This window comes from Helianthus annuus, chromosome 6, assembly GCF_002127325.2.
Source record: "Helianthus annuus cultivar XRQ/B chromosome 6, HanXRQr2.0-SUNRISE, whole genome shotgun sequence".
Taxonomy (NCBI): domain Eukaryota; kingdom Viridiplantae; phylum Streptophyta; class Magnoliopsida; order Asterales; family Asteraceae; genus Helianthus; species Helianthus annuus.
The window spans coordinates 97,423,273-97,495,361 of record NC_035438.2 but is presented as its reverse complement, the minus strand read 5'-3'; the positions used below and the strand labels follow the sequence as shown (position 1 = coordinate 97,495,361).

The window sequence follows — 72,089 nt, the reverse complement described above, 5'->3', positions numbered from 1 at the left end:
TTTATTTGACCATTATCCAGATTCACATTGTTCGACCAAACATGGCCAACAATGACGCAAGTATCCAACATTGTTCACCCAACCGTGGCCAACAATGTCAAGCAACGAGGTAACCGCAAAGGACGTGCGGTTACTTGAGAGCTAATTGGAAGAACATTAACACCTCACAAAAGGGATCATCATTACATGTCTAATCACTACTGAAGACCACTTTCTTCTTCATTCACCACCTCAAAGGTTGGTTCGAAGTTTGTGCACATCTTCAACCACCATCTCAGAGGTTGGTTCGAAGTTTGTGCACACCCCTAGCAAGGTCTCAAGGTTGGTTCGACACACCAACAGGTGGCACCCAACCCGAGGCTGAGAATTTCGCATCAGACGACACATTCTCACCGGTACGGAAGAGGCATCACATGACCTTTCCAGATCTCCAGCTTGATTTACAAAGAGCAAAGACCATCTACATGGCCTAGGATCTTCTCCAGACTCCAAACTACCTTCTAGACACCATAGTCCAGTACTCCTCCCACATGCAACTTGCATATGGCAGCAACACTAGACTGGGAGGACTTGAAGGGGTATGGTCCCAGATCTCGCGTCAGCATCGACCGCGAGTGACCATTACCCTTATCAAAACCCCCACTAGCTAACAACCTACCTGTGTCCGTGTGGGAACGCGCCGACACAGTGGTTGAATCCAATCTGCCCAATGATGGAGGAGGACTTACCTGGAATATGAGAATGGTATAGTGATGCGGCATGGCACCGCATCTGGTGTATGAAAACGGAAGCGTCCACAGCGATGCGGCCTAGCACCGCATTCAGTGAACACTTCTATCAATACAAGGGAGCTGGATAACAGCAACAGTCACCACGGACGACGATGCGGCTTGGCACCACATCTCGCGTATTTCTTGATCAAAGAGTGAGAAGCCGGAACGTCTACAGTTACCGCAAACAGCGATGCGGCCCGCACCGCATCCTGTACACTCAGCAAGTGGGACTGACACCACAGAGCAAGTAGCACCAATGGCAGCCGCCTGTCAGGTCTACGTAAGCGACAGACTGACGTGGCGTCACCTCCACAGCCGACATGCCTGACACACCTGCAAAGGTGCAGCATGCCGTCAATCTATCCATCCACCTCCTCCTTCACTCCTCGGCTATAAATACAAACCCCAAACCAGGGAGTTGCCACGGATTGTGACTTGATCTTATGGCTAGGGAGTTGCCACGTGGAAAGTGATCTTAGTGGAGATCATTCTTCAATCACATGCTATCGTTGTGATTTCAGGAATGTTTGTGATGATGACACGTGTCCAGACGGTTATAACCGTCTGGGTGGTGCACGATCGTATTTCTTCTAGAAGATTACTGCTGTAATCTGGTGTGACACCTTACAGTGTGCACACAGCTGGACGGATCCCAGTCTGGGTAAAATAATATCCAAGTCTGGATATTTGGGTGGACATTTTGGTCTCAGGGTTTTTGACCCTTTGTTAAATGGAAGGCGGCGCAAGGGTTCAGTTTTCCCTTTGGGCGCGCGACTATCGCTTGTTAGTTTCTTTCTTCCTTCTGCAAGACCAATGCGCGGCCGCGCAAGGTTAGAAAGGTTGAAAGGTCGGTTTGGTGGTATGGTCCCATATCTTTGTGGGATTTTTGGGACCTTACCCCTTCAAGTCCCCCCAGTCTAGTGTTGTACTTATGCAAATAAGTGGAGCACTGGACTTAGGAGAGAGATGGTTTTTGAGCGCGAAAAAATGAGAAATCTTCTATGAGAAGACTCTATTTTATTTTGGGGATTTTGGAAATCTTTTGTCTTTATATGATGGTACAGCTAGGACTGTAAGTCAAGCTGACATTGTCAGGTATATGCTGCTATTCGTGCCTTTCACGCGCGTGTGCAAACGCGTGTGTACTTTTCCTGCTCTTTTGAAGGACTGTGATATCCGAGAAAATTGCTGTGACGGTTCCCGATGCTTATTTATATAACGTTTGGGTAACCTCCTAGTGCCATCATTGTTCTGTTGAAACTTTTTCCCCTACCTTTCTTTTCTTGAGAAATCCATCATTCCTCTTTTTATGTCGACCGGAGAAAATCAAGAAGGTCTTGCTAAAGAGATGTCTACTGAACTTCCACCATTGAAGTGGCCGAGGGGGTCTTTTGACGGTTTGATGCGAAATCTTAAGTTTCCGGAAAGTTGGGGTGCTCTGTACCCTGAAGAAGGGCAGACAGCGGCAGATGCTCTGTCTGGGTACATCACTCTTTTCTGGGATTTCTTCTGTGATGGCAACTTTCGTTTGCCTGCAACGACGTTTCTTCTTGACATCCTTACATTTTATAATATTCATCTTTCTCAACTGCATCCTATTGGTATGGTCAGGGTTCGACATTTTGAGTTCGTGTGTCGGACTATGAATATTGAGCCGACCGTTCCTCGATTTAGGGTTTTTCACCAAATGCACTGTACCCAGGGGTTTTACTCTTCTGTTCAGAGGGCTACTGCAAAGAAGATTTTGCTCAATCCTCCGAAATCCTTCCATGATTGGAAACAGAAATTTTTCTTTATTAAGGCCGGAGTGATTCCGGTGAGGATGGTGTTGAGGGGAAAAGAGGATGTTCCTATTGAAACACTCCGGACCCCTTCTGATGAAACTTGGTACCAGGATCTGAAGGAGGTACCTAATATTGCTTTACCAGAGAAAGCCTTATCGGAGCTGGGATGAGTTTAAACTGGAAGATGGATCGGGACGACAAGCCTGTATACACAGAGGGGGGCCATGGTACGGTTTAAGTTCTTTTTTTTTTTGAGCCTGTCTGTTTTTTCTTGCAGTTGTTTCACTGTATGTTGTTGCCTACAAAAGAGAAGGGGGAGAATGGGTACCATTAAGAAAAATCCTGATGAAGAATTTTGGTATGATCGTATTGCAAGGAATTTTTCTCTTCCGCGGGACGCGGATTTGTCTGATCCTCCTGCCGCTGGCGCAGGTAAGATTGTGTGTGTTGTCCGTCTAATCTTTTTACTCGTGCCTTAATTGTTCTTTGCGCTTTGTAGGTGAGTTGTCAAATTTGGGCGTAGGCCCTGAGAGGAAAAGGCGCGCTACGGCTAGTAATGTTGCGCCCAAGAAAGGTGATGCGGGAAAGACTCAATCTTTCAAAGTTAAAAATGTTGAGAAGAAAGGTATGCGCCATTCTTCTGACAAGTGTGATTATGTGATGGTTTCTGATACTTTGGAGGGTCTTACGCCTGCAATTACTATTCGGCGACCGAAACCAGAGCCGAAAGATTCCTCTGACATTCCTCCATCCAACCCAGATGATCCAATTGACTTGGAATCTAGTCCTGAGCATTTGGTGCAGAGAGGAGCAAGCAAGAGAAAACGAACTGATACGAACGCGGAGGATCAGCCTCCTAAGAAGATTCAAAGAAAGAAGATTACTCGAAGGGGGAATCTTGATGCTCTTGTTACGGAATCTGTTCCTGGTAAGCAGCATCTTCTCTTGTTTCCTTTTTATGGGTTAAATTTTTATGGATTTTTACTTTTACAGTAATTCCTGTTGCTCCAGCTCCCACCAATGTTCAAGCCGTGGTGCATGAAGAACTTCCTCCTACTCCTCCGCACGCTTCTGCAACTGTTCAATCGGACGCTGCAGAAGGCGCTGATGACGATGCGGAGAAGCCTGTTGAAATTTAGAGGTCTGCTGATGCGGGCCTAGGTAAGACGGATGATACGGATAATCCTTCGGCTCCTGAGGTAGTTACTCAAGATCAAGGGAGAGGGTCAACCGAAAAAATTCCTAGTCCTGCTCCTTCAGATACTACACCGGAGCATATTGAGAAGACAACAGTAGAACAAGACTCATCAGCCGATGTTAGTAAGCAATCTCCTATCCGTCCAGAGGAAACTTTGGGAGATTATTATTATCGGAGCTATTCGGAGAAGGATGCTGCTGACCCTCATGCTCCTGTCTGGAACTTGAAGAAAGGAGATAATCGAGCTCCTTCTCCGATGATTCTGCAAAACAAAGCACCGTTAGCCTCGTCAAGGGGAGAAGAGGGTTCTCTCCTTGACCCGACTCCGGTGTGAGAATAAGTATTTGAATGGAGAAGATAAAGGTATTTGAGTAGTGAAATTGGATCTGAATCTTTACCTGAAGAATTCTCCTATTTATAACCGATAGTTTGGGAGGGAAAATCTGTTATTGAAAAGATAACGGAAGATGCCAACGCCGTAGCGGTTAATTTTCCTCCCGTTAAGTCTCTTTAATCTTTGTTAAGTTACTTTGATCTGACATAGATGCACACAGATTGTGACTTGATCTTATGGCTAGGGAGTTGCCACGTGGAAAGTGATCTTAGTGGAGATCATTCTTCAATCACATGCTATCGTTGTGATTTCAGGAATGTTTGTGATGATGACACGTGTCCAGACGGTTATAACCGTCTGGGTGGTGCACGATCGTATTTCTTCTAGAAGATTACTGCTGTAATCTGGTGTGACACCTTACAGTGTGCACACAGCTGGACGGATCCCAGTCTGGGTAAAATAATATCCAAGTCTGGATATTTGGGTGGACATTTTGGTCTCAGGGTTTTTGACCCTTTGTTAAATGGAAGGCGGCGCAAGGGTTCAGTTTTCCCTTTGGGCTCGCGACTATCGCTTGTTAGTTTCTTTCTTCCTTCTGCAAGACCAACGCGCGGCCGCGCAAGGTTAGAAAGGTTGAAAGGTCGGTTTGGTGGTATGGTCCCATATCTTTGTGGGATTTTTGGGACCTTACCCCTTCAGTGTTACATACGTTACTTATCCAAATCACAATCGACACACAACGCAAACACTATTTATACGCTGACTGTTATTGCATGTTACGTGTTATTCGATGAATGCTTGTATGTTATGTTTACACATTGATTGTTGCCTGACACCTTAGCAACGATAGTACTATTGGACTCAGCACCTATCGTGGACAGGGGTTGTTAAGGGCTTTACTTCACGTGTCCCAGTGAGGATATGTGTTGCACATTCTACAACTCACAGTCACGTTTGTGCATATTTCATTGTCGATAACCTACTAGCCTTCACTTTGCTACATGTTACATGCTGGTTATGCGTAAACGATTTCGAATACTATTATCCTACTATATTTGTATGCTCACCTTTACACTATGTGTATTGACCTCTATTTTAACGTATGTGATAGGTGTTTAGGATGCTTATGTTTTGCCGCTATATGAGAATCAAGCTAGGATGGAGTCTTAGAAACAAACCTAAATAAAATCTGAGTTGTCGGAATGGATATTTGTCTATGAGAACCTCGTCTGTAATAACTGTTTTTATTTTATATGTTTGTGGTATGGGACATGAACCTTTAATATATTATGATTAATAGTTGTTATGGATTCTAGTGGACAATATGTTTCGCTCAGTGCCGCGCCCTGATGATTCCGCCATCAGTTGGGGTGTGACACTAAGAGTTTCCTTGAGTTTAGCAGCAAGTAAATCAGCAGCATGATCAGTTTGAAACTCAAGCTGACACCTTATTGCCTCTTTTCTGTATACTTCAAACCTCTGCTTATCTTCCTCATCAGTCTACATTTGCATTTTTAATTGTTTTAAGGCATTTGCGGATAAAGCAGATGTTGAGAGAAGCTTTTTGGAGGCTTAGGTCTGTTGAGGCATGCCAACAGTGGTTGTAGGATAGATTGCTTTTGAGGAACATTGGGATCTTTGGCTCTAAGCTCTTCCAGCTTTTTGTAGGTCTCCACTATATTGAGTTTTGACCATCTGGCAATTGATCTAGCTGAACCATAATCAGCAGCCACAAGCTTTGCTCTCATTCTCTTAAGTTTCAATGCCTCATCCGGATCCACTTGCTTGGCTTTCTTCCAATTGGGTGGAGTTGGCTTTATTGAGGGATCGTTGATCATTTTTGTAATTCTTTCAATTTCCTCCCTGAGAGCATCTGATGACCAGTCTTTAAATTGAGCCATGGTTGCTTTGTAAGGCTTGTGCTTCATTATGTAACCACATGTGGTGGTTGTATTTGTTTAGATAATAGAAGACTCCACATCAGAAACAAATGCCCTTTTTTCTTGGTTCTGGGGACTTCCCACTGGATCAGGGTTACAGTTGTAGCCTCAACAGTGGTTTCCTTCAATGAGGTCTTAATTATGTAACCACTGTCCAACTGATAACCAATGGGTTCAACAGTTGTAGTGGCTGCTCCACTTGAACTACCACCAAGAGTTTCGTAAAACTCAAGGGGTGTAACCTCCTCAACTGTTTGTGGAATAGCATATTAAATTGGTTCAGACACAGTCATTTGTTGGGTTATACTCTTAGTAATGTGTGGGTGAGAGGGATTGTTCTGAGTCTGAATTTCAATTGCTTCAAACAGAGGTAAGATTGTTGGTGGAATTTGGGGAGAGGGTTGTGGTGTAGAAAGCGACATTGCCCTGGGAGAGGGGCTTTTAAGAATATTTTCAAATGAAAGGTCTGCTTCATGATGTGGTGTCCCTGTGCTTACAACATGATCCTTTTGTGAGGATACATGAGGAGTTTGGATGGGTTGAGATCTTTCCAATAGCTGTGAGGAAGTAGCAGCAGTGGGTTCAAGTGACATTTGTGTTGTCACCGGGTTAACCTATGGGATCTCATCTTCTACAGGACCCTTTTTATTTTGTTTGGTTTTGGTGGGCCTTTTGGATTGGACAGGTTTCTTTTTGGTTTTGGCTGGTGTGGGTTTCACAACACCGGTTGTGGTGTCATGATCACCAGGAGCAGTGAGCTCAACAACAGAGGTTTGAGCAACAGATGTGGACTCATCTAAAATAGGCACGTCCCCATTTGCTTTTGTTTTGGAAACATTTGACTCTTTAGCCATAAGGCGAGTAAAGGTTTCAGAAGTAAGACTCTTTATTTGAAAAGCTACACCTTGTTGAAAATCTTTTTGTGAAACTTGCTTTGTAGGTAGTAGCTTAATAGTCTAGGGTACATCAAAAAATCATTATTCGCCCCCTTTTGAACATTCCTCACATTTGTGACCAGATCAGTAAACAGTGTTGGGAGTAATTAAAATCAGAGTTTGTTAAAATAGCATAACCCAAGTACTGAATATTATGTGGTACTTCATTGAAAGTAGTGGTCTTAGCAGAAAGACATGTCAAGAGAGTATGGAAAAAGAATTTCATTGGAGCAGGGAAGTTTGATTTATAAATAGTAACTCCCTTTAATTGACCTTCATACCCCCTTTCAATGTATTCTGTGTCAAGTTCTTGTTTTTCAAAAGAGGTCTTCCCTGTCAGGTTATTCAACCCAAATGTTGTTGATATAGTGTTCCTCTGACTTTGGAAGTTATAGCATAAGGGACTTTCTTTTGTGATTGAATTTCAGCATTTGCCCCAAAAATCGCGGAGTGTATCTAGATAGATTGGAGCATTGGCAGTAAGAATTGTTTTGTATTTTGTAAGAACATCAATTATTAAGTGATAGGTAGTATTTTTTGCTATTTTCTCAAAGATGGGAAGATAGTTGTGGGGATGTTTGATTGTCAAAGCCATGGTTGGAGAAGAAATTTGCGTATGGTTGAAGAAGAAGGTTTGGAGAAGAAGATGGAAACCGCTTTTGTGAATTTGAATTCGAGACGGCAGTAAAGCTTTGTTTGGGGATGAAACAGGGTTTTATAAAGTGAAAAGGTGAATGCTGACGTGTCAGCGGTTACAAAGATCTGACGGCTAACATCTATCCACGTGGCAACCTCTGTTGGAATAATGGAGGACATTTGTTTGGAAACTACTATTGGGTAACAACAGTGGTTGGGAACAGTGAAATGAACAGTGGCTAATTTTAGTTTATCAGTGGATAGACATCAGTGGTTGCGACCAACAGTTGTTTGATCAACAGTGGTCCAAGCAGTGGTAAATGAAAACAAAGGATACCTTTCAGCAGTGGATGAATTTTTAGCCAATCGGAGGTTTGAAAACAGTAGTTATGGACAAACTTTTAAGGATTTATGAAAAATTTTCACTTTAAGCTATTTTTAAGTATGTATTTTTGATTTTCTGAAAACATTTTAATGCTTTTTATTCATGGAAAACAAAGTTTTACCTTTTAATCCATGTTAAGCATGCCAATCCTAGAGATCAAGCTTTCAAAGGTAGATGTGTCTAAAGATTTTGTCAACACATCTGCCAGCTGATCCTTAGTGGGAACATGATGCAGAGAAATCAAACATTTTTCATCGCAATCCCTCACAAATTGATGTCTGATGTCAATATGTTTGGTGGTTGAATGGGATACTGGATTTTTAATGATGTTTTCAGCTGCTTGACTGTCTAACATGAGTGGAGTCTTTAAAGCAGTTACACCAAAATCCAGCAATTGATTTTGAAGCCACAACAGTTGGGTTGTACAGCTTGCAGTAGCAATGTATTCAACTTCAGCAGTGGATGCGGAAACAGCTGCTTGCTTTTTGCTTTGCCAAGATACTAAGCGATTGCCTAGAAATTGACACCCTTGTTGATGCACGGAATGTCTGTTGACTGCGTCTACAAAAAGTCTGAAGTCAAGATTGGTTTATAGGGGGTCAAAGTGTAAATATTAAGATAGATTGATGCAGGATCGTTTTTTTGTCATTGTCTTAGTCTTGGACCGCTTTTAGGGCATTATTATGGATCGCTTATAGGACAAGGGTTCTAGATCGCTCATATGGTCTGTCATATAAGCGACCCAAGATATCTATAAATAGGCAGGAGCGGTTCATTTGTTGTAACAGTGTATGTGTGTGCTACGGTGCTGAAACTCTGCCAAATTTTCATCAGAAAGCAATAGAAAGATAAGGAATTGAAAGGATAAGCTGTTGTAACTTCATTTACGTTAATTCCGCCTTCGTACATGAAGATGAACTACCTTGACTGACTTTTAGGGTCATAGAACGGTCCAACAAGTGGTATCAGAGCTCAGGACGAGGAGTTCATACTACGACAGCATAGATCTGCAGAAATCTCTCTTTTCTACTTACTTTCTCTCATACTTTTTCAGTTTCTAGTGGTTTCAACGGTCAAAATTGTCTGAAATTCGAGTATAACGTGTAAAACACACTATTAACAAACCCTGGAAAGAATCAGGTGAAAATACGGACTAAAATTGGTAAAAACAGGCTAAAAACAATGGATCGCCTTTTCGGACATTAGAACCGCTTATCCGGACATTTCTTGGATCGCTCGAAATTTATCCTTTGGATCGCTCATAGAAACCAATTTGGATCGCTTTTTCAGACAATATTCAGTTTGGATCGCTCGAACGGACGTTACTTAGACCGCTCGAACGATCATAGTCTGGACCGCTCGAACGATCTCGATCGTTCATTTGACATTGCTGAACCGCTCGAACGGGCACATTCTGGTCCGCTCGAACGAACATAGTAGGCTCGCTTTTCTGACATTTGTGAACCGCTCGAGAGGTTATAGTTGGGTTCGCTTATTTAAACCTAACCTGATTCGCTTTTCTGTCAGTTGCACAGATAGGCTCGCTTTTGTGGTTCTATTATTTTTCAAAATCAAAAATTTTTCTAAGTGTTGTCTGATTTTTCAGGTACGTTCACGATGGATGATATGTTCTTGAATCCATTTAGCGATATGTACGCATTCACGGGAAGTTCAGGAAACAACGATTCGACATCGAACAATACGAACGAGAATCAACCAAAAGAGAAAAAGAAAGAAGCTTGGGAGTCTGAAAGCGCATTTGGAACGTTTAACAAACCTCCTAAGTTGATGGCTATAGGAGACTACAGCAGGTGGGCAACAAAGTTCGAAGATTGGCTAATGGCATTCGCTTTCCCCAGTTGGAAGAGTATGAAAAACGGTTATGCTGATGGAAAGAAAAATGGTGAAGCTTTAAGAAATTCTGAAGAAATTGATCTTTTTGTAGCTGAACAAAAGTGTGTAGCTTTATTGTTTCAATCAGTTCGGGAGGATATCATTTCACTGATAGATTACACCAATGCTAAAGATTTGTTGAAAAAGCTCGAAACGAAGTGTATTGGAAGTAATGAGATTATAAAAAATAAGAAGAAACTGCTTAAAAAAGAGTTTGACATGTTTAGTTGTCTTAAGAATGAATCGGTGTGCAAAATGATTGAACGGTTCGGTCATCTAAAGCTGGAACTGGCACGACATGATATTAAGTATCCTCCGGAAGAACTTGTTGATAAACTGTTTGATTCATTACCTGATGATATGGATTGGAGGTATTATGCGTTGATGTTAAAAAACACTATTGCTCCAGCAAAATTGACTCCAGATGTGGTGATTGAAAGACTTGAAAGCCATGAGCTAGAGTTGAAGAAAACATACAAAGTTAATCACTCATCCTATCAGCAAAACTTGGATCTTTATTATCCAAAGAGTTTGATGCCGAAAGCTACTTCTCCGAAAACTGCATTTTCTGCTGAGAATGTTTCTTCAGCAAACACAGAAAGTCAAAGCAGTTCAAACAATGGAAGCCATAGTGGGTATCACAGTGGATCTACGTCTTATGACAAACGTGCTGATGCAAAGTTTTCGTGCAACATCGCGATAGATCTGAAGAACGCACAAAATTTTGATGAGGAGTCGGCCAAGCAACAAATGGTTTTTCTGGCGTCTGTGCTAGAATCTTATGAAGGGTTGGTAGCTGGTAAGATCGGGAATACAAATCTGACAAAGGAAGATTACGATCAGATAGACCCCGAAGAAATGGAACTGATCGATATTCGTTGGGCAATGGCAAGTGCAATTCGACGTGCACAACGCTTTATGGAGATTACTGGGAGGAAAACGATCGGTGGTCCATCTACAAAGTTAGGGTTCGATAAATCCAAAGTGACGTGTTTTAAATGTAAGCAGAAGGGTCACTTCAAGCGTGAATGTAGAAACGCATACGTTGATGAATCAGAGAATCCATTTCGTGACGATTATTACAAAAAGGCAATCTACTATCAAAATAAATCCGAGCCGCCCAGATTGAAGCAGCAGGAAGAGAATAGAGACAAATCGAGGGCATTAGCTGTGATTTATGACGATGAGGGGTACGATTGGAGTAAAGAAGTTCTACCAGAAGATGATGCGGTGGGTTACGCATTCATGGCAAGTCATGATGAACCCATTCCGTGGAAGGATGATCGTACGGAGGAACAGAAGTATAAATATCGGAAGATGGTTGCTGAAGCCAAAATCATCAGACTGTCTAGTGTCTATCTGGAAGCTAAAAGAGCAAACAGATGGGATCCAGACAGAGAATGTTATCTTGATAGATATGGCAACATCGCGGTTGATGACAGAAAGATAGATATTGAAGCCATCATTCAGGAGTACAAAGAAGATGATGAATATTGGCAGCACAAGTGGTGGGGAACACCAACATCAAAGATGATTGAAGAAGAGAAAGAGAGAAAGGAGAAAGAAGAGAAAGAGAGAAAAGAGAAAGAGATGAAAGAAAAAGAAGAACTTGAGAAAGTAAAGAAAGTTGATACCGGTCTGATCGATACTACACAGGAGTTGACAGCTGAGAACCTGGGAAATATGGCTGACAAAGTGCTAGCTGCAAAAGCACTTGAGGTAGATTTTGTTTCTGTTACTGAGTCAAAGAATCAGGTTAGTCAAAACAAGTCAACGAATGTGTCAGGTAACAAAGTTGGGGGTAATGCTGATTGCAAAAGTTGCACCAAACAATGCAATTTTTGTGGCACTGTCACGTACCTAAACGGTGAGAAAATCAAGAATCTAACAACTAAAGTTGGAAAGCTTGAGGATCAGATTCTTGAACGTGACACAAAATTAAAATCTTCAACTGAACAAGTAAATGAATTAACGACTGAATGTAAGAAAATTAAAGCTGAAAATGACAAAGTATTTCTTGAGCACCGACAAATTTCTGAAAAATTTGAAAAATTAAAAACCGTTGTCAAAGATAGTGATGATCGAAATGGAAAAACAACTAAAGAAAATGAACATCTAAGAGCTGTTTTGAGATTAAAAGAAGAATCAATTAACAAACAACTGGATGAAATTGCTAAACTAAAACTTAAAGTTCAAGAAATTGAAATTGAAAATGAAACAATTCAGTTGAAATTAAACAGCTATAGCTCAGCTAGCTTTGTTTTGCAGCATATTGTTCCCAAACCTATAGGGAAAAACAAAGCTGGTGAGGATGTGTTTTCTGATGGAACGGGTGTAGGGTTTCACAAAGTTCCACCGCCAATTTTAGACAACTACATGAAAAAGCAGTCTAGTTTGGTGGAAATTGAGGAAGAAAGTGATGTTACACTTCCTGAGAACATTGATGTCACGTTCACGTCTTCCAATGAAGAGGGTGTCCAAAATGATGTGGTAAAAAGTGTGGTAGACAAAGTGCTTAAACCGGATTGTGACACTTCTGAGGAGGATGGGTGTTTTCTAGATAAATACATTCCGAAGCAAAAGTCCAAAAACAACTTACATGATGAATCTGATCTTGTCATGTACAAGATGTCGGGATCGGATAAGTTGTTTTCGGATTCTGAGTTTCCATTAGAGAATGTTAATTTGAACAAATTGACAAATGTTTTCAAACTGGTCGAAGTCGAGTTGTCAGCAGTGAACGATCTGAGTCGAAAGAAAGAGAGGGTTTACAACAAGAAAACTGTTTATCCACCACGTTTTTACAATAACAACAGAAACAACTGGTCGGGTGGTTATCAGGGGGTAAACCATATCAGAAAAGAAATGTTTCAAACAAGAGGTTTGTCCAAAAGAAAAAGTTTGTGAACAGTTCGAGTTCACTTGTTGATGAAGAAAAAGAAATTTTTACAAAATCAAACAAAGAATTTTTTGAGAAGAGAGCTTCACAGGCTCAGTCTGAAGGCACAAGTCGGGTAGCTGATACTCGTACTTGTTTTAGATGTGAACAGGTTGGTCATATTGCACGAAAGTGTACATATGTGAAGCCTAAGACTGAAGCTGTGAAGGTTCAACAAAAGAAAGTTGATGTGAAGGGTAAAACACCGATGTATGTTGAGAAGAAAGTTGTTGAGAAGAAAAATGTTCAAATTGACAACTTGACAGTAAAAACTGAACCCGTAAAAAAGTTGGTAAATCAAAATGATAAATTTTATAAGAGGGTTGCAGTAGCTCAACAGGTGTGGAAACCTAAAATTGAACCTAAAGTTGAGAAGAAAGTTTTAACTTCTGAGGTGAAAAAGGCTGAAGAATTAATTACGGTTGATTATGATGCACAATTTCCACCTCTTAAGTCTAAGAACTTCAAAATTCAAATTGCTAAAGTCACGGTTACACCTAAGGCTGATGAGGCCTGGGTGGACACCATGTTTGACTAAATAGTTTGAATTGCCGGAGCTTCCTGGATCGCGAAGCATGAATCGGCATCTTTCTTAAAGTTGTTTTACATGATGATTTGTTATGTGCAGGATCTTCCAAAACTTGTATCCAGGTGGATAATGGATAGTGGAGCGTCAAGGCATATGACAGGGAAGACCGCATTGCTGTACGATGTGAATAACATTAATGGTGGTTATGTGGGTTTTGCGGGTAATCAAGGAGGCAGGATCATAGGTGAAGGAACATTATCAAATGGCATTATCACGTTTGAGAGAGTTAACTACATCGCTGAGCTGGAGAACAACCTACTGAGTATCTCCCAGATCTGTGACAGGATGTATACTACTCATTTCACCGACAAAGAATGTTTGATCTTGAAACCAGGATTTGTGATACCTGAAGAGTGGATCATCATGAGGGCACCAAGAGTCAACGATCTGTACGTGTTGGACATGAGCGTTGCTACTACAACCACGGGTCAGGCTCATTGTTTTGTGTCCAGAGCAACGGAGAAAGAGTCAAGGTTATGGCACCGAAAGATGGGGCATATTCACCTAAGGAAAATGAATCACTTAGTGCATAACGACTTGGTCACTGGAGTGAATATTAAAGGTTTTCATCTGGAAGGGGAGTGCATAAGTTGTGTCAGAGGCAAACAGAAGAAAAAGTCACACCCTACAAAGCAAGTTAATTCAGTTTCAAGACCTTTGGAAAGACTTCACATGGATTTGTTTGGTCATGTGAATGTCAAGAGTATAACAGGGGATTCCTACTGTTTGGTCGTGACTGATGACTACTCCAGATTTTCGTGGGTCATGTTTTTGAAAACAGTAGATGAAACCTTTGATAGTTTGATGGTATTGTTTAAGAAAATTGAGAATCTGTACCAGAGACCAATTTGTAGAATTCGGAGTGACAATGGTACTGAGTTCAAAAACAGTAAGATGGAGGAATACTGTGATGAAAGAGGTATACTGCATGAGTTTAGTGCTCCGTACACTCCTCAGCAAAATGGAGTTGCAGAACGCAAGAACCGGACGCTAATCGAGACAGCCAGAACGATGCTTGCAGATTCCAAGTTACCAATTAATTTCTGGGCTGAAGCTGTTTCTGCTGCATGCTATACTCTCAACAGAGTTCTTACTGTGAAGAAGTTCAACAAGACGTGTTTTGGCTAATCAATAAACGCAAGCCGAATTTGAAGTATCTAGAACCGTTTGGGTCACCTTGTACGGTAATAGAGCCGAATGGCAAGTTTGGTTCAAAGAACTTTGAAGGAATATTTGTTGGATATTTAGGTCCTACACGGCGTGTCTTTGTTCCAAGAGAAAAGTGTATTATTGAAGCAGCGAATGTTGAATGTCAGGGTTATACTATGCCGCCACAGAATCCTGGTGATTCATGGCGTTATCATTATGACAAACTTTGGGAATCGTTTGACATGAGAGAAGAATCAGAGGAAGAGGAAGATTTCTTTGATGAGCTGGATATTTTACGAGAGTATTAATCGTCGCTCAGGTTTCCAGCAGAGTATTCTAGAAGACCTCAGGAGACTTCAAATGATGATGAAGCAGGTCCTAGTAACGCTGGTGAACATGATGATGAAGTTGCTCCTGGTAATCAGTCGGAGGTGAATGATGATCAAGAAGCTGAAAACATGCCAGTTTTTTACCATGGTGATTCAGATCTTGAGGGGGAGCAGATCCAGTTGTCAAGTCAAACAAACCAAGTTGGTGAACAAGATGCAGAGCAGAATGTTACTAATCTGGAGGGAAATGTAGAAGTTCCAAGCGAAGTGATGCCGCGAACTCTTTCTTATCATCCAGAGGAGTTGATAATAGGAGAATTGCAATCGGGCGTTCGGACGAGACGTCAAATTGACCAGGGCTTAACATGTTTTTATACTACAGTAGCACCTTTACAAACTGAATTTTCATTAAGTTGTTTTATCTCGCAGGTCGAACCGAGGACTTACAAAGAGGCGCTTACTGAAGACTCTTGGGTCATAGCGATGCAAGAAGAGTTAGGTCAGTTTGAGAAGTTAGGTGTGTGGAAGTTAGTTGATTTGCCGGATGGTCAAAGAAAAATCAATACAAAATTGGGTTTTCAAATGTAAGAGGGACGATAGAGGAGTGGTTGTAAGAAACAAAGCTCGACTCGTTGTTCAGGGCTTTAGTCAACAGGAGGGGATTGATTTTACCGAAGTCTATGCTCCTGTCGCATGACTAGAGGCTATCAGAATTTTCCTAGCATTTGCGTCTTGGAAGAATTTCAAAGTATTTCAGTTAGATGTTAAATCAGCGTTTCTTTATGGGAAGGTCAAAGAGGAGGTTTATGTTGGTCAGCCGCCGGGCTTTACTGACCCGATCCACAAGAACAAAGTTTATTTGCTGGACAAAGCGTTGTATGGTCTACATCAGGCGCCGAGAGCCTGGTACGAGACTTTGTCTCAACACCTACTCGCTAACCAGTTCATACGTGGAAAAGTGGATGCCACTCTCTTCACTAAATTCGTTGATGGTCATCTTCTGATAGTACAGATTTATGTAGATGATATTATTTTTGGGTCGACAAATGAGAAATTATGCAAAGATTTCGAACAGGTGATGAAGCAGAAATTTGAAATGTCTTCAATGGGGGAGATGAAATTCTTTCTGGGATTACAAGTTGAACAACTTCCTGAGGGAATTTTCATTCATCAAACGAAGTACGTGCATGATATTCTAGAGAAATTTGGAATGTCAAGTTCTACTCCAGCTGCTACCCCACTTGCGACTAATCATGGGATTCACCCAGATCTCACTGGAGACAGGGTTGATGAGACACTTTATCGATCCATGATAGGTTCTTTGATGTACCTAACTGCTTCACGGCCTGACATCATGTACCCAACGTGCCTCGCAGCAAGATTTCAGTCTAACCCGAGAGAATCGCACATGATTATTGTGAAGAGAATTTTACGTTACTTGAAAGGCACACCCACATTGGGGTTGTGGTATCCTCGCAAAGGCGATTTTACGCTCGAAGGGTTTTCCGATTCGGATTTCGGATGCTGCAAAATCAACGCGAAATCAACAACTGCAGGATGCCAGTTCTTTGGTCCGAGATTGGTTACTTGGCAGTGTAAGAAACAAACATCTGTGGTGCTATCTACTTGTGAAGCGGAGTATGTTTCTGTTAGCAGTTGCTGCTCTCAGATCCTGTGGATACAGCAACAGATGCGCGACTATGGTTTGCAGTTTCTTAACACACCTCTGTTTGTTGATAATGAGGCCGCAATTAATATAACTAAAAATCCAGTACATCACGCTAAAACTAAACATATTGAGATTCGTCATCACTTTATTCGCGATTGCTTCGAGAAAAAGTTGATACGAATTGAGAAAATCCACACTGACGAACAAAAAGCTGATTTGCATACCAAAGCTTTTGATAAAAATCGGTTTCAATATTTGTTAAAACTTAATGGTATGAAATTGCTTTCGGTGTCGGATGGGGTTGTGAGCGTTGATGAGAGTACTGTTGTGGATGAAGATGAGAAACAATCTGCGATGGTTTGTCGATTTTTTACGTGTTTTGGTATTTAGGGGGAGATAGATAGTTGTACATAGTTTATTTTGAGAAAAATACAAAAACAGTAAAAAATGTAAAAATCCAAAAACATGATAAAATTGAAAAAGAGCTTGTGTATATAGGGAAAATGATAGTACATCAGCTAGACAATTACAGTATGCTAAAGATTTGGAAAGACAAAATGAGTTAAACAGTCTCACTAACGATGTGTCGATAGGTTTTCGTACATTTAGTAGATTTATTCGGGATATAAACCTAAAATTTCAAACTTGTGAAATTCGTGGGGAACATTACTTGGATATATAGGTAACCCCTGAAATCTCGTTTGAAAGGTCTCGTATTCTGATATACTAGGTGGTTATACTCTATGATGTCTGGGGTATTATTCCGGGACTTCTGCTGAACGGTGGTTCTGACCTAGTCCTTGGCTAATACTTTATCCAAAAATGCTTGAAATATAGCATAAAGCCCTCAGCTGATTAGACAATAAAATTGATAATCAGTTGTTGTAGCTGAAAAGATTCTCTAAAGGGAACACACTGCAAAGTCGAAGCTGATATCTCTCTGCTGAACGGAAGTTCTGACCTGAGATCCCTCAGTTCTCGCATATCCTAATTTATGTACAGACATCATTGTAGTATTTTTGCCTGTAAGACTGAATATTGGGATTCTGGATACGGGAGTATATTCAAGAGGTGGGACACATGAATTGATCTAAGTTTTTAAAACACTTAAATGGTATCCTGAATAGATTGAAGTTTGTATGAGAATTTAAGATGGATCAGTATATCGTCAATCGAGGTGAATTGTTTAAGTCTGAGTATGTAATGTAGCTTAACGGTACTTGTAATCTGTCTGTAAAAAGCTGATATGATTCCCTGACACGCTCGCCAAAAATAAGTTGTATATAGTTTACTTTCTGCAATTTAAATTTTCTGTTATTTCATTTCTTAGTTTAGATCATTTTAAAATCCAAAAAGATTTTATTTCTGCTTTATTTTAGACAAACCAGAGTGGAAAGTTGATTGTCGGATTCTAGAAAGATGAAGCAGATACAGGAGATTCTGAGCTGAAGAATGAGGAGAGCTTACATTGTTGGAAAATGTTTGTTTTCAAAGTCATAAACAAGTTCATTAAGTTGATACTTGTTATTTTTCAGAAAATTGGAAAATTGTTTTACTAAATCAGTTTGTTTCGTCAAAAGATCAACCAGGGTCATTAAGTTGAACTTGGTAGATTAATCAAGTATTCAGGGTCATTAACTTGAACTTGAAAACTTGAGTGGATTTCTATAGCTGATTGAATTAGTGGTTATTATTTGAAAAGATAGATTGTAATGTTATTGGTTGAGTAACAGGTTTGGACGATATTTCCCGACGGAGGCAATTTGCAAAAGCTTGAACCAGATATCTCAAGATTCCAGCATACTGAGAGGGGGAGTCAGTGAGAGGAGGAGTCTGGATCAACAGCTAATGGGAAGTTTGTAGATAGAGCTAGGAGACAGTCCGGGAACCTGTGAAGAATACTTATGAGAAGAAGACAGAGTTTGTGAAAAGACAAAGACTGAAGACTATGGAACTGAAGATGCTAAAAGACTACGTCAACATCCAAGGGGGAGTCTGTTGATGCACGGAATGTCTGTTGACTGCGTCTACAAAAAGTCTGAAGTCAAGATTGGTTTACAGGGGGTCAGAGTGTAAATATTAAGATAGATTGATGTAGGATCGTTTTTTTGTCATTGTCTTAGTCTTGGACCGCTTTTAGGGCATTATTATGGATCGCTTATAGGACAAGGGTTCTGGATCGCTCATATGGTCTGTCATATAAGCGACCCAAGATATCTATAAATAGGCAGGAGCGGTTCATTTGTTGTAACAGTGTATGTGTGTGCTACGGTGCTGAAACTCTGCCAAATTTTCATCAGAAAGCAATAGAAAGATAAGGAATTGAAAGGATAAGCTGTTGTAACTTCATTTACGTTGATTCCGCCTTCGTACATGAAGATGAACTACCTTGACTGACTTTTAGGGTCATAGAACGGTCCAACAACCCTCCTGATGTGAACTTCCTTGTTGTGTTACATCCAGCAAAACCACTATCTGAAACCTGAAAGCTTGATATTCCCATTAGCAGGATACCAGATCCCAAGTGTAGGTGCACCTTTTATGTATCTGAATATTCTTTTTACAGCAATGAGATTAGACTTCCTAGGTGCTGACTGGGATCTTGCACAAACACATGTTGCAAACATGATGTTTGGCCTAAATGCAGTTAGGTACAACAAAGACCCAATCATGCTTCTATACAATGTTTGATCAACCAAGTCATCTTTTTCATCAGTAGTGACAAGCTTTGTGGTTGCCATAGGTGTACTACATGGTTTACAGTCATTCATCTCAAATTTGGTTAAAAGTTCTTTCACATATTTGCTTTGATGAATGAATGTTGCATTTTGCAGTTGCTTAACTTGGAGACCAAGAAAGCATTGGAGTTCACCCATGGCACTCATCTCAAACTTTGCTGTCATGAGTTTTCTGAAGTCTTCACACATGGAGGTACATGTGGATCTAAAGATGATGTCATCAACATAAATTTGGACACTCGTCAGATCCATTCCTTTCCATTTTAAAAACAATGTTTTGTCAATATTACCCCTTGTAACCCAATGGAAATTAAAAAGGTGGAAAGAGTTTCATACCAGGCTCTAGGTGCTTGTTTCAAGCCACACAAAGCTTTGTTGAGCTTATAGACATGACCAGGATAAATGACATCTTCAAAACCAGGAGGTTGGCAAACATATATCTCTTCTTGAATCTTTCCATACATAAATGCACATTTTATATCAATCTGGTACACCTTGATGTTGTGGTTAACAACAAAGGCTAAGAACAATCTGATGGCTTTAAATCTTGCTACAGGAGCAAAGGTTTCATCATAATCTATGCCCTCTTCTTGTCTAAATATAACAACCCTTAACATATTTTTGACACTCTAAAAATAATCAAAGTGTCCCTATATGTCCTAAAATACACCCCGTGTATGAAAACGGACCCCGAATACCTTTAATATTATAAAAATTAAATAAAAACTAGATAATAAGGGCGCTCACGGGCCGCGTAGCCCTTGGCTACCTCCTACGCGGGGCGCGACAGCCAGTCACCAAGGCTGCACCCGGTGCTGCCACGTGTCATGCCATCCGTCAAGCCTACACTTGTGAGTTTCGACTAAGCTAGGCCCTACATAGCCTATGCCGCGGGCCGCGTAAGACCCCCTCTAGGTCTACGCGGGGCGCGAGAGATGGACGGGTCATAACTATAAATAGATGCAATCGGCCTTCAGTTTACCTCGTTCAATTTTCACTTCTCTCTCTCAATATTCTCTATAGTAAGCACTATACCCAGGCATAATACCCCCTAAATAACGAAGTTATGCCCCGTTGTAAGTATCATAACCCCGATTACGTATTAGATACGCTGCCCGATTGATCCAGGGTTCCGTAATGACTGTCGAGGTTCTGCCCGATGTAGTCGTTGGAATGCCGTCTCGGGGAGGGTATTACTCATGTAAATATTGGGTTATTATACTAACACGTATGCATTTGTGTATTTAATAGATAATCACCAGGAAACCCTAAAGGAAAACCTAAGACAACAATGTGAGTAATCTCCTTTTTGCAAATTGTTTTTACAAAACCTCACACAATTAATATTATATTAAACAGTGATTGAGTATTTGTATTCTACAATTATCGTCGGTATGTTAGGGTTTTGTATACAAAATTTGTACTACATTGTGAGTAGTAACATGACCACAAGTCGGGTTGACAGTACCGTGGGTGGTAATTAAAGTAGATGGAAACAAATTTAATTGTGCGACCTCTCTCAATACTGTACATTGGTTTTTACTTAACTTGATTAATCTGAGATTCACTCACCAGTATTTCCCACTGACAAAATGTTTTTTAAACGCGTTTCAGGTAACAAAATGTGAAAGCCAAAATAGAAGCCAGCTGGACAGCACTGAAGGCTTGGAAAAGTGGCTATAAAGTTACCTAAAATAAAAGAGATGTTTAATTAAATAAAATAGGATTTATTCCTATAAAAATGTGTGTACTTAAAACTTGGGATTTTCCCACGTGTTTAATATTATGAGAGTGTGGTATTTTACTCTGATAAAATATTTCCTAACTACGGTCCTGATGTAATTTCTGCTGCCAAAATGATTAACACCGATACCACTGAACTGGCCACGGCCGCCCGTTCCCGGGTTATTATGGGACCGGGGTTGTGACAGAAAGTGGTATCAGAGCTAAGCCACTGATTCAGCCACAGAAGTGTTCTGCTGACATCAAGATATTATTTAAAATGTTAGGAAATTTTCTACGGAACTACGTGCTTATCTGTATTTTATTGTTGTGTGTTATTTGACTATTTGTTAGTTTACAGTATAAGCGACCAAGGACCTTCCGACGCCTACCGTCAGTTGTCCAGCTCACCTAGGAGCGAAGGCACCTCTTCACAGCCTACCCTCTCAGGGTATTCAGCTGACAATGAAGATGGGATATTCGTGTTTAAGGCTCAGTCTGAAGAGCCATTCCCTCCTAAAAAGAGAGGATGGTTCAGTAGATGAGCGCATGAACGTAGGAAAAGAATGAAAAAGTTATAGCATCAACGTGTTTTAGCAGCCGCTAAGAGGGAGACAGATGCTCATGCCCAGGATATGTTAAATAGGAGTTTAGCAAACTTTCACATATTAGCAACTACAGCCGCAGATCCTAACCTGGAGCAACTGATAGCACCCCGACCATTACCCTTGTTTCCCACCCAACCAATCGAGATTGAAGCCAACCCAGAAAACTAGGGATGGCAATGGGTCGGGTTCGGGTCGGGTATTGGTTATCCCATACCCGTACCCGGATATAAAATCGTGTCCCATACCCGACCCAATACCCGTCGGGTATTTGTCGGGTAATTACCCGTCGGGTATCGGGTATACCCACGGGTATCGGGTTTACCCATTAGTTTGTTAAAAGATATACGTTCGGATTTCTAAATAGATTTTTTTACTATTGTAATTATTATATTATTTTATTTATACAACAACTATTATAAATAAAAAATGTACATTACATACATATAAGTTTTATCATAAATTAATAATATGTTTATAAGACTTATACACTCACATGCATATACTTCACAACATACAAAATATAAATACTATTATCAAATGCATATACTAAAAGTAAAATTATTTTTTCACATTATGAACATACTAAAAAAATCACTAATAAACAAGGGTTAATGGAAATAAAAGTATAAATTAAAAAAAAATCGAGTATATAGTTCGGGTAAACGGGTATGTGATTTCGGGTAATTGGGTCGGGTATTACCTAATCCCATACCCGACCCATACCCGCGAAAATTTTTAAAATTAATCCCATACCCGGCCCAATACCCATCGGGTATCGGGTATACCCGTCCCATTTGTGTCGGGTTTCGGGTATACCTGTCAGGCTCGGGTTTTTTTGCCATCCCTACAGAAAACCAAGTCCAAATGCATGATTTTGACCCAGAAGAGATACCTAGAGTGCCAGCACCCAATCCCTTAGACCCAAACTACGATCCGTGGTTTGACGACCATAGTGACTACCAGCTACACTACCCAACACCAGAGGATGAACCCATGCCAAACTCAGCAGCTTACCCAAACTTAGACCCTCTAGATCCTTATTATGATAATGATCAATTCATTAGGGAGATTCTAGAGAACCCTTACCCTTATCAGGAACCCATGCCCCAGTTTCCAAACCCAGTACCAGCACCTGCACCCCCAATGAGTGCAGAAAACGTGCAAGAACTCAGAACTTTCGTTGAGGAAATTTTAGAAAGTAGCGAGAGGATGAGGCAGGTTGGAGAACGACTCGTCTGGAAGTATGACGAGCGTAATATGGAGTTCTGGATGAACCATATCAGTGATGGTGGAGGTAGTAATAATAATAATATATAATATGTGTGTATGTTTGAAATATATATATATATATAGGGGAGGGTTTAAATGAGAACGCTAAATATTTGTGAGAACCGTGAGAACAAATGAAAAAACCATGAGAACTTGGTGAAAAACAATTCAAATTCAAAAAATTTTTCAACACTTATCATCATTATTCGAATACAATGTTAGGAATTCAATTTACACGTTTAAATTTACGTGAATTCGTAAATAAAGAAAATTTACACATGTGTAAGTTTGCCATTTACACATGTGTAAATCTGCTATATTTACACATGTGTAAAAAATCTAAAAAGAATGATTTTGAAATGAGAAATGAATTATTTGATGTTATAAATTCTTGTTTTGATGTTGTATCTTAATTACAATGAGGTTTGTATAAAAAAAAAATTGGTTTTGATTGGTTTTTTCATTCGTTCTCACGGTTCTCGCAATATTTAGCGTTCTCAAGATAACCCTCCCCTATATATATATATAGGGTAGGGATCCTAAGAGAAGTCCACCCTATATGAGAAACTTGAGAAGCATTCTGGACCACACATTTTTGTAAGCTTTTCGTAATATACACATACGTATAGTTTAAAATTGACTATATACATATATGTATATTGAATTATACACATATGTATATAGTCAATTTTAAACTATACATATGTGTATATTACGAAAAGCTTAAAGAAAATGTGTGGTCCAGAATGCTTCTCAAGTTTCTCAATTAGCCTACTACTTCTCACATGATCCTTATCCTATATATATATATATATATATATATATATATGAGAGGGCTATATAGAAAACCCTAAAAATTTAAGAAAACTCTGAAAACTCTCATTTTTACCCAACCTCCCGACGTTTTTTTTTTTTTTGAAAAAAATAACACATGTAATATACATGTTTTTAAGAGTTTTGAGTAAAAAAAAAACAAAAAAAAGCGCCGAAGGGATGTTTTTAAAAAAAATAAACAAATTTCAGCAATGTCCGGGTAACTAACATGTGTTAGGCAACAAAGGCTGAAACTTGCTGAGTTTTTTTTTTTTTAAAGATTCCTTCGGCGCTTTTTTTGTTTTTTTTGGCCCAAAACTCTTAAAAACATGTATATTACATGTGCTATTTTTTTCAAAAAAAAAAAAAAAGTCGGGAGCTTTGAGTTTCCCGGGTTTTCTCAAAATGGAGGGTTTTCTACCTAGCTTTATCCTATATATATATATATATATATATATATATATATATATATATAGGTAGAGGATCCTGTAAAAAGTGCTCAAAGTGTGAGAAGTGTAAGAAGTGTATTATAACACTATATATAATACTATATAACACCATATAAACACCGTATAACAATATGTAACAACATATAATACCATATAACACTATGTTACACTATATATCATTATATAACAAATATAACACTATACATCTATCATAGACATGCTATCAGACAACCTATAGTGTTATATTTGTTATATAATGATATATAGTGTTACATAGTGTTATATGGTATTATATGGTGTTACATATTGTTATACGGTGTTTATATGGTGTTATATAGTATTATATATAGTGTTATAATACACTTCTTACACTTCTCACACTTTAGGCCCTTTTTACACTATCTTTACCCTATATATATATATATATATATATATATAGGGGATCGCTAAAATGAAAACCACCTCTAGTTGTAAAAACCATGAGAACCACTTTATGGCCCTTAGATCAACTAGATGGATGGATGTGATTAAAAGTAGTTAATATTAATATTAAAAGCTTTTTGTCTTATTATGTCTTTAATATTATAATTCAAAAGGGTATTTAAGTAAAATAACTCTATTTTGTCTTTTTATATATATTAATTTTAAATTACCTTTTTTGTCTTATTCATTAATTACTTTTTATTACTTTTATTTTTTAAACATAATTTCTTTATTAAAAACATTTTTAAATTCAGATTTTTTTTAAAAGATTTTTATACTTTTTACAATTTAAGTTTTACGTTAAACTTTTTACGTTTTTTTGACGCGCCATTTTTAACGCCGTTTTTTAACGCACCTTTTTTTTACGCGCCGTTTTTCAAGCGTAACGCGCCGTTTTTCACGCGCCGTTTTTCACGCGCCGTTTTTCACGCGCCGTTTTTTTTAAGGCGTCGTTTTTCTCAATCGGCGTTTTTTTAACACGCCATTTCTAACGCGCTGTTTTTAACGCGCCGTTTTTTAACGCGCCGTTTTTTAACGCCGTTTTTTAACGCGCCGTTTTTAACGCGCCGTTTTTTAACGCCGTTTATTAACGCGCCGTTCTCAATCGGCGTTTTTTTAAACGCGCCGTTTTTAACGCATCGATTTTTTAACGCGCCGTTTTTTACGCGCCGTTTTTCACGCGCCGTTTTAACGCGCCGTTTTTTAAAGGCGTCGTTTTTCTCAATCCGTGTTTTATTAACGCGCCGTTTTTTAACGCCGTTTTTTATGCGCCGTTTTTTACGCGCCGTTTTAACGCGCCGTTTTTTTAAGTCGTCGTTTTTCTCAATCGGCGTTTTTTTAACGCACGGTTTTTTACACGTTTTTTACGCGCCGTTTTTCCGAAGTTTTTTAACGCGCCGTTTTTTTCAAGCGTCGTTTTTTTAAACGCGCCGTTTTTCCACGTTTTTTAACGCGCCAAATTTTTTACACGCTTTTTACACGCCGTTTTAACGCGCCGTTTTCCGAAGTTTTTTAATGCGTCGTTTTTTTTAAGTTTTTTAACGCGCCGTTTTTCCGAAGTTTTTTAACGCGCCGTTTTTTATGCATTTTTACGCGCCGTTTTTTCAAGCGTCGTTTTTTTAAAACGCGCCGTTTCTCCACGTTTTTTAATGCGTCGTTTTTTACACGTCGTTTTAAACGCGCCGTTTTTTTCGCTTTTTTAACGCGCCCCTTTTTGTACACTTTTTACGTTTTGCGTTAAAAATTTAAACTTTTTACGTTTTACGTAAAAGTTTTTACGTTTTACGTTAAACTTTTTACGTTTTACGTAAAACTTTTTACGTTTTACGAAAAACTTTTTACGTTTTACGAAAAACTTTTTTGTTTTACGTAAAACTTTTTACGTTTTACGAAAAACTTACGAAAAAGTTTACGTAAAACTTACGAAAAAAATTTACGAAAAACTTACGAAAAAGTACGTAAAACTTACGAAAAACTTTTTACGTTTTACGTTTTACGTAAAACTTACGAAAAAATTTACGTAACACTTTTTACGCTTCACGTTTTTACGTTTAACGATAAAAAGTTTATGGTTTACGTTAACAAGTTTACGGTTTAATTTTTTTTTACAAAAACGTTTTTACGCAAAACCGAACGCAACAGAAAATCGCCGTTTTTTTACGTTAAATTTTTTACGTTTTAACGCGCCGTTTTTTACGTTTTACGTTAAAATTTTTACGTTTTAACGCGCCGTTTTTTTACGTTTTACGTCAAAAAAGTTTACGTTTTACGATAAAAAAGTTTACGGTTTACGTTTTACGTAAACTTTTTACGTTTTACGTTTCACGTTTAACTTTTTACGTTTCACGTTAAACTTTTTACGTTTTACGTTCTACGTAAAACGTTTAACGTTCTACGTAAAAACGAACGCACCCAGAAAATCGCTACTCGGTAGGTGTCTCAGATAGATTGCTATCATCATCGACGCCTAAAAAAAATATAAAAAACCCAACAAACATCAAAAACAAAGGGTATCTCGAAAAAAAATGGGGTTTGGCTCAGATTATCCGATAATCAAGAGGCTGCAAAAGTGAGGTTGCAGGATCAAAAACCCTACCCTCCGCCGTCCTTGCGCGCCATCGTTATCAAAATCTACGTTTTTGTACGACCCGTATTACACGCCGTTTTTTTACGCCCCCGTTTTTTACGTGCGTTTTTTTACGACCCGGTAGACGCCCCGTTTTTTCACGCCGTTTTTTGCGACCGTGTTTTTATGCGCTGTTTTTATGCCCAGTTTTACGCGCCGTTTTTTTATGCGCCAATTTTTACGTTAACGTTATTTTACGTTTTACACGTCGGTTTTTTACGTTTTACGCCCCGGTTTTTTTACGTTTTACGTGTCGGTTTTTTACGTTTTACGTGTCGGTTTTTTTACGTTTTACGCCCCGGTTTTTTACGTTTTACGCGTCGGTTTTTTACGTTTTACGTGTCGGTTTTTTACGTTTTACGTGTCGGTTTTTTACGTTTTACGCCCCGGGTTTTTTACGTTAACGTTTTTTCGGTTTTACGTTTTACGTTTTGCGTTTTACGTAAAACATTTTAAGTTTTACGTTAAACTTTTTATGTTTTTAAATTTTACGTTTTATGTAAAACTTTTTAAGTTTTAAGTTTTACGTTAAACTTTTTTACGTTTTACTTTTTTAAGTTTTACGTTAAACTTTTTACGTTTTACGTTACGGTTGAACTTTTTTTTCACAAAAACTTTTTTACACGAAAACTTGTTTACGCAAAGACGAACGCACCCATAAAATCGCAAAGTCGGTAGGTGTCTCGGATAGATTTTTATCGTCATCGACGGGGGAAAGAATATAAAAAACCAACAACAACAAAAAAACAAAAGTGTATCTCGAAAAAAAAGGGTTTGGCTCAGATTATCCGATAATCAAGAGGCTGCAAAAGTGGGGTTGCAGGATCAAAAACCCTACCCTCCGTCGTCCTTGCCGCGCCATCGTCATCAAAATCTACGCTTTTTTTTTACATCATCGCCACCCCAACGATCGTATTAAAACCCACAGATTCTCAACTAAACCCATATTCAACATGAACACAGAAAGGTCCCAGATTCAACATGAACAAAAGATTCTCAACCAAAACCCAGATTCAACATGAACACAGAAAAAAATATGAACACAGACGAACTAAACCCAGAAAGGACCCAGATTCAACATGAACACAGAAAAGGTCCCAGATTCAACATGAACACAGAAAAAATCATGAACACAGAAAGGTCCCAGATTCAACTAAACCCAGAAAAAATCATGAACACAGACCAAGAATCACAGAATATCATTCAAACCCAGATTCAACAGCATCAAAAAAGGTCCCAATAACATCATTTCAAACCCAGATTCAACATGAACAACATTCAAACCCAGATTCAACAGAATCAAACCCAGAAAGTCAAACCCCCCAAGAATCAAGAACATATACCAAAAATCAAAGAACATATACCAAAAAATACCATCGAACCAAGAATCATCAGAAAAATCACCTAAACCCATAAAAAATGGATGCTAGATCACATTCAAAAGCATCAGCAAAACCCCCCCAAGCTCGACCAGAACATCAACTCATCGGGAGGAGACCAGGGCCTCCGCCGCTCACGGCGGCGCTGCCGCCGGCCCGCCTCCGTCCTCTTTCTCTCTCCGACTCTCTAGTGGTGACACATACATGGTCTGGTGACACATCTGGCCACCTTTAATTACCCCCAAAATCAAACCCCCAAAACTCAAACCCCCAAAACCACCATCGGAGAACAGGGGGTGTCATCGGAGAACAGGGGGTGTCATCGGCCAAAACCACCCACTTAACACAAGATCTTGAATGGAGATCAGAGAGGAGAGAGTAATGTGAGATGTGATGTTTAGGGGTAGCCGACAAACAGGGGTGATCGCCGGCAAACACCATCATCATCGGAGTGTTTGGCTGGTGGTTGTCGTAGGGAAACACCATCATCATCGGAGAAACAGGGGGTGTCATCGGCCAAAACCACCCACTTAACACAAAGATCTTGAATGGAGATCAGAGAGAGGAGAGAGTAATGTGAGATGAGAGAGAATAGATTAAAATGATAAATGTCAGTGATAATAAATAGAGAGAGAGAATAGATTAGACATGTAAGAGTAAATGACCAAATTACCCCTTTTCCTGATTGGTTGAGAGTGGTTCTCGCGGTTCTTATAATTGGAGGTGGTTTCTATTTTAGCGGCTCCCTATATATATATATATATATATATATATATATATATATATATATATATAGGGGATGGTTCAAATGAAAACCACTTTTATTGTGAAAACTCGAAAACTAATTAAAAAAAGCATAAAAAACACACAAAGTTTTTTTTTCAATTTTTTTTTATAAAAATCGCTGGTTTTTATATATAAAAAAAACTTTTTTCAAAAAATTTTTTTTTTTTGTGTAGTGCACATGTGTAATAATACACATGTGTAGTACACATACACATGTGTAGTATTACACATGTGCACTACACAAAAATATATTTTTTTTTTTGAAAATTTTTTTTATATAAAAAAACCTGCGAAATTTGGTTTGCAAAAAAAAAAATTTGTATGTTTTTTTGGCTTTTTTTAATTAGTTTTCGAGTTTTCACAATAACTAGTGGTTTTCATTTGAACCTCCCCCTATATATATATATATATATATATATATATATATATATATATATATATATATCTAGACGATAGCTATGGATGCATAGTAGTATTGTAATTTTAAATTCCAGTATCAGTTTGTATTAGATGCATACTATATATAAGAAAGAGTAAGTCGCAATGTTCGACGTTTTTGATCAATATGCGTGTTGTGTGATTGTTGCATTAAATGTTATCTTGTGATATTAATAATTGGCAAATGTTTAAAACTCAGATGGACAACGAAGTGAATCAGGAAGACCAGAACAATGAAAACCAGAATAACAATGATAACCCGAACAACAATGACAATGGAAACCAAGTGGATAATAGTGCCATTCAACACATAGTGGCACAAGGAATTATAGACGCAATGCCATTTATTATTCAAACTGTTAAGGAAGCTGATAATAAAAGTAACAATGGCAGTAAGCGACCAACTGAACCAGATCACAGCGTAAACAATGGACCAGCACTTCAAGTGCCCATTCCCAAAAGAAGAAGAACCATGTCTTATGGTTGTTCTTACAAAGAATTCTGGTCCTGTAAACCAATAGATTTCTCGGGCAATGAAGGACCCATTGCAACTCTACGCTGGATAGAAAAGACTGAGGCAGTCTTAAAAATAAGCAAGTGTGCGGAAGAGGATAAGATAATGTTTGCTTCCAATCTGTTTAAGAACTCAGCCTTAGAATGGTGGAACACTATCCTCCAGCCTAGGGGAAGTGACAGGGTTTACAACATGGAATGGGGGTAATTTAAGAATATGATAGAACGAAATTTCTGCCCTCCCAATGAAAAAGAACAGATAGCAAATAAGTTCCTAAACATTAGGATGACTGGAGTGGATAGCAAGGGTTACACTACTACTTTCTTTGAATATGCTAGAATGGTGCCAACCCTTGCATCACCAGAACCAGTATTGATCTCCCGTTATATCTGGGGATTAATCGAGGAGATTAGGCATGTAGTCAAGGCAGCTAGACCCCAAACCATAGAGGAAGCTGTAGAACTAGCAAATATCTTGACTGATGAATTAGTTCGTATGCGAGAGGAAGACCAGAGGAGAAACCGAGCTCAAAAGCTTACCCAGGAATTCCGCTACGGTAATTCTAACCATGGGAAAAATGTAGGTTCTACCTCTGCACCTTACTACAAGGCCTGCAAGAAGAAGCATTCAGGAAGATGCTCCACCTACTGCAATGACTGCAAGATACCAGGACACAAGGAGGAAGACTGTAGGAAGAAACCTAATAATGGAATGTGCTTCAACTGTGGAGAAAAAGGTCATATCAAGCCGAATTGTCCGAAATTAGTTCTAGCCATGAACAACAAGACTACTAAAAATGCTAGAGCATTTGTGCTGACTGCAGAAGAAGCCAAGATGATTCCGGACGTCATATCTTCCCAAAAGTCCGAGGAGATTAGGCATGTCAGGCGCGCCGTCGTTATCACCGGCCAACTAGCTCATTACTGCACTGAGCGATTATTCATCGACTCGGGCAGTACTTCTGATATCATATACGAGCAGCGCTTCAACCAGTTCGACCAGGAAGATAAAGATCGGTTGCAAGCAGTGGATTACCCGTTGGCCGGGTTCGCAGGGGAAACTGACTTTCCCCTTAGCCAAATTACGTTTCCTGTGCGCCTCACCAGCGGAAGGCACACACGAACAGAAGAGGTAAACTTCATGGTTTTTCCTCATACTTCCAAATATAACGTGCTACTTTGGAGAGAATCCCAAGGTGATTTCAACATGATTACGTCCGTACCCCATTCTGCAATCGGTTTCCCAACCGAAACAGGAGTCGCGATAATCTATGCACGCAGGGAAGTTATGACGTCGGACGAACTGCGTCCGACCAAGATAGCAAGGCCGACCCCCAACGACCAACCAGAAAAATGGGTTCTCAATGCAAAATATTCAGAACAAAAGGTCACGTTGGGCCACACCTTGTCCCCCAACACCAGAGCGCACCTAAAGCAGCTGCTCTTCAGAAACCAAGATATTTTTGCGTGGGCACCCGCAGACATGACCGGGGTCCCACGTGACATTGCGCAACATTTTTTAAATACCTTACTAGGTATCAAGGCGGTGATCCAAGGCCAACGCCACCTTGGATCCGCAAAAAACCAGGCGATGCGTGAGCAGGTCGAAGAACTGCTCTCCGCAGGCATCCTGCGGGAAGTGAAGTACCAGACTTGGTTGTCCAACCCGGTCATGGTAGAAAAACCATCCGTGGGCTGGCGCATGTGTGTCGATTACAAAGACCTCAACAAAGCCTGTCCCAAGGATTGTTACGCACTTCCAGAAATCGACGAAAAGGTCGATAACCTCGCACCATTTCGATGGAAGTGCTTCCTCGATTGTCACAAAGGCTACCACCAGGTGCAGATGGCAATCGAGGACGAAGACAAAACGGCTTTCCGCACCCCTACCGGAAATTACTGCTATACAAAAATGTCGTTCGGGTTGCGCAACCTATCAAAAACTGATAAACGACACTTTACGCGAGCAAATCAGCAAAAGTGGTCGTCATCAGCAAAAGTGGTCGTCAGAAATCTACATGGACGACCTGGTCGTCATGAGCATGGAAGAAGATACCATGCTCGCTGATATCGAAAGAACATTCCAAACTCCGCGAAGCGTCAATATGAAGCTCAATCCAGGGAAATGCTCGTTTGGAATGGAAAAAGGCAAATTCCTTGGATTCATCGTAACCAAAGATGGATTCAAGGTAAACCCGAAAAAAGTTCAGGCAATCGACCGCATGCCATCACCTTCAATGATGAAAGAGATGCAACGACTTGCCGGCAGGCTAGCCGCACTAAATAGATTCTTAGCCAACCATGCAGCTAAATCTTATCCTTTCATCAAGACCCTACGGAACTGTCTTAAGAAAGAACAATTCCAATGGACCGCAGAGGCTGAAGATGCCTTCCGGGAAATGAAGGAGTGTTTGATACAACTCCCAACCCTAACCGCGCCACACAAAGACGAACCACTTATATTATACCTATCCGCCGCAGACAATGCGGTGGGTGCGGTACTAATAGTGGAGCGGGAGGGAGTTCAAACACCCATCTACTACATCAGCAAGATACTCAACGACCCAGAAACAAGATATTCAATAATGGAAAAGTTGGTACTAGCACTAGTACACGCATCAAGACGGTTGCGACACTACTTCGCAAATCACGTCATAACGGTGTTAACCAACTACAGGATCGGCCCTCACGCTAAACTACAAGCCGCGCCCCGCAATCAAAGGCTAGGTTAGCAAAATGGGCAATTGAGCTGGGTGCACTCACGCTAAACTACAAGCCGCGCCGCACAATCAAAGGCCAGGTCCTGGCAGATTTCGTCGCCGAGTTACCGGTAAATCGCATCCAAGAATGCGAAGAAGAACAAAACCCTGCACCACCGCCACCTTCTTCAGAAATATGGGCACTTTTTACCGATGGTGCGTCCAACGAATAAGGTACGGGCGCAGGTCTGCGACTCGTCAGCCCCGACGGCCAGGGGCTTACCTATGCAATCCGCCTTGATTTCAAAAGCACAAATAACGAGGCAGAGTATGAGGCTCTATTGGCTATACCGCAAAAGGAGATACCATGATCCTCTACCTCGAACAAGCCTTGCAACTAAAATCAAAATTCACTTCCTTCAATATCCGCCATATCAACAGAAGTGAAAACAAATCCGCAGACGCACTGTCAAAACTCGCGTACACCAGCTTCCAACACTTGGCAAAGGAGATACGCATTGAAATTCTGCAGAATCCCTCAGTACCCCTATGCCAACTCAATGTCATCCAATACGGTACAACATTCTGGATGACACCAATCATTGCATACTTCCAATCAGGTGTGACTCCCGAAAGCAAGTCAGAGGCACGCAAGTTGCAATACAAAGCGTGCCATTATCAAATGGGAGACGGTATCCTATACCGTAAATCATACCTGTGCCCACTCCTACGCTGCGTCGACCCCCAAGATGCCACATACCTCATGAGAGAGATACACGAGTGAATGTGCGGCATACACGCAGGACCACGTATGGTAGTGGCTAAAATCATGAATGCTGGTATTACTGGCTCGGCATGCACCTGTATGCCGTCAAAGAATTGCGCAAGTGTATTAATTGCCAACGGCATGCCCCCAAAACCTTGCGCCCCAAGAACAACTTGATCCCGGTCTCCACCGCATGGCCCTTTCAGAAATGAGCAATTGACGTGGTCAGACCATTCCTAAACGCACCAGGCGCAGTCAAATTTATCATAGTAGCTGTCGATTATTTCACAAAATGGGTAGAGGCAAAACCTCTTGCCTCAACCACTGCTATGATAACGAGGAAATTCATTTGGGAACACATCATCTGCCGTTTCGGCCTACCAATGTGCATCGTTACCGATAACGGCACCAACTTTGTCGCCGACGAATTTCAAAAATAGCTAGAAGAACTACATATTGAACACATATTCTCCCCCGTGGCACACCCACAAGTGAATTGACAAGTTGAGAGTATCAACAAAAGTTTAGTCGAAGGCATCAAAGTAAGGTTAGGAACAGCCAGGCGTGGCTGGGTCGATGAACTCCCAAGCATTTTATGGGCTCACGAACAAGCCCAAAAACAAGCAACGGGGAAACACCCTTCAGCCTGGTCTATGGCTCAGAAGCAGTAATCCCCGCGGAAGTAGGGCTTCCTTCACCTCGAATGTTGGCTATCAACAGAATAGCCAACGACGAAGCACGCAGACTCGACTTAGACCTCCTAGAAGAACGGCGCGAAAACGCTGCCATCAATGAGGCCAAGTACAAAACCAAGCTTGAAAAATACTATAATTCACGCGTGCGGGTTTGTACATTTAACCCGGGAGACTACGTCATTCACGATAACGAAGCATCTAACGCTGAGCGCCCAGGAAAACTTGCTCCCAAATGGGAAGGATCCTACCTCATCAAAGAGGTTTGGGCAAAGGCGCGTATAAACTACAAACGTTAGAAGGCGAAACTATCGCACGCACATGGAATGCACAACAGCTTAGACGCTGCTACATGTAAGCCATGTTTATTTTTACATTTCCATGTAACCTATCGGGCCGCAGGCCATTTGCAAATAAATAAACGAGCAATTCAATGCAATATTGTTTGTTACTGCTATTACAAATGCGTGTTCCACTTTCGGTATCCGCAAAAACATATTGGCAAAGTCTTCATTCGCGATACCCACACAAAGTGCTAACCACACACAAATATTGTAATAAGCCGGCAAAGGAAAAACATTAAGTATCTACCCGACCGGGTACACAAGTTTTTACAAAACCTACACAATTCCTAAACCCTAACAGGGCAAACGATGGAATTGACTCATACTCATACGACAAAGGTATCGAGTATACTCAACCCCATTCACAATGGGTAGAGTTCCGGATACACAAGTTTTTACAAAACTTACACAATTACTAAACCCTAACAGGGCAAACGATGGAATTTACTCATACTCATACGACAAAGGTATCGAGTATACTCAACCCCATTCACAATGGGTAGACTTCCGGATACACAAGTTTTTACAAAACTTACACAATTCCTAAACCCTAACAAGGCAAACAATGGAATTGACGCATACTCATACGACAAAGATATAGAGTATACTCAACCCCATTCACAATGGGTAGAGTCCCGCATACACACGTTCAAACATGCAAGAAGTAAAAACACTTGTATAAATTGAGCAACAGTTAAACTTTATATTCAAAAAATTCAGGCACCCACGCGGTGCACAATGGATTTACATAAAGTTCCAACATATACAAAAAGTAAAAAAGGGCACGCAGGCCAACCTAAGTCCTATTTTATACCACTGGTACCCGCGCCATCTTGGCCGCCATCAGCAGTATTTTCCTATTCCGCGTCGGTATATAGCATCCGCAACCGGTCTACATAGTCCACTGCATCTAAGCATTCATCAAGCTTCTCAACAGAAGAGAAAGACATGTCATAAAATGATGCAACGGCCGCCTCAAGAAGCGCTTCGGTGTCCACATCACGAAACCCGGATCGTTCATTAGTGTAACCGCCTTGAGACAAAACGTTTATATGGCCGATACAACGGTTATAACCAGCTTTAAAACCAGCATCACGGGCACGCTGCTTAATCAAGTCTATACCAATTGTGGTCTCAGGCGCGTCCATAATAGCTTTAACAATCTGCAACAAAAGAACAATAAGATCATCACGTGCTAATCCAAGTAAATACAAAGGCACGAGATACTTACATGTGCAATACCGTGACTCCGCATCCACTCACGGTCAGCCTCAAGCTGGTTAAACGACGAGGTTAGGGCGTCCCTGGCCTCGACAACCTCGTTAGCCCGCTCTTCCGCTACAGTCACTCGGGCAGTAATGTCTGCAAGCTTGGCCTCACGAGTCTGAACCTCAGCCTTTCAAAAGCAAGAAGTAGTTTGCACAAAATTAGTAAACATTCTCGAAAGGCAGAAGGAAGAATAAAACAGGAAAAGCAAACCATACCTGTAGGCTCACAACGGTCTGGTTTAAGCGAGTGCGGTCAGCATTCGCTTCATTAAGGGCATTGGCAAAACGAGCCCCCGCCTTCTTGGCCTCTTCAAGAGCCTTCGCGTTACAGGCCTCATCCTCCTTAACCCTGCCTGCAGCCGCCTCGGCCGCAGCCTTCTCTTTGGTCAAAGCAGCATTTGCTGCCTTCAGATTGGCCAACTCCTGGTGAGCACGAAACAGATTTTCATTCTGTTTAGCCCAAGATTCTTTCCATGTCTTGCGCTCATTGGAAAGTGTTTTTTCCAATTCTTACGCTCCTCAGAAAGTAACTTGTCAAGAGTACGCACCTGTTTAAGCTCGGCGGTGGCAGCCCACTTCTCAGTCTACTTATGCTTCTCAAAAGCAGCCTTATCTTTTTCAAGCTGCTCCGCACCTGCCCGAGCAGCTCTAACCAACTTCTCCGCCTCAGCCCGCATCTGTGCAGCTTCTTCCTCCCTCCGACTCAACAACTTATAGTACTCCATAATGGCGTTCGCCACTATGGAACTTCCCACAAGCATGGTGGAAAGTTGGTTGATGCGAAGTTCATGGGATGCGGCACGAGCGAGATCAACCTCAAACGGGGTGCCCAGACCACCCAAAATTTCCCTACAAGCGGAAGGATCGTTGGAAATATCATCCCCCTGCATAACAGTCCAGGGGGTCGGTGATAACTTGTACTTCGATCCTGTGTGTAAGTGCGGTAATAATACTCCAATTCAGACTCCCCAGGCTGAATCGGAGGCCCATCATAACTCGCACCACCAGAAGAAGAACCAGTAACCTTCTCACCAGCAGGAGACTTCTGCGGCTCAGCCCAAGATTTTTGCTTCCCAGCATCAGAAAACCGTAGATCCAAATTATCAGCATCATTTGGAGAGATCAAGTTGTTAGAAGAATCAACGGTATCAAATATCTGAGTCGCAACCTTCTACACAGTCTCTTCCGCCCGCACGGTCGGATCGGGCACCACCTTGGCAAAATGTGCCGCAGTTTCCTTCGTAACACCCGCATCCGTAGCTGTGGTATGCGGGGGAGACGGAGTAGCATCAAAAATAGAAAAGTCTTTATCTTGCGGTTCTGCAAAACAGATAAAACAAAAACTATCAGAAAACAAGTGTGCATACAAAACACTTGCAAAAAGTTACACTTACCAGCAGCAACCGCATACTTCTTTTGTGTCAGACCAGCCCTCTTAGCCTGCAGCTTCCGACGTTTCATTCCACCAGCAGCTGTCTGCTCCAGTTTCCTCTTCTCACCAGCAAGGGTGGAACCCGCAGCAGTCCCACCTACAGCCGCACCACCACCTGTAACACCCAAACCCTCAAAGGTATCAGATACTTCCACGTAATCGGTATATCTGCGGTAACAATAACGATAGGTACCTGCGGCTTGGGACACTAAAGGAGGGGCGACAGAACCCTCAGAATTTTTTTACCGCGCCCCCGCGCGGTTTTCTGTGCATGCTTTTTCTCTGCATGCTTCTTAGGGACAGTTTTCACCTCAAACTTCCCCAGAACCCCAAGATCACCTACACATAAACAAGCAAGCAAATTACAATGGTATACTTGACATAAAAAAGTCTTCGATTATAATTTGCCTTGCGGCAGTGGTGCCTTCAGCGCCGCGCAGTCGGAAACGCGGAAGTTTCCAACAATCTTCAGGTTGAAGCCTTCACGTTCCCCGCACTGAAGCAACTCAACCTTGCCTTCAAAGGTTGGATCAAAAATCCTCCACAAACTGACCGCATTCTCTGTGAAAACACATGAAAATTCATGAGTATAAGGAAGCAGGAAAAGCACAAAAGAATGAACATGCTTACCACCACTCTTTTCCCGCAAAACAGGCCTCTCCCTCCTATCAGGCCTGGTCAGCATTATACGCAGCACCCACAACTGGTTATTGTCCAGCCTTTTGAGTTCAATAGGTTTCAGCCTTGGAAACCAATCAACTGTCTTGTCGGTAGCTACAGCAATATCCTCCACAGGGAGGTCCGCATTCACATTCCGCAAAGTCATCTTTGCGGCTACTGCAGCAGCCCTAATGTAGAAAAACTTCGTCTTCCACTTTGTGACACCCTTGGGAGGGGTCATCAGCTTCTTACTTCCGTGTCGTTGATTAAACGAAAAAAACCCGGTGTTCACCGTCAAGTGGTAGAACCGCCGGAAGTTTTCAACAGACACCTCTAAACCATGAGCACGGAAGGTGTATTCAAAATTTCTAATCGTAAACATCACAAACGGACTCAGTTGGGAGATGTGTATCTGATAAAACTCCAGAATTTCGGCAACAAACACCGTTAACGGCAGTCGGAGGTTGCCATCATAAAAAAACTTTGCCCACAGGGTAATATATCCCGCCGGAGCATCGGCACCGGTGTCTCCCTCTTAGGGGTAGATAGCCCCATACTCTTTGGGCATTTGTATGTTGGTCATCAGGTTGTCAAAATAACCTTTTGACCACTTCAACACCGGTAAACCACCACCGACTGCTCCACCATCATCCTCTTCATCTTCATCGGTCGCCGCCAGCGGCCGTTTCTCAGGGTTTTCACCCTCACATTTTGTGGACTTGAGGGTTCAGCCATCAAGATGAAGAAAAGAAAAATGAGGACTAAAACTCAAACCACCTCACCGGAATTTCAGAAAACCTTATCGGAGAAGACAGAGGAATCTTTTTTCTATCACCGGAATTTTTGAAATTTTGAACAAGTGAGGGGAAACCACGAACGGTTTCCCCTTATATACTGATCGCAATTAATGCAGCATGGAAACTGAATCATCACGTTCAAAAAGAGCGAATTATGCGGCAGCACGTGTCAAGCGACGCTTCCGCTGACGGTTAACACGCGCACGTGGCCGCACACGCGCCTGACATAGGAGACGCTTACATTCCTGCTACAGTGCATTTAATGACCTCGGGCAGTGCAAATATCCTTTCATTTCAGCACATGCCAGAAAATCTCACCAACTTCCACCAACTCACACGTGCGCTCAGCCACGTATACAACAAAAAGCGACAACATTATCTAAACACAAGCGGCATGCGGTTTCTCTGGTATACCGCACCATAACCCATACCGCATGTCGTTTTTTTTTACATACCCTTCAAAATAGCTAAAAATTATATCCTTCCATGGTTAAGGGGGTATAAACATGTCCGCACATACGCACGAGCACACGTGGAATATGCGGAACTGACACACATGAGCCCGTACAGGTGTGTCAGATACTCAGAACCAACGTTGTTCTTTGTACTGAACCGCATCTCAGAAACAGGTAAACCGCATTGCCTTCATTCTCTTAAAGCTTCAAATCCCTCCTGTCCGGTTCACAACCACAGAGGGTGCATAAACAACTTCTTCAACAAAAAGGAGGGGAATGTACGTGCACGCACATCAGCAACCCTGACTCCTGATCCTTCAAGAGCCACATCCGAGCAACACACTCGGTTCAAGCGAGTATGAGGTGACAAAACCGTAGACACTCATGAGTCGCTGCGGACACACCCATAGCTCCGCAAATGGTTGCTACGGAAGAGCCACAACTAAGTCATCACATAGATGAACGAAGCTACTTCAAGGAAAACTCCTCGGTATTGGAGCGTGAAGGAAAGTGGCTAAAGAAGAGATGCGGACGAGATCCCCAATGATCATAAGAGATCTCGTCGAACAACAAGCGGGCAAACAGCGGTAACAAGTCTGCTTATGACTTTGCTGCCCCACTTGTGAGACGGATAGAATAAACAATGGTGGGCATTACCATGCCTATGACCATGTTTATTTGACCATTATCCAGATTCACATTGTTCGACCAAACATGGCCAACAATGACGCAAGTATCCAACATTGTTCACCCAACCGTGGCCAACAATGTCAAGCAACGAGGTAACCGCAAAGGACGTGCGGTTACTTGAGAGCTAATTGGAAGAACATTAACACCTCACAAAAGGGATCATCATTACATGTCTAATCACTACTGAAGACCACTTTCTTCTTCATTCACCACCTCAAAGGTTGGTTCGAAGTTTGTGCACATCTTCAACCACCATCTCAGAGGTTGGTTCGAAGTTTGTGCACACCCCTAGCAAGGTCTCAAGGTTGGTTCGACACACCAACAGGTGGCACCCAACCCGAGGCTGAGAATTTCGCATCAGACGACACATTCTCACCGGTACGGAAGAGGCATCACATGACCTTTCCAGATCTCCAGCTTGATTTACAAAGAGCAAAGACCATCTACATGGCCTAGGATCTTCTCCAGACTCCAAACTACCTTCTAGACACCATAGTCCAGTACTCCTCCCACATGCAACTTGCATATGGCAGCAACACTAGACTGGGAGGACTTGAAGGGGTATGGTCCCAGATCTCGCGTCAGCATCGACCGCGAGTGACCATTACCCTTATCAAAACCCCCACTAGCTAACAACCTACCTGTGTCCGTGTGGGAACGCGCCGACACAGTGGTTGAATCCAATCTGCCCAATGATGGAGGAGGACTTACCTGGAATATGAGAATGGTATAGTGATGCGGCATGGCACCGCATCTGGTGTATGAAAACGGAAGCGTCCACAGCGATGCGGCCTAGCACCGCATTCAGTGAACACTTCTATCAATACAAGGGAGCTGGATAACAGCAACAGTCACCACGGACGACGATGCAGCTTGGCACCACATCTCGCGTATTTCTTGATCAAAGAGTGAGAAGCCGGAACGTCTACAGTTACCGCAAACAGCGATGCGGCCCGCACCGCATCCTGTACACTCAGCAAGTGGGACTGACACCACAGAGCAAGTAGCACCAATGGCAGCCGCCTGTCAGGTCTACATAAGCGACAGACTGACGTGGCGTCACCTCCACAGCCGACATGCCTGACACACCTGCAAAGGTGCAGCATGCCGTCAATCTATCCATCCACCTCCTCCTTCACTCCTCGGCTATAAATACAAACCCCAAACCAGGTTTGAGGGATCTCTTGACAACTCTCTCACTACTACTACTATCATACTTTGCTTCCCAAGCAGACTACTAATTCTCACGCCGGAGAGTGGTAACAAGGAGCACCCCCCACCCCATCCTCCTTTTTACGAGTCACGGTTTGTTTCCTTGTGCAGAAGATCAACCGGCAGGCGATCCAGACAGCGATCCTCGAGAGGAAGGGATTAACCCTTCTTGACGAGACCAGTGTGTTAATCCCGCCCGGTTAACCATTGTTTCATCAGATTTCAATCTTTTCTTTCTAACAATGGGCTCTAGAACCATATACTGATTACCTAATTCAGTTATGGTTCAAAACCGAACCAAAAATCATCAAATATGTAACTCGATTTAGTTTTCGGGTTAATTCGTTTGAAACTGAATATTGAACACCGGATTACAAGTCTCGTATCAAGAGAATGTAAGAATTTGTAAAACATAACTTGAAGACTTATCATCAACTCCATACAGGAAGCATTTTGGAAAAACTATGCTTATGGACGGTGCATCGCCCACGTCTCTTGTGCCCTGTTTGAACACAAATGTTTTCAGAGGCATGCACCGTATGTTGATAATATTATTGTTGTGTATCTTCCTTTCTTCGGAATTGAAAATCACTTATTATATATGGAATGATTTAAAACTCCTTGCATATTTGAGAAACTAAACCCATTGCTCAATGATCAGATCTATTCAGTCATATTTGAGAAACTCAACCCATTGCACTCGACCCTCTAATTTGTTCCAAGTACTACTCAATTGCATAAGGTGCCGCCGCATCAGACCGCACGTGCGCATCATAGATCGCATCACAACAATGCAATCTCATCACCGCATCAATTGCATCACGCATTATGCGCTCTTTGATGCACACATTTTATAACCAAGACGAAAGCTAACCGCTCCGGTCACGTTTGATGTCAAAGAGGACAGCAATCTCTCTTATGGAGTATGAGCTGGTAAATGTTCTGCTTTTACTATTTTGTAAAAGGAAGTCTCGATGTGGCTTAAAAAATGTGATCAAGATCATTTTTATGTTTGTATCTTGTAGATGATGAATGAATTTGCTACCAAAGTTGTCTTTAACAGTTTGTTGATATATAATATGATTAGTTGATTACTGATTACTAAAACAAATTTAACTAACAAAATTCCATATATTCAACAGATTATTTCAAAAGTTAAAATGATAATTGTAATTAACTCATTTGAGCTGCAAAAACATGAGTGGATTTATAAAAGAATGTCACATACGCAACTTTAGTAGCAAATTGACCATTTTTTAACGTTAAGTTTTATGTTTTGACCCTTAACCATTTTTTGCCAAAACCCGTGCTATCCTGAACCAAAATAGCCCTTTTTTTTTTCAAAACAACCCGTTCTGACCTGAACCAAATAAACTTTTTTTTTTTTAAAACAACATGTCCTGATCCGAACCCGTTCTGGCCAGTTACCCTGCTTGACCCAACCCATCCGTTTTGCCAGGCCTAATAACGAGTGACCGGCTTTTTTGAACCATTATACTTAGTTTTTCTTTTTTCTTTTTTTTTTTTTTGTTTCAAACAAAAGTTTATATAGATCACATTATCTACCAAATAATAATTCACTTATGAGTTTGTATATAGTGTGACACTGTGTATATAATAAAACATCATGAGTAAGAAAAAAAACCTTGACTTCTGGACATCGAAGCAGTCTGTAAATTTAACCAAATCGCAACAACCATGAACTATTCCGAGAGGGTTTGTAGCTGCCATCGATCTCAATAAATTCAGAAAATCTACAGCTACGATTCATAGGCCTGTTTGGAGTAATCTGTTCTTGAATCCTCAGTTATGTCTTAGAGGCCAATTTGATAGTTCAAAAGAATTTCTGGAAGATGATTGTGTTGCAGATGATAATAGATCACTGGTTCTCGAAGTTCTAGATGCAGATTCTGGTGTCGATGAAAAATTTATAAGGCCATAACCGGATTCTGTGGCAGATGAGGGATGATCAGTTTTTGATATCTTGGGACATGTGTGTTTTCCGAGGTAAGTGATGTCAAATGTAGACGGGTCTTCGCTAGATCTTTGAACTTGTTTAGTTGCACAACAACCGTGTGTGTTACGGTACGTGCATCTGTAATATTCTCTGCAAATTTATAAATTGTAATGTGAATTGGATAAACTGCGTAAAATATGTAGTAATAGAAAGACGGATAAACTGAAGAGGTTAAAGACAAACCTGTGGTATTTGGCATTAAGGATTTCCTTTTGGCCATACTTCCTCCACATATAACCGTCATTCGGGGGCACTTCAAGCCCTATCTCCCGGTTCACCTTCACTTGGTGCTTCCACTTAACGGTGCTACTACTGCTACTTTTTCTGCATACCATCACTTGATCAATATGAATGTTTTACGTACGACCATCACTTGATCAATATGAACACACCAACGCACGCATGCCCGCCCGCACGCACAGACACACATACACACATACGCACATACGCACACACACACGGGACATTATGTTGAGAATTGCGAGAACCGCATAATGCATGTGTACATAATGCATTGCTGATAATTAAGTTAGGAATGAGCATTTCGGAACTGGTACACAAAAATACCGGTACCGAAAAAATACGGTACCCACTTTTTGGCAGTTTTTGGGATCGGTATTTTCGGTTCGGTACATGTTCGGTACAGTACCGGTATTTAACCGATTTTGCCTTCAAATACCGTACCGAGCATTTTCGGTACCGGTATCCAATTTTGGAAATTTTCGGGATCGGTATTTTCAGTACCGGTACCGAGCTCATCCGTAAATCAAGGTAGGGGAAGAGAGAAAATGTGGCGGTTACGTAACCGTCTTATGTATGACATTCAAAGCACCAAGTGCAATGTATTATGTGGTTCTTGAAGTTCCCAACATATTTCTAGAGTCTGATTTGAACACTACCGTATAATCAGACGCGTTATTTTCAGAGCTAACATTATGTTGAGAACTGCGAGAACCGCATAATACAGTTGTACATCATTGCAGATAATCAAGGTATACATTATAAACATAGACAGACATTTGATTGATAACTTACTGCTTCCTAGAGGCATCTTTTTTATTAGAATCCTTGGTGTCCGAATCATCATTATATGGCCCGCCATTCAACGATTCTGACATTCTGATTCCCGTTCCAGCATGCCGTGAGAGGGCCTCATCATCAGAGTTGGTGATGTTGTGAGTTGACAGTTCTTCCGTTTCATTAGAAGAAGCTGGCAAATTTAGATCTATGTCAAGCATCTTACAATGATCTGTACCTTTCGTTAACTTGCTGCTATACAGACACTGGTGATTGCCTGATGAGTTCATATTCATTTGCAAAGCTGGTCCCAAACACAAGGTTAATTCTTCTATCATCACATAATTTAACTTTGAAATTTTTACACTTTTTTCTACTTATAAACAGAAAATCATTCTAGATTCAACATGCATGACTGGACCTCCTACTTTTGAATCAATTCAACATGAATATCCTTTGTAGACTCGAAAGCACATACTCTAAAGTCGATATTTTATCAACGATGAATCGAACATAAATTTCTCGGATGTTGTCTTTAAATGTGACTTAACCATAAGCTACTGCACACATATGTAATAAGTTGATTCTTTTCGACCGACCAGTAATATAAAACATTGTTGTTTTTGAAATCGGTCAAGGATATAAAAGTCAACAAGTGAAACGGGAGCATTTCGTCTCAGTGATCAATCTGCCAGCCGAAAACGTGGACGGATTTAAAAACGGGACTTACTATATAGCAGGGGAAGTAATAAATTTAACTTCCTCAAAGCGAAACAAGTCTGTTTAACTTACCAAGAAGGCAAGAATTTCCTTTCTTTCCAAAAAACTAAGTTTATGCTCTAAATATAAAAACTCTGAAAATCTTTGATCTTTTATAGGCATAAACAGTAAATCACTACATAATAACTATGAATATGCTATATATAAATCTATAATCTATTTAAAAGAAACTTTTACACATTATCATTAAGATTCTTTTGAACTAAATTTTCCAACCACGGGAAGATTGTAATATAGTGACCCGAGTATCAAACCCTACGAACTCTTGACAATATTCATCTTATACAAGGCAGATCCTAGAGTTAGCAAACACATACTTGAAGTAGCGGGAAAGCGAGGAAGAAAAGGGACCAACTTAAAAAGAGCATAACTATGGCTACGCTTGGAGTTACGGGGCCCAAAAGCAAGGACTCGAAACCGCCATCATTTAGAACCCTAACATCGATATTAAAGATTTTCCCCAACTTCAGCAATAATTGTTTGTTTCCTTTTCATATGTAAAACGCGCGAATCTTGGGTCGAGTAATTTGCGCGTTTATTTTGTTTTTTAAAACAGAATTTGTGTTTTATAACAGTCCATAGGGTTTTAAAAACAGAAAGTTAGTTTGATGATTTGTGTTTTCCATTTTTGGGCTCCCTCCCTATCTAATGAAATGATTTCAGTATTATTATTATATAAGATAGCATATGTTGTTCCTTTGAGATTATTATCTGTTTATTTGCTTCCACTCTCACACTACACTCCTGACTCCCCTAATTGGAAATTAAAATAACAGCTACTGACAGATGCATTAACATTCATAACAGATAAAGGTCAAACATATCAATTGAGAACAATTACCTCACACAAAAAATGCAAATAAAACCACGTCTAAATAACCTTTCATCACATAGATAGTGATACTATGCTTGATTCTAATTCTCAGTTCTAACTATATTCAAAAGTAACAACGAATCAGCTGCAAACAGTATCAATAATTCAGTATCGCCCATCCAATCACAGCAGTTATTATGTATTTCACTATCGTCATCAAACTTAAACAGCAAAGTAATTCTAAACAGAATATGATGTCACCTGTGAATAGCAGAGGATTGAATCTCAGCAGAAAAGCCTCGTTCGAAGGTCGGAGAAGAAAACGGAAGAAAAGATCCGGTGCGGCTGATCGAAAGATGCAAAGAGGTTCCGTTTCATACTCTTTAATACCTTTGACTTTGATTAAACCCCAATCAAATCTTCATTTTTATTTAGTTAAACTAATTTAACTTATGTTTATTATTTTGTATTGATTGATGATAAACAAGACCATTTTCCTCTTCTTTTCACACCACCCTTTTTATAATATGCATATATAATAATTAGATTAGGTCACAACAAAAGTTCTAAAATAACAAAGGTGTGAGTCAAGACTTTGATGGGTGTTTAGGATTGTTTCTTTGTTTTAATTTAGAGTAAAATGTTCTGATGCTCCATGTCATTTTGTAAAAGAACACATATATTTCTCAACTTTGAGAAATTACATCGGTGCTCTTGGTTGTTACTCAGATGGTCCTACACTTTGAATGGTAGTTAACTCATCCAGTTAAGTACATATGAATTGACTTTTTTACCCTTAATAAAAAAACAAAACTAAAAGAATATAAAAAAAAATTAAATATGATAAATTAGTTACTATAGCCCACCATTTTTTAACCAATAATCTTCCACCCAACCCACTAGGGGTGTTCAAAATCGGATATCCGAAAATTCGGATATCCGAAATTCGGATATCCGAAAATTTCGGATAATGGATTTTGATATCCGAATTCGTATCCGAAAATTCGGATATCCGAACTTCGGATATCCAAATTTTCGGATACGGATTCGGATATCGAATCGGATATCCGAATTTTGAAAGAAAAAAAAATCAACATTGAATAAAAGGAAACCTAATTTAAATTTAAGCAAACGAACAGGTAAGAAACTAAAATTGAGATTTCTTTTACTTTCAAAATCAAATTATAACCTTTCTTGTTTCAATATGAAACAATGCAGAATGTTTGTGTGAATCGATACAATACATTTTCATCAATTTATTGCTTTTATTTAACTTTATCAACTAAATACCCAAATACCTAAGGGTTTCTCTCAACTAGCAGCAGATGCTCTAATTTTCTACATTTAGCCTTTCTCAACACAATCAAAATCAAACAGATTCAGTCGAAACTTGTAAGATCAGAACATAAATGAGTGATTTTAGGTTGAAATCGCTTGCTGCTAGTTCGTATCAGTTTCATAATAGATGTGAAATCGAGACCAGCAGATGTGAAACCAAGAGCATATTTGTGAGATTAAGCGTCGAATCCGACGTCGGTGTTCAACATCTTGTGCAGAGGTGACGTTGACCTGTTGATGTGTTGATGGGCTGAAAGAAAGTCACAAACCCCAGAGATCGATGGCTGAAGGAGATGCATAATGGAATATAGATGTGTGGTTGTGTATTGTGTAGTGGCGGCTGAAAAGGATGGATAGAATTAGGGTTTTCAAACAAAACTTATTATATATATTTAAAAATTCAAAAATAATATTATTTAATATTCGGATATCCGAAATATCCGAAAATTTTGAATATTACTATCCGAATCCGAAATTTCGGATATCCGAATTTTCGGATATCCGAAATTTCTGATATCCGATTTTTCGGATAATTTGGATTCGGAATTTCGGATAATTCGGATTCGGTTTCGGATTCGGATATTTTTGCACACCCCTACAACCCACCATATATTTTCATCTTCATCTTAAACAACACCCACGCCTCCACTGCAACCAATCCCCACCATAATTCTATAACCAGAATGCATCATCAGAATCATGAGTTTGACGTCCATCAGCAAAACACCCATCCCATCCCCACTTATTTTCGCCGATGATAATTAAGTAACCTGAAAAACGAGCTTGCCACTATCTTCCCAGCCTGTAACACCTTGAAAATTTGTGTCCACTAAAGTATAAACACGTGTCATAAGCTCTGAACGTGAGAAAGAATACTTTGGAGGGACTAAAGTTGACAAAACAGGGAAACTATGTGAATATAAGGGTCCAAAGTGTCAACAATGGATAAATATATTCTAAAATAGCCCTACATAATGTTTTTACCTTCCAACGAATAAATCATGGATCATGCGAAGCGAAACATAAAGGAAAGTGAGGAATTACAAACTACAGGGGCTAAAAGTGTCAACATGTGCAAAGTATACCTCTGAGTGACCTTTTGGCAGACCCGAAGCTTTGTAATGGTAAAATATACTCACTAGAATATGTGGTTAAAATTTCATAAAGTTTCGTTATCGTATGAGAAAGTTATGATCAAATTCGTGTTCGAGGGGTTAAAAGCGTCAACTTTGAATTCTATGGCCTTATGAGTGGTTACAAGGTTAGTCAAGGACTTAACCAAGTTAGTAAATGTCCCAAGGCCCTTAAAAATCAAGTTTGGAGGCTGAAATGGCAATTTAGAAGCTCAAAACCACGTTACAAAGGACCAGGGACCAAAAGTGCAAACTTTGAAACTTGTTTGGCAGGTTATACAGGTCAGGCGGCCCGCGTGAGAACCCCTGGTAACCCCAGGCGGGCCGCATCAGACTGCCAGCATCAGAATTCTTGGACAGATGCTTGTAAAAGTTGTGTAACCGACTTAAGGGGCTTGTTTTGCATACCATGGGTTGCCCCAACCAGTTTTCATGCATTAGGGACATGTGGGATGATCTTACAACAAGTGTAGACTTGTTTGGCAACATCCTAGGAGATCAATTTCACTATATAAGGCACTTGAAGTTGTAACCATTTGATCACCCACTTTCAAAAGTTCACAAGTGCACTCCTGGAGTTCTCTGGATAGCAAGCACTCTTCCTTAGGCTCTCTAATCTCAATTAGGACTCTTGTAAGTGTCCTTAACCCTTCCTAATTCGTTTTAGCTTAGTTAATTAGCTAAAAGTCAAACCGTCGTAATTAAGGTTTGACTTCGTGATTAATTAAAATGTACTCTGTCAAATCACGAATTAAAAGTACCTTTAAGTAGGTAATTATGTGGGTAACAAACCCTTAAAAGGGTATTTCTAGATTCCCACTCTAACTATGTTAATTGTCGAGTCAAAGCTTATTATAAAAAGTCAACGGAAAGGTTATTTGCGAATTAATACATAATTAGCAATGTAGGATGCATGCAACCTGTTTAATCATTAAAATAACTTGGTAATTAATGTAAGAACATGTTCCAACATGTTCAACTCGACAATTTTCAGCTTAGGCTCGGTTTGGAACCGAAAGTCGCAAAGTTTGACTTCTGCTTTGACTTTCAGTTCTGACCCGTTTAAGCCAAGATTAGGATTGCCTTAGAGCTTCTTTTGTACCTATTTACATGTTAGTATAACTCTCTGAGATTATACAACTTGGTTCATTAGATATCCTTTTCACATGCATGTTTCCGTTAATCGCTTATATGTTGACCATTATGCCCATTTGACCTTAAAACGTGATTTTTGAAAATGTAAAAGGGTAGGCACCTTAGCTACTGATTTATAAACTTGCACCCAAAATTTGAAGTCAGTTTGAGATCTAGATTAAGAGTTATGCTCAATAGCGTAATTAAGAGCTTCTTTAATAATTAAATGGCGTAAATTACGTATAGCCTATCAAAACCCAAATTTTTATACCAAACTTTTTACCACTGTTATAAAGTAATATTTTGGGATTATTGGAGATTTTTATTTATTTTTACGCTGAGCATAACTTAGGGTTCTAAGATTTATTCGGTTTATGCCGGTTTTGCCCTTTTTAGCCATAAAATGAGTTTTACAAATCCTTTTGACCTCAAACCAATTTCTACTGATTTGTTATGAAAAATAAATTATTTTGAGCCTTTTGGAATGTTAAAAATATCAGCTTTTTACAGAAAACCCGGAAATTGCTCCAAATCGCCTTTTTTTTGGCATTTTTAACGCATAAGTGTGCACTAGAACCTATTAAGCATATGGGTTTGAACCTACTGATGTAATTAGTATATTTTTATATTTTAAACAGTAGGCAAATGTTTTGAACTCAGAATTCCAGAATTGACCTTTTAGGCACATGTGAAATTACCAAAATGCCCTTACGGTGCATAATAAGGTTAAAGATAATAAATTTCACATAAATTTGATACCCTACTGTTATAACTTAGTAAATTAAGTATATTTACTAATTTAATCAGACCTGTAACTCAGGTTATCATTTTAACCCCTTTTACACCTTATAAAATGACCAAAACGCCCTTTTGAGGCATAGTTTTGGTTTATAATCATTTGGGGCATAATGAAAGGTATCATTCTGATATCACAACATATTTTAAGCATATTGACTTCAGAAACTTGTATCTGACTCTTATGGTTACTCGTTACGCATTATACGCGTTCGGATCGGCTTATGTGACTAGTTTGACCATTTTAGCCGAAACGGGTCAAACCATATCTTTTTGGTCTCAAAATCCAGAATGTGATTATGTTACCCATATAAAACAAGTGTGCAAGCTTGTTGGGACAAAACCACATTCTAAAACGGTCTTCGCCTTATTGTGCGTTTAAAACCGTAATCTTTATATAAAACTAACCGGTCTAAGCTTAAGACCCGTTAGGATTCTAATAGGTTATCAAAACCTTAATTTCCAGATCTAGGAGCCCAGTAAAAGCTACTTGCACTCGTTATATTTGGTTTATACTTGCTCAGGTAAATACGTTTAACTTATTTTCCCTATACGGGCTTGGGATACGGTATATAAAATACCTTTTGGTCGGGGAATTGACCTTAACCGGTCTTGGTTATGTGCAGTCAAATTAACCCGTTTGAAAATGTTGTTTTGTTTGTTTAACGCCTTTGGGGGCTTAATGACCATGTCTCGGATATCCTTGGCATCATTCAAAGAATGGCCACGACCTTAGCACTCGGGTGTAGGCGTACACCCGTAGTGTTGTACAACATGTATAATCGTCGGTACGAGAGAAGTCTCGCGGCGGAATTATATTAAGTGGTGTGTCTATTAATCTTTAACCCGGCATGACCCGGGCTACCGAACGCAGAACGAACATGTAATTCTTTTACAAGATTATTAAGCAAATAATTATCCCAAGTTATAAAAAGTTTTATGCCACGAGCATTTAAATCAATTTTAAACATTTTCAAAATGAGTCAGTTGAATTGTATTTACCAGTGTAAACTGACGTATTTTCCAAAAAGACTAAGTGCAGGTACTACGCGTAATAGGCTGGTCACTCCTTAAGCATCCATAGAAGTCTCGCAAGCTTAGGATGCATGAAGTCTGTTGAAATGAAGTTTCCTTTTTATTTGATTCTGCCTGTGGATTCTATTTCGACATTTTGTGATACTCGAATATTACAATAATTTAAGTTGAAATGAATCTATCTTTGCTTCCGCTGTGCATTATAATTTATGTTGTTTGACTATGATGATATCAACTACGTCACGATAATCCCCCACCGGGCCCACCGGTGACACGTGGAAATTAGGGGTGTGACAGGTTGGTATCAGAGCCAACACTGAGTGAATTAAACACTAGCCTTTTGTGTTTAGTCTCAGTGCACGAATTGCACATTCTTCGATTTCCGAGTCTAGACAAAGAACATAGGACAAACTCTGTTTTGTTTTATTTTTGGGTCTTATTATTATATGTTGTTGTTGTTATCTAAAACTTGTATGCAGGTCAACATGCCACAAAGATTTCTTCGCGGTCGAGGCAAAGGACCAGTCACGGGTCACGATCACGAAGCCGGGCCTTCGCACAGGCGTACCCCATCCATTACCATGAGCACTAGTCCACAAGAGCCGTGGAGGCTCTATGTTGAACCCGGGAGACGGTCAGTTTCCCTCAGCTCTTCACCTTCTTACCAGCATTCCTTTGGGCCTCAATCGGAAAATGAGCCCAACGAGCAACCACCCTCTTTTATACCCTTGCAGAGATCCAACTCTCACCACTCCTTTGGTGACCCAACCCCAACCTTCCAGAGCCGGTTCAACCCGGCTAATATCTTTCCAGAACTCGTGGGTCCTAACCCACTAGGGCCTGAGGATCATTTCCCAGGTGACTACGCTGATGACATGGACGAAGACACGGACCCCGTGGAGCCCGCGTCTGGAACACCCAACCACCCGATGGAGATCTCTGACGGGTCATCTTTTCACGGATCGCCTTATCGCGGTCCGGACAGCTACGAGGAGAGATTCCGGAACATCGACTGGTATTTTACCCCCTCACACCACTCCTCTCCATATCAGCAGCAGCAGCAGCAACAACATCAACAGGATCCTTCTTAGGATTCTCGTTTTGTGGCAGTCACTCCGCCACCACCACCACCAGTGGAACAGCAGCCGCCTCCGGAGCCACCGAGGCGGAGGAGGTCAAACGCACGGATGTCCGTGCGAGGGGGTGTCCGCATCAGCACTCCCCAACCATCAAGTGGCAGCCATTATCCGCCACTCCAGGAGGAAGAAGAAGAACCACAGATGGGGGTTCCATCAAACCCCATTCCAGATGTCAACTCAGTGCCTGGGGCGCCTCCGTTGGGTTTTGACAACCCAATTCCTGCTTATTCCGTGGCATACAACCCGTTTGAAATGCCGGGCCACAACAACTTTAATTATGCGGAGGTCGATCCATATCAAGTAGCTCGGGACTAAAACGCTCTTCACCCTGAAGGGCCATACGGAGGACCATGGACCACTGGTTACCCAACTTACGGGTACCAGCATCCACCTATGTACCAGCCGCCGCAGCCACAGCTTATCCCGCCGGAGCGTCAGCAGGAGGTTCTTGATAGATTGAACCAGGTCGAACGAGAAGTTCGAGAAGACCGCAGAGAGCGGCAAGGCTTCTTCAAGGGTCTGTCAGACTTGCTAAAGGGGAAGTCCAAGAGGAGGGGTCACTAAAGACCTTGTTGTTTAATTGCTTAGTTGTAATCAGTCCCTGCGTGGACTTGTTGTTTCTGTATTCAGCTCCTGCGCGAGCTTGTCTTTTTGTATTCTGCCCCTGCGTGGGCATGTCTTTCAGTTAACCCCTGCGTGGGTTTGTTTGTTGTTTTGTCTGTTTATTTGTTTGTTGTATTTCGCCCCTGCGTGGGCATGTTATTTGTAGAAGTCCCGTTTAGGGCAAGTATTGTACTGTTGAATCTTTATTAGTGAAATGTTGCATTTAAATTTTCATGATTGTTGTTATAAATAAGTATATAAACTTAAAATAAAAAAGGTAAAAATGAAAATAACATTTCCTAAATTAAAGAAGACCTACCATTAATATAAAATGGCAAAATCTAAAAAGGGACAAGACCTAGCCACGTGTCATTTTAAGACAAGGCCAAGATGGTATCTCCATAATTAGCTTCAGGTCCATAATTAACGTCTCAACTTAGGATTGATCTGCGTTATAAAGAGAATCTAAGGGGTAAAACCTAGCCACGTGTCGTTGCAGACATGGCCAAAATGGTAGAACCTGTCTAGAAGATTCCAAATTCTGTTAACATCTGTAAGTATGTTAACATACTGGGCAAATTGTGACACAGTAAAAGTCACATAAGCCATTATTGAAAATTGGGTTAATTTAAAATTCCCTGTAAGTAAATATCCATTCCTTGGGAATGAAGTACCTACGGGTAACAATTAATGTCCTAGGGACTAAGAGACAGTTTGAGTCTGCAACTCACTGTCTAGAATAAGGTAATGAACTGTGATTCAGACCCTAATACCTCGATTCTGTAAGAATCCGAGTTATAAACTAACACTGTCCTTGTGACTAAGTTATATGTTAATTCTTAACTATAATATAGGATTATAATACAGATCCTGAATTAATATTTGATTATTAAATTAACCTGCAATGGCTATTTAAAACCATGGTTAATAAAATATATAAAATACTGTAATTAGCTGTTAAATAAAACCTTGCCCATTATTGTTTATATGTAGCAATTGAAGCTACATGGCGGGGTCGGATGAAGTGAATAGTCGTCCGGTGGAAAACCACGATAACGCAAAGATACAGTTAACTGGTGCGGAGTTGAAAGCACTGGTAGATGATGCGGTTACAAAGGCATTAGAAAGACAGTACAGTGAGTACAGCGGGACCCATAGTAGGACCCTGTCTACATCGCATATCAAATCCAAGACTCATTCGGAGTCTCACAGCAAGCCACCTTCTGTCCAACCAAAGTCTAAAAAGGAAGAATCTAAGAAGGATGACGATAGACATTCTTCGAATGAAAATGATAATCATTCCAAGAAGATCGTGCTTTATGATGCCTCGCGTGCCAAGGGTTGCACATACAAATACTTTGTGTCTTGTAAACCCCGGGATTTTACTGGGAGAAGGGGGCAGTGGACTGTATGACTTGGCTTGATGAAATGGAGACAGTAGTGGATATAAGTGGCTGTGCTGAAAGTGATATTGTGAAGTTTGTGACACAATCTTTTAAAGGTGATGCACTACAATGGTGGAAGTCGCCGATTCAAGCCACCGGGAAGATACCTCTATACAACATGTCTTGGGAACAATTTGTTGCCCTGATCAAGGAGAATTATTGTCCCCAACACGAGGTTGAAAGGATAGAATCTGATTTTCTGTCCTTAGTCATGAAGAACCTGGACTGCCAGGCGTACCTCACAACCTTCAACACCTTGTCAAGGCTAGTTCCCTATCTTGTAACACTTGAACCGAAGAGGATAGCCCGTTTCATTGGGGGTCTGGCCCCAGAAATTAAAGCGAGCATCAAGGCCTCTCGGCCCACTACGTTTCGATCAGTAGCTGATATATCTCTGTCCCTTACACAAGACGCAGTTAGACAGAGATCCCTGAGAGCTGCAGATGCCGAAAAACGAAAACGCGAAGATGATGGTTCGCGACGCTCAGATAAAAAGCGAAAGGGCAATGACGACCACAAGAAAGGGTCGGGATCCAGGAAGGGGGATCAACAGTCGAGTGAAAAGCCTAGGTGCAAAGTTTGTAAGAAGCACCATTTCGGGAAATGCAGGCAGGAGTCTAGATCCCAATCTCAGCAGAAACTGTGTGGGATTTGCAAGTCCCTGGATCATAAGGCATTAGATTGCAAGAAACTTAAGGATGCCACCTGCTACAATTGTAATGAGAAGGGACATATTAGACCCAACTGCCCGAAGCTTGCCAAGAAAGCAGAGGAGGGAAAGAAGACTAATGCAAGGGTCTTCCGCATGGATGCAAAGGAAGCTATTCAGGACGATAACGTCATAACAGGTACTTTTCTCATAAATAATGTCTACGCAAGAGTATTGTTTGACTCTGGGGCGGATAGATCCTTTGTAGATAATAAGTTCTGTGAACTGTTGAAATTACATGTTAAAGTTTTAAGTATGAAATATGAAGTGGAATTAGCTGATGGAACAGTAGAAACAGTTTCGACTGTATTAGATGGATGTGTCCTATCCATTAGGAACCACTCTTTTCCTTTGTCCTTGTTACCCTTTAAGCTAGCAGGCTTTGATGTAGTAATAGGAATGGATTGGTTATCGCGTAACCAAGCCCAGATAATGTGCAACAAGAAGCAGGTAGTAATCAAGACCCCATCTGGTGAGCCACTCACTATTCAGGGAGATACTCAACACGGAATACCAAAGCATATGGCCATGCTTAAGGCATCCGGATGCACGAGTAAGGGTTGTGTCATTTATATGGCACAAGTAACCATTGACGAGAAGAAGCCCAGGATCGAAGACATACCGGTCATTTCTGACTATCCCGAGGTTTTTCCGGAGGAACTACCTGGTTTGCCACCAGATAGGCAGGTGGAATTTAGAATTGACATCATCCCCGGAGCTGCACCAGTGGCCAGAGCACCATATAGATTAGCACCAACGGAGATGAAGGAATTAAGGACACAGCTAGATGATTTACTAGCTAAAGGTTTCATTAGACCTAGTTCATCTCCGTGGGGAGCACCAATTCTGTTCGTCAAAAAGAAGGATAGATCAATGCGTCTATGCATTGATTACCATGAGCTAAACAAGGTTACTATCAAGAACAGATATCCTTTGCCTAGAATCGACGATTTATTCGACCAGCTACAGGGAGCAAGTTACTTCTCCAAGATAGATCTCAGGTCAGGCTATCATCAACTGAAAGTCAAGGAGGAGGACATACATAAGACCGCGTTTAGGACTCGTTATGGTCATTACGAGTTCCTAGTGATGCCTTTTGGGCTCACTAACGCACCTGCCGCATTCATGGATCTCATGAATCGCGTATGCAAGCCTTATCTGGATAAATTTGTCATCGTCTTCATCGACGACATTCTCATCTATTCAAAGAACCAAGCTGACCATGAGAAGCATCTTCGGTGCATTCTTAAGCTGCTCCATCAAGAGAAGCTCTATGCCAAGTTTTCAAAGTGTGAATTTTGGCTTCGCGAAGTCTAGTTCCTTGGACATGTAGTGAGCGAACGTGGAATTCAAGTGGATCCCGCAAAAATAGAAGCTATTATGAACTGGCAAGAGCCAAAGACACCTTCAGAGATTCGTAGCTTCCTAGGTTTGGCTGGGTACTATAAGCGTTTTATTGAAAACTTCTCAAGAATTACTGCACCCTTGACGTCGTTAACACGTAAGAACATTAAGTTTAATTGGGGGCCCAAGCAGCAAGAATCTTTTGATATCTTGAAGCAGAAGTTGAGTAACGCACCAGTGCTGACTCTACCTGAAGGTATTGAAGAATTTGTGGTGTATTGTGATGCATCACACACCGGAATGGGTTGTGTGTTAATGCAAAAAGGCAAGGTCATAGCCTACGCTTCACGTCAATTAAAGGTGCACGAGAAGAATTACACCACCCATGACTTAGAGTTGGGTGTCGTTGTATTTGCACTTAAGCTTTGGAGGCATTACCTGTATGGGACGAAGTGTGTGATCTATTCCGACCATAAGAGCCTTCAACACCTATTCAATCAGAAGGATCTGAACATGAGGCAGCGACGATGGATGGAAACCTTGAACGATTATGATTGTGAAATAAGGTACCATCAAGGCAAGGCCAATGTAGTCGCAGATGCTTTGAGCAGGAAGGAAAGAGTGAAGCCGATAAGGATTAATGCCAAGAGCATTGAAATTAAGAGCAGTTTGAATGAAAGGTTGTTAGCTGCACAGAAGGAAGCTGTGTTGGAAGCTAACTATCCTGAGGAGAAATTAGGAGTAACTGAAGAACAGTTGTCCTACGACAAAGACGGAATGTTGAGGCTAAATGGACGAATATGGGTTCCTGTATATGGAGGACTTCGTGATGCTATCCTCAAGGAAGCCCACAGTTCCAAGTATTCAGTCCATCCTGGAGCTGATAAGATGTACCAGGATTTAAAGGCAAATTATTGGTGGATAGGCTTGAAAAAGTCTATAGCTGCTTATGTAGCTAAATGCTTGACGTGTGCTAAAGTCAAAGCTGAACATCAGAAGCCGTCGGGTTTGCTGCAACAGCCTGAAATTCCCACCTGGAAATGGGAAATGGTGACGATGGATTTCATCACCAAATTGCCTAAGACGCCGAAGGGAAATGATACTATATGGGTCATAGTTAATAGACTGACTAAGTCAGCACACTTCCTGCCCATTAAAGAAACCTTCAGCTCTGACATGCTAGCCCAACTGTACGTGGATAAGATTGTGGCCTTGCATGGCGTACCAGTATCTATTATCTCAGATCGGGATACTAGATATACATCTCATTTCTGGAAGAGTTTCCAACAGTCTCTGGGCACTAAATTGAATTTCAGTACGGCTTACCATCCTCAGACGGATGGGCAGAGTGAGCGTACTATTCAAACATTGGAGGACATGCTGCGTGCATGTGTAATTGATCTAGGAGGAAGTTGGGACAGGCATTTACCGTTGGTCGAGTTCTCCTACAATAATAGCTACCATACTAGCATTAAGGCTGCGCCTTTTGAGGCACTATATGGTAGAAAGTGCAGAACGCCCATTTGCTGGGCAGAAGTGAGAGATACGCAATTATCAGGTCCTGACTTAGTCTTCGAGACAACGGAAAAGATTGTCCAAATTCGTGACCGCCTGAAAGCCGCTCGAGACAGGCAGAAGAGCTATGCGGATGAAAGGCGAAAACCTCTCAAGTTTGAGGTCGGCGATAAAGTTTTGCTCAAAGTATCACCTTGGAAAGGGGTGATGCGATTTGGCAAGAAAGGTAAGTTAAGCCCAAGGTATATAGGACCATTCGAGATCATCGAATGTGTAGGATCAGTGGCTTACAAGTTAAACTTACCTGAAGAGCTCGATGGTATTCATAATGTATTTCACGTCTGCAATCTGAAGAAATGTCTGGCCGATGAATCGCTAGTCATACCACACACAGATGTGCATATAGGCGAGAGCTTAAAATTTGTGGAAAAACCTGTGTCGATCGAGGATCGACAGGTAAAGAAGCTTCGGAGAAAGCTTGTGCCAATTGTCAAGGTGAAATGGGACGCCCGCAAAGGTCCTGAATACACGTGGGAGCTAGAATCCTCAATGAAAGAGAAATACCCTCATCTATTTCCTTAAATCTCGAGGACGAGATTTCTTTTAAGGGGGTGAGGATGTAACACCTTGAAAATTTGTGTCCACTAAAGTATAAACACGTGTCATAAGCTCTGAACGTGAGAAAGAATACTTTGGAGGGACTAAAGTTGACAAAACAGGGAAACTATGTGAATATAAGGGTCCAAAGTGTTAACAATGGATAAATATATTCTAAAATAGCCCTACATAATGTTTTTACCTTCCAACGAATAAATCATGGATCATGCGAAGCGAAACATAAAGGAAAGTGAGGAATTACAAACTACAGGGGCTAAAAGTGTCAACATGTGCAAAGTATACCTCTGAGTGACCTTTTGGCAGACCCGAAGCTTTGTAATGGTAAAATATACTCACTAGAATATGTGGTTAAAATTTCATAAAGTTTCGTTATCGTATGAGAAAGTTATGATCAAATTCGTGTTCGAGGGGTTAAAAGCGTCAACTTTGAATTCTATGGCCTTATGAGTGGTTACAAGGTTAGTCAAGGACTTAACCAAGTTAGTAAATGTCCCAAGGCCCTTAAAAATCAAGTTTGGAGGCTGAAATGGCAATTTAGAAGCTCAAAACCACATTACAAAGGACCAGGGACCAAAAGTGCAAACTTTGAAACTTGTTTGGCAGGTTATACAGGTCAGGCGGCCCGCGTGAGAACCCCTGGTAACCCCAGGCGGGCCGCATCAGACTGCCAGCATCAGAATTCTTGGACAGATGCTTGTAAAAGCTGTGTAACCGACTTAAGGGGCTTGTTTTACATACCATGGGCTGCCCCAACCAGTTTTCATGCATTAGGGACATGTGGGATGATCTTACAACAAGTGTAGACTTGATTGGCAACATCCTAGGAGATCAATTTCACTATATAAGGCACTTGAAGTTGTAACCATTTGATCACCCACTTTCAAAAGTTCACAAGTGCACTCCTGGAGTTCTCTGGACAGCAAGCACTCTTCCTTAGGCTCTCTAATCTCAATTAGGACTCTTGTAAGTGTCCTTAACCCTTCCTAATTCGTTTTAGCTTAGTTAATTAGCTAAAAGTCAAACCGTCGTAATTGAGGTTTGACTTCGTGATTAATTAAAATGTACTCTGTCAAATCACGAATTAAAAGTACCTTTAAGTAGGTAATTATGTGGGTAACAAACCCTTAAAAGGGTATTTCCAGATTCTCACTCTAACTATGTTAATTGTCGAGTCAAAGCTTATTATAAAAAGTCAACAGAAAGGTTATTTGCGAATTAATACATAATTAGCAATGTAGGATGCATGCAACCTGTTTAATCATTAAAATAACTTGGTAATTAATGTAAGAACATGTTCCAACATGTTCAACTCGACAATTTTCAGTTTAGGCTCGGTTTGGAACCGAAAGTCGCAAAGTTTGACTTCTTCTTTGACTTTCAGTTCTGACCCGTTTAAGCCAAGATTAGGATTGCCTTAGAGCTTCTTTTGAACCTATTTACATGTTAGTATAACTCTCTGAGATTATACAACTTGGTTCATTAGATATCCTTTTCACATGCATGTTTCCGTTAATCGCTTATATGTTGACCATTATGCCCATTTGACCTTAAAACGTGATTTTTGAAAATGTAAAAGGGTAGGCACCTTAGCTACTGATTTATAAACTTGCACCCAAAATTTGAAGTCAGTTTGAGGTCTAGATTAAGAGTTATGCTCAATAGCGTAATTAAGAGCTTCTTTAATAATTAAATGGCGTAAATTACGTATAGCCTATCAAAACCCAAATTTTTATACCAAACTTTTTACCCACTGTTATAAAGTAATATTTTGGGATTTTTGGAGATTTTTATTTATTTTTAGGCTGAGCATAACTTAGGGTTCTAAGATTTATTCGGTTTATGCCGGTTTTGCCCTTTTTAGCCATAAAATGAGTTTTACAAATCCTTTTGACCTCAAACCAATTTCTACTGATTTGTTATGAAAAATAAATTATTTTGAGCCTTCTGGAATGTTAAAAATATCAGCTTTTTACAGAAAACCCGGAAATGGCTCCAAATCGCCTTTTTTGGCATTTTTAACGCATAAGTGTGCACTAGAACCTTATTAAGCATAAGGGTTTGAACCTACTGATGTAATTAGTATATTTTTATATTTTAAACAGTAGGCAAATGTTTTGAACTCAGAATTCCAGAATTGACCTTTTAGGCACATGTGAAATTACCAAAATGCCCCTGCGGTGCATAATAAGGTTAAAGATAATAAATTTCACATAAATTTGATACCCTACTGTTATAACTTAGTAAATTAAGTATATTTACTAATTTAATCAGACCTGTAACTCAGGTTATCATTTTAACCCCTTTTACACCTTATAAAATGACCAAAACGCCCTTTTGAGGCATAGTTTTGGTTTATAATCATTTGGGGCATAATGAAAGGTATCATTCTGATATCACAACATATTTTAAGCATATTGACTTCAGAAACTTGTATCTGACTCTTATGGTTACTCGTTACGCATTATACGCGTTCGGATCGGCTTATGTGACTAGTTTGACCATTTTAGCCGAAACGGGTCAAACCATATCTTTTTGGTCTCAAAATCCAGAATGTGATTATGTTACCCATATAAAACAAGTGTGCAAGCTTGTTGGGACAAAACCACATTCTAAAACGGTCTTCACCTTATTGTGCGTTTAAAACCGTAATCTTTATATAAAACTAACCGGTCTAAGCTTAAGACCCGTTAGGATTCTAATAGGTTATTAAAACCTTAATTTCCAGATCTAGGAGCCCAGTAAAAGCTACTTGCACTCGTTATATTTGGTTTATACTTGCTCAGGTAAATACGTTTAACTTATTTTCCCTATACGGGCTTGGGGTACGGTATATAAAATACCGCTTGGTCGGGGAATTGACCTTAACCGGTCTTGGTTATGTGCAGTCAAATTAACCCGTTTGAAAATGCTGTTTTGTTTGTTTACCGCCTTTGGGGGCTTAATGACCATGTCCCAGATATCCTTGGCATCATTCAAAGAATGGCCACGACCTTAGCACTCGGGTGTAGGCGTACACCCGTAGTGTTGTACAACATGTATAATCGTCGGTACGAGAGAAGTCTCGTGGCGGAATTATATTAAGTGGTGTGTCTATTAATCTTTAACCCGGCATGACCCGGGCTACCGAACGCAGAACGAACATGTAATTCTTTTACAAGATTATTAAGCAAATAATTATCCCAAGTTATAAAAAGTTTTATGCCACGAGCATTTAAATCAATTTTAAACATTTTCAAAATGAGTCAGTTGAATTGTATTTACTAGTGTAAACTGACGTATTTTCCAAAAAGACTAAGTGCAGGTACTACGCGTAATAGGCTGGTCACTCCTTAAGCATCCATAGAAGTCTCGCAAGCTTAGGATGCATGAAGTCTGTTGAAATGAAGTTTCCTTTTTATTTGATTCTGCCTGTGGATTCTATTTCGACATTTTGTGATACTCGAATATTACAATAATTTAAGTTTAAATGAATCTATCTTTGCTTCCGCTGTGCATTATAATTTGTGTTGTTTGACTATGATGATATCAACTACGTCACGATAATCCCCTACCGGGCCCACCGGTGACTCGTGGAAATTAGGGGTGTGACACAGCCGAACACTAAACCAAATTGGAACACCAAACCACAAGCTCGCCACCACCAGTCACGTGATACCACTGTAGGTCCCCTTGATTCGTATGGATCGTCACAGAATTGTTTATCTAACCTAGAGTGCGGAATCCTCTAGATCAGATTTGTTACAGAAACGAGTAGAAACAGAAATTTCAATTAAACAGATCTTCTATTGATTATCAAAACAATCAGTTTTACAATCAATTCAAGACCTCACAACCTCACAGCCAATATCTGTGATCTTGCTCTAGAACCCCAATTTCATTTTTTTTCTCTCTCTCTAGACTTTCTCTCTCTAAAACTAACAACTAAAACCCTAATCACAAAACATGTTGTAACACCTCGAAATTTTGTGTCCAATAATGTGTTGACACGTGTCATGAGTTTACACGTGGTATTAAATACTAAATAAAGGACTAAAGTTGACAAACCATGAGAGTATGTAAATTCGAGGGTTAAAAATGTCAACGAGGGGTAAATACACTGTATAGTAACCCTAAATGATGTTCGTACCTTCAAACGAATAAATCATGGATCGTACGGAGCGAAATGCGAAAGAAAGTGAGAGATTACAAACTACAGGGGTCAAATCTGTCAACATGTTTAATTTATACCTCTGAGTGACCCTTTGACAAACCCGACACTTTGTAACAGCAAAATACGCTCACTAGAATATACGATATAAATTTCGCGAAGTTCCGTTTTAAAACGAGAGAGTTATGATCAAATTCGTATGTGAGGGGTTAAAAGCGTCAACAATAAAAGTTAAGGCTTTTCGGATAGTAATTAAACTAACCGGGGACTTAACAATGCGGGTAATAGTCACGAGGCCCTTATTCGTAAATAATCGAGGGCCAAATCGCAAAGTTACCCCTTCGAAACCGAAAGGTCAGGTTAATGATTACAAAAGATATGAAAATCTTGAAAATCAAGTCTAATGCGGGCCGCGTTAAAGATATGCATGATTTAATGCGGGCCGCGCGCCACCTGCAGATTCGTTTTCTGACTTAAGGATTCAGGCGGCCCGCATCCATGTTGCCTGATCTCTAATGCAGGCCGCGTGAGAGTCCCAGATGCAGAAAACATGGGCAGATTCACTGTTTGAGCTTGTGAACGATCTTGGATGCATTAATTGAAGCATGGGCGCCCCCTACATGTCCCCTAGCACTCAGGGACACCTGCTGATCATCCATGAACAATTGTAGGATGAGTTGTAATGATCTTGTGCATCATTTTTCACTATAAAAGGCAATGTGATGCACCAATGTTCAACACACCTCAAACCTGCCTTCTAGTTCACTTCTGGAGCTCTAAAGCATTCTTCTAACATCTTTGGTCGTGCACCAAGCTTCTGTAAGTGTGCCACCCTTTTGTGGCTTAGTTTTTGTATAGTTTAGCTTAAAAGTCAATCCGTCGTAATTAATGATTGACTTTGCGATAAATCACAAATGGTCTAGTGGTTTGTCGAATCAAAGGTAGTTATATGTTGGTAATCATGTGGGCTTTAAACCCCTAAAAGGGCACCCTCTGATTCCCACTCTAACTAGTCCGAATGTCGAGTCAAACGTGCTTAGAAAAAGTCAACAGAAATGCTATTTTGCGATTTTATGCATAATCAGTAATGTAGATGGTGTGTAACTTGTTTTAACACTCATAAAGCATGATAATAAGTATATTAACTAGTCTAAGCTTGTTTGATCCGACCATTTACTGTTTTGACCCGGTTCGGGGCCGAAAGTCGCAAAACTTTGACTTTTGCTTTGACTTCAGTTCTGACCCGTTAAAGTAGGATTTAGATATGCCTTAGGACTCTCTTAGGACCAGGTTACATGATGGTATAAACCTCTGTGACCGGTTCGTTGTTTGTCCGAGTCTTTTACACATTTCCGTTAAATGCTTAAAAGTTGACCGTAACGCCCTTTTTAATTTAAAACGAGAACTTCGGACATGTGAAAGGACCATAACCTTAGTTACTGATTTCTAAGCATATACCTAAAATTTCACATCAATCCGAGGTCCAGAATAGGAGTTATGCTAAATAGCGCAAATTACGGAAACTTTAGTAATTAAATAGCGCAATTAGCATAACGCCTATCTAAACCCAGATTTCGACACCAAACCTTTTACACACTGATGTAAAATAATATTTTGGGATTTTTAAAGATTGTTAATTATTTTTAACCTGCTCATAACCTGCGGTTATGGCATCGGCTCGGTAAATACCGAATATACCCTTTTCGGACATAACTTGAGTTCTACAAGGTCTTTTGACCCGATTCCAGTTGCTACTGATTTTAAATAATAAATAGAGTATTTTGAACTTTATAAACTATTCGGAAAACTCATATTTCCTGTAGGACTCAGAAACCTCTTTTATAAATCTTTAAAATGACCGAAATACCCCTACGGGGCATAAAATGGATTTAAACTCGTTACGGGCGTTATGGAAGGTATCCTACTGAAACCAGTGTAGGACTCTTACGGTTACCCGTTGCGCCTTTTGCGCGCACGGTTCGGCTTATGTAACTAGTTTACATAAACTAGCCGAAACGGGTCAAACCATATTGTTTTGACCCCAAAATCCAGAGTGTGGTTATTATACCCATATAAAACAAGTCTTCAAACTTGTTGGGTCCAAATCACATTCCATTCCCGGTTTTCGCCTTTCACGCGGTTAAACCGTAACTGTCCTTTGAAACTGACCGGTCTAAGCTACGGCTAAATTAAAGACCCGTTAGGATTCTAATAGGTTATTTTAAACCTTCGTTCCAGAATAGGAGACCAGTAAAAGCTATTTGCAATTTATTCGATTAAGGATTTATACTTGCAAAGGTAAATACTTTTAACTTATTTTCTGTTATACGGGCTTGGGTTACGGTATTTAAAATACCGCTTGGTCGGGCAATTGACCCCAACTCATTAGTAGTTGGGTATTATCAATGTGACCCGTTTAAAAATTGTTTTGTTGGCTTTACGCCTTTGGGAGCTTAATGACCATGTCCCGGATATCCTTGGCAGCATTTTACGAAATGGCCACGACCTTAACATCCGGGTGTAGGCGTACACCCGGCATTATGTCCATGATTAAAAAGGTATAGCCGTTGGTTTTCCCGCCACGGTTTTATGCTATGTGGTGTGTCTATTAAACTTTAACCCGGCACGACCCGGGCGACCGAACGCATAGTAAACCTGTAATTCTTTACAAGATTTAATTATAAATTATCCCAAGTTATAAAGAGTTTGTGCCTTGTGCATTCAAATCAATTTTATTAAACATTTTACCAAAGTGTCAGTTGAATGTATTTACCAGTGTAAACTGACGTATTTTCCCAAAAAGACTAAATGCAGGTACTAAGCGTAATTGGCTGGATATTTCTCCTTAGCATCAATAAAGAGTCTCGCAAGCTTAAGATGCCTACGTCTGTTGAACAATTATTTTTATCTTATTATTGATCCCCTGTGGATTTTATTTCAACAATGGTGATACTTTGATATTACATCAAATGTTGAAATATATTTATCTTTATGCTTCCGCTGTGCATTCATATAATTGTGTGGTTTGACTACATTGTTGCCAACTACGTCACGGTAATCCCCCACCGGGCCCACCGGTGAGACACGTGGAAATCGGGGTGTGACAGGTTGGTATCAGAGCCAACGTTGAGTGAATTAAACACTATCCTTATGTGTTTAATCTCAATGACACAATTGCACATACTTGAGTCTAGACAAGAACATAGGACAAACTCGAATTGTTATTCCAGTTTGTCTTTTTATTGTTTATTGTGATTTAAAAGTTTTGAAAGCAGGAAATATGCCACCAGCAATTAGAAGAGGAAGAGGAGGAAGAAGCAAAGGGCCGATCACTACTCACAATGATCACGAGGCCGGACCTTCGAACATGTGAGCTCCTTCGAGTACAAGGAGTGAGGAACCACAGAGACGTAGAAGGAACCTCTTCGAACCTGCAAGACATTCCACCTCGCACAGTTCGACACCTTCATACCGTCATTCTTTTGGTCCAAACTCAGAAAATGAACCCAATAACCCTCAACCATCCTTTATACCTCTCCAGCGTTCAGCTTCACATCGTTCTTTTGGCGATCCATCTCCTTTCTTCCGAGGATAGTTCAACCCGGCGGATTATGTCCAAGAGCCGATAGGCTATAACCCTTTAGGACCAGAGGATCACTTTTCCGAAGATAATGCGGTAGATATGGATGAGGATACAGATCCCGTCGAGCCTGCAAGAGGTACTCCCAACCATCCAATCGAGATCTCTGATGGGTCATCCTTCCATGGAACACCCTATCAAGGTCCCGACAGTTACCAGGCGAGGTTTGACCAATGTAATTGGTACTTCACACCTTCACATCATTTCTCGCCTCATGACCAACAACAAAAACAGGATCCTTCTGAGGATTCGCGTTTCGTGGCAGTTACGCCACCACCTCCTCCGCCGCCAGTTCAACCAGTACTTCCAGATCCGCCAAGGCGTAGGAGATCAGGCGCGCGGATGTCCACCCGAGGAGGGGAATTCCATTTCAGCACCCCTCGCCACTCGAGTGCGAGTCACTTTCCGTCAGTGCCTGAAGAACCACAATTAGGGGAACCTTCGGGTCACCCTGCAGAGGTGAATTCTGCACCAGTTGCACCACCTCCGCCACCTTTCGGCTATGATAACCCTATACCAGCGTACGGCGGTTCCACCGCATATAATCCGTTTGAGCAGCCGACTCACACGCACTACAACTATAACTATGATGCCGATCCATACGTGGTAGCGGCAAATTACAATGCCCTCCATGGAACCTCTTGGAGACCAGATTACTCGCTCATGGGTATCCAATACCTCCTAGACCTCCGGTTCAGCAACCGTCGCAACAGCCACGTTTTTCTCCACCGGAGCAAGAAGAAATCCTCCACCGTCTAAACCGAGTGGAACGAGACTTCGAACAAGAGCGTAAAAGTAATCGTGGATTCCTTAAAGGCCTAGCAAACCTACTAAAAGGGAGAAAGAAACGAGATCATTAGTCTCCTTATGTATTGTTGTATTTACTATTACAATTTAGTCCCTGCGTGGACATTTACCGTGTTTAGTCCCTGCGTGGACAATTGCATTTCAGTCCCTGCGTGGACTTATCTTTTAATCCCTGCGCGGACATCTATCTTTGTATTTTGTCCCTGCGTGGACTTGTTTTCTACAAACCTCTGCGTAGGTATTCACTTATCTAAAAAGTCCCGTTTAGGGCAGCGTGTAATCCTTATTATGATTAATGGAATGTTAAATTATAAATTTCATTTTTGTTATTATTATTATATGAAATAAATCAAAAATCATTCCTTTTAAATTGATCTGCCTAAATAAAGAATCTTAATGGTGAAACCTAGCCAGGTGTCATTATAAGACCCGGCCAAGATGGTAAGACCTGATTAAAAGATTCAGATTTCCAGTTAACCTCTGTAAACATGTTAACGTTCTTGGCAGATGTGATTCGTTAAAATCGCACGCGTCATTTTTATATGAGAATCCTTCTAAGGATTCCAAAGCCCAAATTAATGATTATTAAATCAAGGGTTAAATCGTCAATAAAGATGATCGTTTATTAAACATCCATTAGCGGTGTAGTGCCTACGGGCCAAACCTATTAAACATCCATTAGTGATGTAATGCCTACGGGCCATATTTATTGTCATATAAGACAAAAGACAGTTGTAGTCTATGACTCCCTGTCCGAAAAGGTAAAAGGACTACGGTTCAAACCTTCATGCCTTGATTCTCTGTAATCCCGGCTTATATTATAAAAACGTCCTTGTGACTAGGCTTTTGTGCCACTAACAATATTGTTTGTAATTAGGATAAGTTATAATCAAATCCTAAATAAAAATAAGTAACAAATTAACCAGATATGGTCTATGTTTACCATGGTTAATGAATTGCCATAAAAGACAATTCCATAATAAACTCCTAAATAAAACTTTGTCATTATCTTCTGTAGCAGATTCAAGTTACAATGGCTGATCCAAATGAGGTGAATAGTCATTTGAAAGAAGATGAATATGATAACGCCCAGGTTCAATTGATCAGCGCTGAATTAAAAGCTCTTGTCGACGGTGCTGTTAAGGCAGCCTTGGATCGACAATACGAAGAGTACACCGAGTCCCGGAGCAGAACCATATCTAAACCACACTCAAAGCCGAAAACCCACTCAAAATCTCACAGCAAACCACCCTCGACTCCGTCTAAGCCAAAAAGGGACGATGATAAGCACTCATCTAATGAAAACAGTGTCCGTCCTAAGGAAAAAGTGTTTACTGATGCATCTCGCGCCAGAGGTTGCACCTATAAATATTTCGTATCTTGCAAACCCCGAGATTTCACTGGGGAAAAGGGCGCGGTAGATTGCATGACGTGGTTAGACGAGATGGACACTGTGGTGGACATCAGTGGTTGTGCAGAGAAAGATGTGGTGAAGTTTGTTTCACAGTCATTCAAGGGTGAAGCCCTTGCATGGTGGAGATCCCTGGTTCAGGCCTCGGGGAAGGCTGTTTTGTACAGCATGATGTGGGAGGAATTCATTTCTCTCATCAAGGAAAATTACTGCCCTCAACATGAGGTTGAAAAGATAGAGTCTGATTTTCTATCATTGGTTATGACAAACCTTGACTGTCAAGCTTACCTTACGAGCTTCAACACAATGTCCCGGTTGGTTCCGTATCTGGTAACCCCGGAACCAAAGAGAATAGCTCGTTTTATCGGTGGTTTAGCCCCCAAGATAAAGGCAAGCGTAAAGGCCTCTTGGCCAGCTACCTTTAGATCTGTAGCTGACATTTCTTTGTCCCTCACTCTGGATGCGGTCAGACAAAGATCGCTGAGGAACAAAGAAGCTGAGGAGAGAAAACGTGAAGACGATACTTCACGAAGGTCGAGCAAGAAACACCGTGGAAACGGTGACAACAAGAAAGGGTCTGAGTCAAGGAGAGATGGGCAACAATCTGGTGAGAAGCCCAAGTGCAAGATTTGCAAGAAACAACACTTTGGAAAGTGTGGACTCGAATCGAACTCGCAGACTCAGTCAAAGTCATTTGCTTGCGGGATATGCAAGTCCAAGGACCACAAGACCTTGGATTGCAAAAAGCTGAAGGATGCAACTTGCTACAGTTGCAACGAGAAGGGGCACATTAAAACCAACTGCCCTAAATACGCCAAGAAGCCTGAAGAGACCAAGAAGACTAATGCAAGAGTCTTCAGGATGGATGCGAAAGAAGCAGTGCTAGACGATAATGTGATCACAGGTACCTTCCTCGTAAATGATGTCTTTGCAAGAGTACTTTTTGATTCAGGCACTGATAAGTCTTTCGTAGATCATAAATTTTGCAAATTGCTGAATATGCCTGTCAAAACCTTAAATGTGAATTATGAGGTAGAGCTAGCAGATGGCACCATAGAAACCGTCTCCGCTGTGTTAGGTGGATGTGTGATATCCATTAAGAACCACTCTTTTCCCCTATCTCTACTCCCCTTTAAATTGGCCGGTTTTGACATAGTATTGGGTATGGACTGGTTATCTCACAACCAGGCCCAAATCGTCTGCAACAGAAAGCAAGTGATGATAAAGACTCCGTCTGGTGAATCGCTTACCATTCGGGGAGATACCCAATATGGACTGCCTGAGCAAGTGACTATGCTCAAGGCTTCAAAATGTTTAAAGAAAGGTTGTGTCATCTACATGGCACAAGTGATTATTGGTGAGCCTAAACCGAAGATAGAAGACATTCCCGTCATTTCTGAATACCCAGAAGTTTTCCCTGAAGATCTACCTGGTTTGCCACCAGATAGGCAAGTGGAATTCAGGATCGATATCATCCCTGGGACAGCACCTGTTGCTAGAGTACCTTACAGGTTAGCACCAACCGAAATGAAGGAGTTAAGGACACAACTGGATGAACTGCTAGCTAAAGGTTTCATTAAACCTAGTTCATCTCCTTGGGGAGCACCAGTCCTGTTTGTCAAAAAGAAGGATGGATCGATGCGTCTGTGCATCGATTATGGCGAGCTTAACAAAGTCACGATAAAGAATAGGTATCCTTTGCCGAGGATCGACGATTTGTTCGATCAGTTACAAGGGGCAAGTTATTTCTCGAAGATTGACTTGAGGTCAGGCTACCATCAACTGAAGGTCAGAGATGAAGACGTACATAAAACCGTATTTAGGACTCGTTATGGTCATTATGAGTTCCTAGTGATGCCTTTTGGGCTCACTAATGCACCGGCCGCATTCATGGATCTCATGAATCGTGTTTGCAAGCCGTACTTAGACAAATTCGTCATCGTATTCATCAACAATATTCTTATCTACTCAGAGAACCAAGCTGACCATGAGAAACACCTTCGCTGTATTCTCAAACTCCTGCATCATGAGAAACTCTATGCCAAATTCTCTGAGTGCGAATTCTGGCATCGAGGTGTCCAATTCCTTGGACATGTTGTCAGCGAGCGTGGTATCCAAGTGGATCCCGCTAAAGTGGAAGCTGTCATGAATTGGCAAGAGCCAAAGACGCCCACAGAGATTCGTAGTTTCCTGGGGCTAGCAGGATATTACAGGCGCTTCATCGAAAATTTTTCAAGCATTGCTGCGCCCCTAACTTCCTTGACCAAGAAGAAAGTAAAGTTCGTTTGGGGCCCTAAGCAGCAAGAGTCCTTTGATATTCTGAAGCAAAAGTTGAGCAACGCTCCTGTATTGACATTGCCTGAAGGTACCGAGGAGTTCGTAGTTTACTGCGATGCATCACACACTGGCATGGGATGTGTGCTTATGCAGAAAGGCAAGGTTATTGCCTATGCTTCAAGATAGTTAAAGGTGCATGAAAAGAATTACACCACCCATGACTTGGAGTTGGGTGCCGTTGTGTTCGCACTAAAACTGTGGAGGCATTATCTGTATGGTATCAAGTTTGTGATCTATTCTGATCATAAGAGCCTTCAACATCTGTTTTAATCAGAAGGATTTAAACATGAGGCAGCGCCGTTGGATGGAGACACTAAATGATTATGATTGTGAAATCAGATACCATCTCGGCAAGGTGAATGTAGTCGCTGATGCCTTGAGTCGAAAGGAAAGGGTGAAACCCATCCGAATCAATGCCAAGAGCATTGAAGTGAAGAATAATTTGATTGAAAGATTGTTAGCTGCACAGAGGGAAGCTGTGTTGGAAGCTAACTATCCTAAAGAGAAGCTAGGAGTAACTGAGGAGCAGTTAACTCTTAGCAAGGACGGAATTTTACGATTAAATGGACGAATATGGGTTCCAATTTATGGAGGACTACGAGATGTTATCCTCCAGGAAGCCCATAGTTCCAAATATTATGTTCACCCTGGAGCTGATAAGATGTATCAGGATCTAAAGGCAAATTATTGGTGGATAGGCTTGAAAAAGTCTGTAGCCACTCATGTAGCTAAATGCTTGACTTGTGCGCAAGTCAAAGCTGAGCATCAAAAGCCGTCTGGCTTGCTACAACAGCCTGAACTTCCCGAGTGGAAATGGGAAATGGTAACTATGTATTTTATTACCAAGTTACCCAAGACGAGGAAAGGAAATGATACAATATGGGTAATAGTTGATAGACTGACTAAGTCAGCACATTTCTTACCCATCAAGGAGACTTATAGCTCCGACATGTTGGCCCAGTTATACGTTGACAAGATTGTAGCCTTACATGGCATACCTGTGTCTATTATCTCTGACAGAGATACTAGATACACGTCACATTTTTGGAAAAGTTTCTAGCAATCTTTGGGCACACGTTTGAATTTTAGTACGGCTTACCATCCTCAGACAGACGGTCAGAGTGAGCGTACTATTCAGACGTTGGAAGACATGCTACGTGCATGTGCGATCGATTTGGGTGGTAGTTGGGATAAGAACCTACCATTAATCGAATTCTCCTACAACAATAGCTACCATACCAGCATTAAGGCTGCGCCCTTCGAGGCATTATACGGTAGAAAGTGTAGATCGCCCGTGTGTTGGGCGGAAGTTGGAGATGTCCAATTATCAGGACCAGAGATAGTCTTCGAAACGGCGGACAAGATTGTCCAGATTCGAGATCGTCTCAAGGCTGCCCGAGATAGGCAGAAAAGTTACGCAG

At 40.7% G+C, this 72,089-nt stretch overlaps 2 protein-coding genes across 2 annotated transcripts; both read right to left on the bottom strand.

Moving 5' to 3' along the window:
- Nucleotides 1-35,182: 35,182 nt before the first annotated feature.
- On the bottom strand, nucleotides 35,183-36,369 carry LOC118479604. Its single transcript, XM_035974211.1, has 4 exons — nucleotides 36,279-36,369; nucleotides 35,861-36,153; nucleotides 35,608-35,772; nucleotides 35,183-35,539 (listed from the first exon to the last, which is right to left on the bottom strand). Exons 1-4 carry the CDS (start codon nucleotides 36,367-36,369, stop codon nucleotides 35,234-35,236), a joined length of 855 nt encoding a protein of 284 aa, XP_035830104.1. The 3' UTR covers nucleotides 35,183-35,233.
- Nucleotides 36,370-42,448: 6,079 nt separating this feature from the next.
- Nucleotides 42,449-45,943, bottom strand: LOC110865300 (probable WRKY transcription factor 41). Its single transcript, XM_022114545.2, has 4 exons — nucleotides 45,780-45,943; nucleotides 43,943-44,228; nucleotides 43,091-43,231; nucleotides 42,449-42,997 (listed from the first exon to the last, which is right to left on the bottom strand). Exons 2-4 carry the CDS (start codon nucleotides 44,218-44,220, stop codon nucleotides 42,694-42,696), a joined length of 723 nt encoding a protein of 240 aa, XP_021970237.1. The 5' UTR covers nucleotides 44,221-44,228; nucleotides 45,780-45,943; the 3' UTR covers nucleotides 42,449-42,693.
- Between the last annotated feature and the right edge of the window lie 26,146 nt (nucleotides 45,944-72,089).

Bases quoted from the DNA above. Each gene is read 5' to 3' on its own strand.
- LOC118479604 (XM_035974211.1), bottom strand. From the start codon at position 36,369: ATGGAGTACTATAAGTTGTTGAGTCGGAGGGAGGAAGAAGCTGCACAG. The intron at 36,154-36,278 runs GTGCGGAGCAGC...GAGGAGCGTAAG, and splicing joins GGTTAGAGCTGCTCGGGCAG to AATTGGAAAAAACACTTTCC. The intron at 35,773-35,860 runs GTATGGTTTGCT...TGCTTTTGAAAG, and splicing joins AGACCGTTGTGAGCCTACAG to GCTGAGGTTCAGACTCGTGA.
- LOC110865300 (XM_022114545.2), bottom strand. From the start codon at position 44,220: ATGAATATGAACTCATCAGGCAATCACCAGTGTCTGTATAGCAGCAAG. The intron at 43,232-43,942 runs GTAAGTTATCAA...GATGGTATGCAG, and splicing joins AAAGATGCCTCTAGGAAGCA to AAAAAGTAGCAGTAGTAGCA. The intron at 42,998-43,090 runs GTTTGTCTTTAA...ATAAATTTGCAG, and splicing joins CTTAATGCCAAATACCACAG to AGAATATTACAGATGCACGT.